Source organism: Leptidea sinapis, chromosome 32, assembly GCF_905404315.1.
Source record: "Leptidea sinapis chromosome 32, ilLepSina1.1, whole genome shotgun sequence".
NCBI classification, from domain to species: domain Eukaryota; kingdom Metazoa; phylum Arthropoda; class Insecta; order Lepidoptera; family Pieridae; genus Leptidea; species Leptidea sinapis.
In genome coordinates this window covers 5,207,180-5,279,268 of record NC_066296.1, presented here as the reverse complement: position 1 = coordinate 5,279,268, position 72,089 = coordinate 5,207,180, and the positions used below count along the sequence as shown (strand labels likewise).

Here is a 72,089-nt window from a genome sequence, read left to right as displayed (position 1 = left end):
GTAACATAATAATTAATAAATGTGGCGTGGTCACCATAGTATTCCGCCACCGCCAGAGACTGACACGATCAACTTTATGACACCGGACCGCCCGAAATTTAAATAGATCTCTTGTGACATCATTCCTATAAAATAATGTCCTTATTTTTTCAAATTTTAATAATTAATAATATTTCAGGATGGCAGTTCAGATTAACGGGCCACTTGAGACAGCTCTCATGATTATTTTATCAATAAAATGAGATATTATTATTTTCAACTGTCTTATGCAAAATTTATAGCAGGCCCCTGACTTCCAAAAGGTAATTTAATTTAGTTGATATGCATGAATAAACATTAAACGTTTAGTTCCGTGCTCATTTGTAAGACAACGCTAAACTGGCCTTGTTCGAAGTTGTATAATTAGGAGATATTTTGATATAACCTGCTTTATTGTTATTTTTTCTTTTGTGCTCGGGAGTATGTTCGTGTTGCCTTCAGTAAGGAAGTACGCGTGTAACCATTCATCGGTCCGGTCCCAGTTACCAGTAACTATTCGTCTATAACCGTTACAGGGCCGGTCCGAGTAACCATTTTAACCATTGTAACCAATTAATAGTAGAGATCCGCGTACTCACAAGTAAAACCATTAATTAAAGTTATTTAACGTGTCATAGATTAATTTAGTACCTTAAGTAAACAAATAATTTTATCATAAAAACCAATACATAATATCTACCCCTAAGTGCCCCTTTTCAGGCCTCTAAAAAGCTTGGCGTACTCAATAAGGCGAGACAGTACTTCACTATAAGCCACCGCCTATATAGTTACATAAGGCGGAAATTCGACCTCACAGGGACTACTGTTCTTACCTCTGGGCGGGTGCCCCCAGTACCAGCTTCTTCCATTTGACCGCATACAACGAAGAACGGCTCGAATCATTGACGATCAAGTCATCTCCGAAAGGCTTGATTATTTTGCGTTGCGTGGAGATGTGGGCTCTCTCTGCATCTTGTGCTCACAGGAGCTCCTGTATAGCTATTCGGGTTGATTCCAGCAGCTGAATTCCACTGCCGGACTTTATGTCAAAACGCAAAGTACCACCTGCATCACGTTGACGTCTGCTTTTCCACAACCAGAAAGAAAGAAAGAAAGAAATTTTTTTATTTTGAAACGTAAGTAGTTTTATACAAAGACATAACATAAAAAATAAATATAAACTTAAGATTGATAAACAAGCAAAAAACAAAAAGACTGAAACATTTCTATTATTTATATACGATTCAAAAAATGGTCCCAACTCAGCATGTTGCTGGTTTGAAAAAACCAACACTGGTCTTTTGTTGGGCCATTTTGTGACTTCACGAAAAATATTTTGATATATTAAAATAAAAGCAAAACTTTTTACTGGTAGGAAACTAAAAGTAACGTGGTATAAAACTTAGCTTAATCTTATAAAATTACATAAGGTTACGTAACTTAAAACCGCGCGTTTTTCAAGAAATTTCTTGTGGTATCAATTACTGGCTGCGGTTTTCCCGAACCGATACGACTTAGGGACCTTTAAGAGAAGAGCATAAACCCACCCTCCCACTTAAAAACGCATCTTTTGACACCTGTTGCGGATGTCCATGGGCGGTTGCCTCACCACATCCATCTCGTGAGCCTCTTGCACGTTTGCCTCCTCTTATTTAAGGTGTGGACTGACATGGATTGTAAACGCTACAACCAACCGTACAATATTTGAGTTGATCATGAGGCTAAGCTGCAAATGGGCATTTATTTTACTGGTTTTCTTTTGTTTATTCAAAATAAACATCTTAAATTGAATAATTGTTCGGTTTAAGTTTTAGAAAAATACTAATTCTATTAAATTCTTTAAAGAAATAATGTTGTTATCGCTGAAAATTCAGAGATTTTAAATACCAAAATTAATTTTTGGGAAGCAACTTCCAAATTTTTTATTGGACATTTCAAATTATATATAAACATTCTATTCGGTTCAAATTTTTCTTTAAGTCCTTCTTTTTGTAATATATTTTTTGCGTAGGAATATTTTCATTGCGTTATGTTGTAATCGACTCTCTAAGAAACCAATTTTGGTGGACCGCGCCTTAAAAAAAAAGTTTTTCAAAGAACATAATTAGTAAGTAAGTAAGTAAGTATATCTTTATTTGGAACAAACACTACAAATACACGAGAACATTTACAAAATTTAATAACAAATAACATGAAAAAACTTATATTAAAAATTACTATAATATACCTAATCTAAGTAAAACTAACATACATTAAAAAACTAAAGTAAGGCTTATTCTATATCAACATAATAAGGTGGTATTTGCAGTGTTATGTCCCAAAAAGGTTTGCTACTCAGCATATTAGTTGGGTATCACCCAACACTGATTTTCAGTAGCTACCTTCAATAAGCCGGCCGTCGCGATAACAGCCACAAGTGCTTCCATTATTAAATACAATAATTATGTAATAAATAAAAATAAATAAATGATAGTACTCAAAACATAAGGTAAAAAATAATATTATAGTAGACGGCTAGATCGTTACAGTTATTAATTAGATATATATTGATTATATAATATATAAAATTCTCGTGTCCCGGTGTTTCTTACCAAATTCCTCCGAAACGGCTGTACCAATTTGTATGTAATTTTGTGTGCATACCGGTTTTTTATATTTTTTATTTTATATGCCCAATATATAAATATATATACATACATATATAAACCTATATATCCATATATACATATACACATTAAATATATTCATTCAAATTTAGACAGCGTTCATATTCATTCAGCGTTTTATGTTCAGGGTCACTCCCAAAATTATTTTTTATTCAAAACTTTAAAGAATTTTTATGAAATACTTAGTATCTAATATTTAATAACGAAGTTGAAAGCTAAAGTTCTAAATGAGGAACAAAGACTTTCATAGTGGCTATATCTTCTATATAACAGCTTGCCTGCTAGTGATGTGCTCGATAGAATATCGACTGCTAAATTGAATAATAAATCATTTTTTATTTTAATTTTATTATAACATCGTTGAACCATTCTTCAGAATGACACTTCTTAATCCGAGTTTCTAAGCGGCCAGAAAATAAATTATTTTTATTATAATCTCATGATGCATTTTACGCATTATCTAAAGTTGTAGAACGTTTAGTAATTAAAAAAAATTGCTGATTCTTAATTACAATTACTAACATCAAATATAAACCAAAAGATTGATATTTAATATAATTAAAGTATTCTTCATATTATAATTTGTCACAACATTATAGATGTTGTGACATCTTGTTTTGATTATTAAAAATTGAACAATTATACTTGCAGGTCCTGATTGCAGGCAGGCGATCATAGTAACCCAAACAATACCATCGTAATCATGTCCCATGTCTCTTTGTAATAAACCTTCTTTTGTTTCTGAATTATTGCTCCTCAAACACACTTAATCATGTATTTATTATTGATAAAATCATTCATCGATATCGTATTCCACCACTACCATAATTTACCCTAAAGTTTATGAAACTCGCATCTAGGTGGATTGCTCGCAGCGCGTAGTTCTTCAAGGGGGTGCACCTTTCCCGGTGGCTTTCGGAGAGGCTTAAGTGGGGGAGGGGGGAGGAAAAGGGGGAAAGGTGTTAAGAAGCATACAAACATTCGCGATAGCAGCTAAGTTCCCGACATTGACGAATAGGATTTTTCATCTAATTACAAGAAATTATAATATTATCTTATAACTACCGCATTATAAGGAATTAATCAGTTAATTTTACTGTTGCAGTATTTATATTTTAAATAAATATATGTTTTTATTGATTTTTTTTTTTAAATTCATATGACCAGGTATAACATTGATACGGCTTAAAGGCTTCGATCCGGACATATTCCACTAAATAACTTAGCGTATCTTATGGGTAAAGTAACCTCACCTTTATGTGTAGAATGTGGTAGAATTGAGGATGCATACCATATTATGGTGGAATGTGTCTGATTCGAGGCTGAAATAATAAAATTTCGGCCTTCCCCCTTTCGAGGGAAGCTAAGAGTCTAGTTGGTTAAGTTAGGTTTAGATAGGTAATAGATAGATAATATAAAATATGTTTTTTTATTATTTGTATCATTGTGAGGGTAATCTCTAACTCTGTGACCAAACCCTCTATAAATAAATAAAGATATAAAAAAACCTTTCTTAAAATTGTATTTAGGTAGTGCTACGTTACGTAGCTTACCTACGTCGTAGGTAGACCGTAGACGTTAAGGCTAGGATTGTTTTTGTTTAATAATTTTGTTACTATTATTAGCGATACCTTCTTAGAACCTGAAAAAAAAATGAACTATTGGATTGATATAAACAAAAATGAAAGATAAAAGCTAGTACGTGAGACCTTTACCAGTGGGAGGATCCTTTGCACAAAAAAAAATTGGCAATAATAATAAATCGGTAATATAAACACATAATGTATCTGTATGTAGCATATAAATGACAAAACAGAGTCTGTCGGGTCAACTAGTTATTATAATATAATCTAGACCAGAATTTTCACTTTAAGAGAATGTGTGTATACTCATATGGGTTCTTACAATAAAAATATTACTGCATTTGCTATTCCTCGATTTTTCAAAATATATTCTAAAATGATTGTAAATATTCGATAGCCAACTGATATTTTTATTTTCTCAAAATAACTCCACTTTGTGCTAATAAAATTGTTATAAATTCAAACGATAAATAGTCGCGCCAAAGAGGGAGCCGCCATGATCGTGACGTCATACTAACAAAGAAACGTCAAATCAATCAAATCAAAAAGTTGATATCCAGTGCAATCCTGATTTTTATTAATATAAAAATGACTTTTCATAGCCCATATCGCTGGCGTATTACTAAAATCATATTGTTTATACTAGAGTGACGTCACAAAATGGTGGTCCGAGTTTACGGTCACGTGATCTACATACAGATAATAAAACTATGATTTTAATGTTGTAAAATATAAATAATCCTCAGGTTTTTATAGCAAATTAGTATTTAATTCGTATTTATTATAGTAAAAACACTATAAATAATATACTATCATAATTTCAATTTTATAGATGAAACTGACCTATTCCTAATCTTCCACACTCAATACAAAATAAATGAGCAATGCGTCACAAATTGTAGTCAGAATGATAAACACAAAGAAAATCTGAAAACTTGGACTCACCGAGAAAAATTTAAATATACTATTATATTTTTAATGCTACGTCACCACATCTGTCACAACGACACCTAGCATAACATGCTCAAAGATGAAACACAATGTCGAGAAAGCCACCCAGCCTAAAAGCTTGAAAATAATTTGCGTCTTACTTATAAAACAGCGCACAACGTCAAAATCTTTTCATTTACAATTCATTAAAATGTCACCATGTATGTTCAAGAGCGACGTTCAAGCAGACAAAGGAATATGTTAAGAGAAGATCCGGTACCAAGAGGAAATAGACGGAGTGATGTACCGTTTACATCTGACGTCACGAACTCACGACGTTATGGTTTGACAACTTCTGATTCTTAGATTAAGGATTGGTGTCCGCTGCACTCCAATTAGATACCGCAGGTGAAGTCGCAAAGTGTGGCAACTAAAACTGCGCTCAAGTGGGCGTACTCGAGCCAGTCCCGAACAATGTGAGACGTTGACGTGCCACATGTTCTGTTAAACTTTGCTAATAATTGAAACTAAAACGTATGCGTAGTAAGACTTTTTACAGAATCCCTGGGCTCACATTTCACCAGTAAGTATTTTGTATTTAATTAATTTCAATGTTCAACACGAGGCATATATTACAAAATTTTAAAGATGCCATTGAGTGTCAAGATGCATCGCACACAATCATCTAATAGTTGCCGCAATAAAAAAGCTATTGTTCTTAGGTAGTGCGGCATCTAGTTGGAGCGCGGAGACCAATCCTTAACCTAAGTCTACAATGATATCTGTCGGCACCTAATGTCCCTGAGGGGTGCTCCGAAATGTACACCAACGCAAGGGTTGACACTTTTAACGCAATCTAGCGCAAACGAATAGGGCAAAATTCAACCATTTGGTGAACAGACTGCTGCTGTCGAAGACGTTCCAACATTAGGTAGAATTTTACCAGTGGGAGGCTCCGTTTCTGAGGATGCCGGCTAGATTATACCGCAACGGCGCCTATTTCTGCCATAAAGCAGTAATGTGTAAACATTATTGTTTTGGTCTGAAGGGCGCCGTAGCTAGTGAAATTACTGGGCAAATGATACTTAACATATTATGTCTCAAGATGACAGCGTGTCAATTACCATCTGCTGAATCTTACCGTCCTGCTCGTCTCGTCCATTATTTTCATAAAAAAAGGAGTCAATTAAATTAAAGCGGTTTGGTCCGTCAGCTCCGTCTATGTTATTATTATGTCTACCTCACTAGAGTTGTTCAGATGTGGAGCAGAGAGTTCCGTGAATAATTCGGTTGTGCGCCGCTTGTAGCTCGGAGCTGGGCCAAGGACGCGGCATCGCTCGATATCGCCGACTCCGCGAGATAAGGCTTGCGTTGACCGTGTCGCACTAACGTGTGGTACTAGAGCTCACCTTTTTTTGCCGTCAAGCAGTAGTGTGCAAGGTGTTACTATTCTACTTAGTTAGTTTAGCTTGGCTGTTTATACACTAAGCCTCTTGATTGGGCCATTGCGTGTTCGTTGTCTTCATACTCCAAACAGCCCAGATCATTCCAGAAGTCTAGTAATCCTTTTCAATTTCTGCAGGCATCCGGTTGCGATGCTTATTTGTGCCCGTTGCTCGGCCACACTCCTGCACTTCATAAGCACCTGTTCTGGCGTTCCTTCTGCCTCCATGCATCCTCTGCACAAAGGGCTGTCTGTTACACCTATGATAGATGCTTGTACAACACCTACTATTCACGTATTTTGTCCCTGTGTAGTCTCGTCAGGTTGCGGGCGAACCTCTTTGTTGTCACCGGAACCGCATTCTTTGCTGTTTCTCCATTCTGTTAGGTGGGATTGTTCCTTTTTTTTATGGCAGCCACTTTTTAATTTGGGCCTGAGGTATGGGTAGCAGTGGTTCCAGTCCATACGCTACAGCTATTCTATTCGAGACTTAACATCTCGAGTCTTAATTTTTTTTTTTAGTTATAGCTTACAATATGATAACACACACTTAAACTTTAGGAAGCTTATCTGTGTGTGAAGCCGCTTAGAATTAAATTACATAATATTTAAAAAGAAAAGAACAATTACTTTCAATTAATACAGTAATTACAAGATGTTAAATTATAATTTTAAACAAAGTAGTACAGAAATCAATAAAATGCAAAACAAAAAATAATTATCAACTAAATGTTAGTAATTACAAATAAGTTGTCTACTTAGCTTACCGCAGATACAATTATATTAATGAAGGATTTTGTAAAAAGTACTTTTTTAATGATGACTTATATTTATTTTTATTTATATATAATTTTTGAATCTCTAAGGGAGTCCCGTTTAAGTATAGAGGAATGACGAAGTTGTTTGCTCTGGTGCCATATATATTTGTAGATTTAGGTAATTTAAATGACATGTTTGTTCCTGTAAATTGTCTTAGATGAGGCAGTCTTTGAATTTCTCGAAGGAACTTAGATTCATTTATATCTGATAATATACGGAATTTCACTTTATCAAAGACATTTATAACCTTGCAATGTTTAAATAGTGTAAGGACCGTATTTTCTTAGTGTTTATAAAAATAATTTGGAACGATAGTTTTAAGAATTCTTTTTTTGTAATTTGTATATATCCTCTAAATATGACTTGTACGTCCTTCCGTAACAGCTTAGTCCGTAGTTTATAACAGAATCCGCCAGAGCCATATATAATAATCTTAGGGCACTATAAGGTAACTTATATTTTAAATATGCAAGTTTACAAAGCCCCGATCTCAATTTAGCACAAACATGGTTTTTATGAGTCTATTATCAATCACAAGCCCAAGGTACGAGTATTCTTGAACATTTTCTATTTTAATACAATCACACGTCTGTATTGGATTGTGGAAACAACGGTGGTGGTGGGCGATAATAGCGGGTTCATTTTGTGTTTTATAATGAGACGAATGTACATACATAAGTTTAGTTTTGTCAATGTTTATAACCAATCCGACATCATGAGCCCACATACACATATTATTGAAATCTCATTTCATATCATGTTCTGCTAATTTAAGGTTTTTGTTTGCAACAACCAAACAAGTGTCATCTGCAAATTGATACACTGAGGCTTTTGTGATTACACCACACATATCATTTACATATAGTAAGTATTCTAAAGGATCTAAGATTGAGCCTTGAGCACAGCCGCTTAGTGTAGGCATAATAGTGCTTTTAGTGTTTAATACTTTCACTGATGTACAACGATTATTATGATAGCTTTTGATTAAGTTAAGAAATGGTCCCTGTATCCAATTGACGAGCGGTATTGCAATGCCGCTCAAATTGTGGGTTTTTCAAGAACTTTGAGCGGCACTTCAATGCAATTTGCCCTGTGCTGCCCCGGGGCGTAAAAAGAATAGGGTAGTCCCAGGTCCAAGGGTGTCGTAAGAGGCGACTACGGGCTTTTTGAAAGTGGGAGAGTCACGCTGCTGTCTTATGACGTCAGCACAATCGGGCCAGACTCGTCCGGGTTACTTACCACACTCGCACAGAATACCGGCGTGAAGTAGCGGCCTAGTGCCGCTATGTTTCGCATAGGTTAGTGTTGAGGACCGGAGGCCATTCCCCCCCGTCCTTCCCCCCCCCCCCAACAAACTATGAGAGCGGTCCTAAAAAAGAAATTACCCCAGGAGGGTACCGGCTCTTGTAGAGCCGGAGAATCCCTCCCCGAGCATAAGCGCTCGGGCTGCCCCTCGTATTCTGGGGAGGGCACAGTACCGCGTATGTCACAGGACAAACAGGGCAGCAACACCACGGCACCCCGCTCCACGCTTAATGTGGACTTTTGTAACATCCGGGGAATTCACTCCAACTTAAACGCCGTCCACCACCACCTTGAGACGGTGCAGCCGGCCTTGTGTTTCCTTACGGAGACGCAGATATCTCGACCTAGCGATACGTCATATTTAACGTACCCCGGGTACAAAATTGAGCATAATTTCATGCCTCATGCTGGGGTATGTGTGTACGTTAGGGAGGATATCTGCTGTCGCCGTCTCGGCAATTTTGAGGGTAGAGGCCTGTCTACTCTCTGGCTCCGCGTAGATTTAGAGGACCGCGTCCGCATCTATGCGTGTGTCTACAGGTCCCATAGTGGTAACGCAGAAACGGATCACCTCATGGGCTGCGTTCAAGCGGCATTTGATGACGTGCTCGCTCAGATCCCCTCCGCTGAAATCGTAGTCTTGGGTGATTTCAACGGGCACAATGCCGAATGGCTTGGATCACGTACCACAGACTACGCAGGGCGATCTGTGCATAATTTTGCATTGGCGTATGGTCTGTCCCAATTGGTTGAGTCGCCGACGCGGCTCCCGGACGTGGATAGCCACATGCCGTCCCTATTAGATCTTCTGCTGACTACACATCCCGATGGTTACCAGGTCTCTGTCGACGCCCCTCTCGGAACGTCCGACCATTGCCTGGTCAGGAGTGTAGTGCCTATCCGACGCCAACGTCGCAGACCACCAGCGACCCGCCGCGTTTGGCACTACAAGTCAGCAGATTGGGATAGGATGCGTTCCTTTTTTGCATCCTACCCATGCGGCAGGGTTTGTTTCCCTTCGGATGATCCTAGTGCCTGCGCCGTTGCAGTAGCCGATGTGATACTGCAGGGCATGGATATTTTTATACCAAGCTCTGTAGTACCGATCGGTGGCAGATCACAGCCCTGGTTCGATGCGTCAGTTAAAGCAGCATCTGACTGCAAAAAACAGGCGTATCGAAATTGGGTTGCGGCGCTGGGCTTAAAGGATCCGAACTGCAAAGTTCTGAAGAGGAAATATAACCGTGCCTCCAGATTTTTTAAGCGGCAAATCGCCATCGTCCATCCGATCCCAAAAAAAGGAGACAGTTCGGATCCGGCAAACTACAGGCCTATTGCTATTACCTCCCTACTCTCCAAAATCATGGAGAGCATAATTAACCGCCAGCTCTTGGTATACCTTGAGGGTCACCAGTTGATCAACGACCGGCAGTACGGCTTTCGCCATGGTCGGTCGACTGGCGATCTTCTGGTATACCTAACACATAGATGGGCGGCGGCTATTGAAAGCAAGGGGGAAGGCCTGGCAGTTGGTCTGGATATAGCGAAGGCCTTTGATCGTGTATGGCACAAGGCGCTCCTCGCAAAACTTCCATCATTTGGGCTTCCCGAGAGCTTATGCAAGTGGACCTCCAGCTTCCTCACTGGGCGCAGCATACAGGTCGTTATCGACGGTTATTGCTCGAATCCCAAGCCCGTGAACGCTGGAGTGCCCCAAGGCTGTGTGCTATCTCCCACGCTGTTTCTTCTGCATATCAATGATATGTTGGACACCGCCAACATGCATTGCTATGCAGACGACAGCACTGGTGATGACGTACACACGGCCATGCAGGTCTCTCTCGGGAAAACGTCGACCAGTGCCGGGAGAAACTTGTGTCTTCTATCGAGTCCTCTCTCGAGAAGGTCGCGGAATGGGGTAAGTTGAACCTTGTCCAATTTAACCCCCAGAAGACTCAAGTTTGCGCGTTTACCACTAAAAAAACCCCATTTGCCGTATCATCGCTCTTCGAGAACACTTCCCTTAAAGCCTCGCCTAGTATCGGAATACTGGGTCTCGAAATCTCGAGCAATTGCCAATTCCGTGGCCATCTGGAGGGCAAAGCCAAACTGGCTTCAAAGAAACTGGGCGTCATAAATAGAGCACGGCAATACTTCAAGCCGGCCCACATTCTAGCGCTCTACAAAGCGCAGGTCCGGCCTCACATGGAGTATTGCTGTCATCTCTGGTCTGGCGCACGCCAGTATCAGCTCGATCCATTTGACCGCGTGCAACGCAGAGCAGCTCGAATTGTCGGGGACCCAGTACTCTGTGAACGGCTGGATCACTTGGCGTTGCGTAGAGACGTCGGTTCATTGTGTGTCTTCTACCGCATTTATCACGGGGAGTGTTCCAAAGAGCTGTTCAACCTGATTCCTGCCGCCGAATTTCACCTTCGCACGACACGCCACAAGTTACGATATCATCCCCACCATCTGGATGTGTGGCGGTCCTCCACAGTGCGGTTTTCAAGGGCTTTCTTCCTCGTACCACGAAGCTGTGGAATGAGCTTCCTTGTGCGGTGTTTCCGGGACGATACGACATGGGTACCTTCAAGAAAAGCGCGTACACCTTCCTTAAAGGCCGGCAACGCTCTTGTGATTCCTCTGGTGTTGCAGGAGAGTGTGGGCGGCGGTGATCACTTAACACCAGGTGACCCGTACGCTCGTTTGTCCTCCTATTCCATAAAAAAAAATGCAATGGGCAGCTAGTGTGACTTACCATTAAGTGAACGACTTGGTTGACTGGCCAGTTTTTCTAAGTCTGTGGGATGAAACTCATTCAGATTCTTTTCGATCAAGATCCGCTACTTCGCAAAATATTTTAAATAATACTTACACAATAATGCAATAAAAATATATTAAAAAAATTAATAAATCATACAAAACTGAGAAGAGTGATGACAGCACAGACATAACAAATTAATGTGTAAGGTGCTGCCAAGGTGCTGCATTAAATATGTGAGTCGTGTTAAAATAATATAAATTATTTCATAAAAAGTTATAAATAATCGATATATACAAAAATGAATTGCTGTTCGTTAGTCTCGCTAAAACTCGAGAACGGCTGGACCGATTTGGCTAATATTGGTCTTGAATTATTTGTGGAAGTCCAGGGAAGGTTTAAAAGGAAAAGAATAAATATGAAAGTGTTCGGAATTAAATAAAAACAACAATTTTGTTTTTCCTTTGATGTGTCCCCCGTCGTTCGATATTTGTTTTGCATGGACATATTTTCTATGAGAGAATTTATTGACGCACGTTTTGACAGTTCTGCTGTGAAACAGTTTCATTACGACAGCAGGGTGCATATTTTACGAAATAATGCTTGATGTTATGAAATATTATTGACAAATTCATAAAAAATAGTATTTTATTTATTATGTACAGAACAACGTCTGTCGGATCAACTAGTAACTGTATAAATATAAATTATCGTATATTGGATGTTTAGAGCTTGAATTCATTGTTTGTGTAAGGATACTTCGTGAACATGATGGTCCTGATTACTGTAACAATTAGTAATTGCATCCAACAAATACAATGATTTATTAACTAAAACAGGTCCAACTGGTACCTCAAACAGCACTCGTTCACGAGTTGACGCATGGGCCAGCAATCGTTTCTATCGCACACATGCTAAAAAACATTGGTTTTAAAAGTACCGTCGCGTTTCGACAACAATGTTGGATTAGAATTGTATTTGCTTCCAATTGGAATTTGTTTCAAGGGTAGCCCTGCTGGTAGCTGTGTGTGTGTGTGCAAACAAAAATGTTTACAAAGTAAAATTGTACAATTAAATTTAATAGACTTAGGGCGGTCGCGCCATTCCCAATCTTTCTTTCCACACAAACGTTTTTTAACAATTCTTTTGAATAACGTAATACTATTGTTTTGAACATTTTCTGGGATTTAAAAGTAAGTTAGTTTAAGCCTAATTGAATGAATTTTATTTGATCTTGACTAAGTAGTGTTCTTAATTTCATTTAAAAAGAACATAAAACAAGTATCAGGTATAATCTCGTAGTTAAACAAGTTTATATTGCCAATGACTACTTACCTGGTTTCCAAACACTGTGCAATGGCGTCATACCTCACTGTACGAATGACGTCACACGAATGAAGAAACATATCAATATAGAAATAAATCTTACTTAAAGTAATATGATACTTCAAAAAAATTCTCATTAAACCCACTCTATTTATTTTAAAAAGGACATGGGAATGGATTCCCTTTGAAAACGCGATATTTCAAAGTCATTAAAATCATGATTTAATTAATATAAACAAATTTACTTTTTTGAATCAATACTAAGATTTATGGACAGGGCGGGACTCGCCTCTCGGTTTCTAACGGGCGGTTGGCTCAGTAGTAAGAGCGCACGGACGGAACCCGAGAGGCGCGGGTTCGAGTTCCACATCATCCATAAATTTTGATACAAAATTAAAATTGTATATTTATTCCCAGAAAAAATGGATATTACTTAAAAATAAATAACAAACTGTTTTTAATTAATGTATTTGAATTAGATACAAAAAATTGAAAAACTAGTGTAGTACATGAACTTAGTACTATTAGGAATTAATTCCTGACACAGAATGGGAATGAACTATTCCATCAGCTTATAGGACTTTGTTCATCTAGTAAATTGTAGTACACTACAGACACTTGACTCCGCTCACACCAACCGAAAGAGAGAAATATTTTTATAATAAACTTTATTACTTGAGAATTATGCCTAAATTACTTTTGATCATAACTTTTACAATGAAATATTAAAAACTTTAAACTTTCAAAAATATTTGAACGGAGAAAACATTGCCTCTCTATAATATATATATATATGGGTTTGATGTCATGGTACAAAAAAAAGTAGCGAGTTACTTTTTTGGGTTTAATAGTTTTATTTTTATACACCAATACAAGCTTACAAATTAAAGAAAACCTAAATGTATGTTCTTCCCTATAACTGAATCTTAATTTATTGAAATTTTACATATTTTTTTTACTCTTTTCACATAACAACAGACACAAACGAAATAATTAAATGTCTGACCACAGGAACAAAAAGAATGCTGGGAAAGTTTCTTGTACCTCTTCTTCTCTCTCAGAGCACCATTTGTTTCCAAAGTAAGAAAGTAATTTTGAGAAAATAAATGTGTTTTATGCCAAGTGGAAACAGCATGAAAGAAAATGGAAGTTCATTCCACATTTCGGTTGGATCTTTGAGAAAGCTCCTTAAAAACCGCACTTTGCAGGAAGCAATGTTTTGAATTGGTATAATGCATGGAAGAGGAGAGAAGTTATATGGAGCTAAGATAATTAATAATATCACATTAAGAAAGAAAACCAAAGCAATAAATGTAGCCTTATCTGTTCTACGTTTAAAATGGAAATGGGCTGGACATAATTTTTACAAAGAACAAAAGACCAAAGATGGTCCAAAGTGGTAATGAATTGGTACCCTATGAATATTTTTATTTTAATTTATTTATTAGGTTTATTTACAATCACTTACAATAATACACACAAATATAAAAAGTAGAACAAAAAACTAGGAACTAAATGTAGTGATTACTTACAAATAAACACAGCATGCACAGAAGTAATTAATTTTAGGTATTATATACAATAAGTTACAAATTAAACATTTCTTTTTAAATTAATAATTGAATTATACACAGTTACATCAATTTTCCAATTATAACATTATTAAAGATGACCAATGATGCTGCAAATGGTCTTGCGGAATTTGGCTAAGGAATCAGCAAATATGTCAATTACAGCTACGCTATAAGAATTTAAAATTTTACATAATCGAGGGACTGGGGAATTGGTACCTAGGATCGTTTGACGAAGTGGAGGACAAAGTGGAGTAAATTCAAATTCAAATTCAAATATTTTTATTCAAAATAGGATTTATAATCACTTATTGAACGTCAAAATCTACCACCCATTCAAAAGAGACTGCCTCAGACCTGAGAAGAATGGGCGCAAGAAACTCAGCGGGCTTTTTTTTTATATAAAATATGGATTACAATGTAATATCGTACAATAAACATTAATAATTAAAGAGCCTGAGGGTGTTCGCTTTAATCCCAGTCCGTGGTGTCATTAAGAAAATCGTTTATGCTATAATAACCTTTCCCACACAAACGTTTTTTAACAATTCTTTTAAATTTCGTAACACATTTGTTTTGTACATTTTCTGGGATCATATTGTAGAAGTAATAGGCTTACGTGGAATTCTTACTGGTACTCTTAGACCAAATTTATTTAGCAATTCGGGACAGTCGATAAAGCCGTTCAATAGTTTATGAGTAAACAGAAGATCCATAAGTTCTCTACGTTCATCCAAAGTGGTCATTTTAAAGATGGCCAGCCTTTCTTTGTAAGAAGAAATTTTCTTGGCTAAATGCCACATGCCACAGAAATCGCTTCTGAATACGTTCCAGTCTTAGGATATGCGTACCATAGTGAGGACGCCAGACAACTGAACCATACTCCAAGATACTCCTAACCAGACTGAAATAAAGGAGCTTTTTTATTTTTAAGCTTTTTTTAGGAAACGAATTCAAGTAAGGTATAATAAGAGATGGAGCTATGACATAGTAGAAATAACAGGAAAGTTGTGGACAAGAATTGAAAGAGATAGCAACGAGTGTAAATTAATGGAGGAGGCTAAAGGCACCGCTAAAGGCGGTCCTTATATCAAAAATAATAAATAAAAATAGTAACAAATAATTTTATTTAAAATAATGAAATATTGACACATACTAATAAAAACAATTTATTCGCAAATACCTAAATGTATAGATACATATAAGGAAATAAAGCTCTAAATAAAATTTAAAAAAAATGCATGGGTTTTTGGGATTTTTGAAATTATATAAATCTGTCCGTATATTATTAATTACTGCTATTAGAGCAGCCATCATTACGTACAATACAAATTATTACGAGCTTGTAACTTACAATATCATTTTGATAATACGAGTAAGAAAACCAATTACTATCCAAATCTTAAAAACGGTTCACTCGTTTCCATAACCCGTTACACTTATATTGTCACCGAACAAGGAATTGTTATCGTCATTTTATCACGCAGCCAAATCGTTTCTAGATAGAAGCTATTCAAATTTAATGCTAGTTCTCTTTTATCGTTTGCTGAGCAATTCATGAATTGACATTTTTCTTTCACGACAATTCTCCCTTAATCATATTTTATACGTCTAGATAGACGTCAAAAAAGTTTAGAATCGCTCACCTCTATTTTGAACAATTCACGCATACTAACATAAAGTGTCATATAAATCACAAGTGTAACTTTGTAAGACGTAGCTTGTCACGCACTCTCAACTAATACTCCTGGCCTGTTTTTATCGGTTGTCTAACAGCAAGAGACTCTATCAAGACGAATAAATTATGAAAGTATTCCGCGTTTGTTGGAATTTGTTGGTTGGTTGTTTAATTAATATTAATGAAATTTTAAAGAACGACCTTAAGTTTAGTTCGAATACGAATTTCCCGCCTGCTACCTTTGTGATGGTTCTTTTCTGTTTCTTTGATAAAAGTTCCTAGTTGTTACACATTACTTCCTTAAAGGCCGGCAACACTCCTATGATTCCTCTGGTGTTGCAAGAGAATGTGAGCGGCGGTGATCACTTGGCGTTGCGTAGAGACGTCGCTTCATTGTGTGTCTTCTACCGCATTTATCACGGGGATTGTTCCGAAGAGCTGTTTAACCTGATTCCTGCCGCGGAATTCCACCTTCACACGACACGCCACAAGTTAGGGTATCATCCCCACCATCTGGATGTGTGGCGGTCTTCCACAGTGCGGTTTTCGAGGAGCTTTCGTCCTCGTACTACAAAGCTGTGGAATGAGCTTCCTTGTGCGGTGTTTCCGGGACGATACGACATGGGTAAAATAAAAAATAAAAAAAATATTACTTATTCGTCCCCCATACTGCTTCTCATTGAAACTTCAACATTTTATTTATGTTATTTTTTAATAAATATTATAAGCAGCCATTTTGAACAGGTATGACAGGCATAAGCTGAATGTATTTGTAAGTGCATCGGTGCGCTCGGAAATTTAATCAATAATGATAGTCGCTACGATAACGTGGCTCCCAGTGAGCTGAATGTATAACCGGTGAGAGGCGGCTAGGGGTGGCCGGAGGAGGCAGGGGACACTGCGGCGAGCGACATTGACCCGGGTGTCGGCGCGTCATTCAGACCTAGTTCACCTGGCTAGAAAGTTAGGTACACGACATGCTCGCGAGCGAACACGTTGCATATGATCAATTTGCTTTGCAATACAATTGCGATGATATTGTGATTTTTTTTATGAAAATAAGTAACGAGACGAGCAGGACGTTCAGCTGATGGTAATTGATGCACCCTGCCCATTACAATACACAGAATTCTTGAAAAACCCAAATATGCTGAGCGCCACTACAATTGCGCTCGTCACCTTGAGACATAAGATGTTAAGTCTCATTTGTCCAGTACTTTCACTAGCTACTTACTGCTTCATGGCAGAAATAGGCGCCGTTGTGATACCCAGAATCTAGCCGGCATCCTGTGCAAAGGAGCCTCCCACTGGTAAAATATATAATGTTTACTAGCTGTGCACACTACTTCAACAACGTGAACTTAAATATATCTTGAAATATGAATAAAAGTATAAACGTAACACGGCTTTGTATGTTTCGACCATTTAAACCAAACTTCTAATAGCGCGTTTATAAATAAAATATGCGAGTAAAATTCCAAAGCGACATGGTTTTTCCGTGAAGTGGTATCTTAATTCCGGAGCTATACTCAAGAATTAAGATATTTAGCGAGACATATTGTCAATATATTATGTATATTCTCATTAATATATTATTATATTGGTAAGCGTTACATATCAAAACTACTAATTAATAATTTGTCATCGTATGACGGAGATTTGCGATGTCAAGACACTTCTACACATGCAATTCGTCATATAATTTATAGATAAAACTTTTAGAGTTATTTTTGTTTTCCTTTGCCCAATACGCATGTATAACTTCTTAAGTGCGTGTTTAAGTATACATTTTTTGAAATATACTTCATCCGAGCTGAAGACTGGCCGTCGTCTAGCCCTAATCTTAATCCGCTGGATTATGATTTATGTTCACTTTTAGAGAGTACGGCTTTCTCTAAACGCCATGATAATTTGGAGTCCCTAAAACAATTCGTACGATTGGCAGTGAAAAATATTCCCATGGATGGCTTATTGCAGCCAATGGAGACCACTTCGAATTAGCTCTTTATATTTTAAATTGTTTTATATTTATGTATCAAACTAACACACTGTAATAGAATTTTTTTCTTTGTTTCAATATTTATGGCAAGCCTAGGTATAATGACATATGTTCAATGATTTATATTTTTTTTTATTTTTTTTTTATTTATTTATTTGGATCATCAACATTACATATATTACACACTTATATAAACTTATGCTAGGTACAATTATTCTGATATATGTAACAATTAAAGATGAACACATCATTCAATGGTAAAAGTGAACAGTGTGATTTATACTGTCAAAAATGTCTAGTACTTAGATATAAAAATATATATAAAGTAAGGATATAATTTTTATAATGAAGAGGATATAGGTACATACTACTTGGAAAAAAAAATCACAGGTTAGCTTGACTTGCGAGAATTTTTACAAACTTTTTGAATTATCGTTGAAAATATCGATTTCTGAATTTTTTGAGTTAACTTCGTTGTATAATCTACAAAGCCTGACGATGGGGGCGTTGAGTCCAATGTTTGTTCTGCAGTAAGGAATGTGAAAGATCTTGGATATCGTCTGTCTTGGGTATTTAAAGGGTACTGAGAGGGATATGCATTCTTGAAGGTCAGAATTATTTATTTTATTATTAACTATTTTGTGCAGAAATAATAAATCTAGGTAGCTGCGACGAGATTTTAGTGAATGAAGTGTAAAGAAGTCGAGGCGTTGGGTATAAGGGCATCTATAAGATATTCCAGGTGTTGAAAAAGCTAGATGTCTCGAAAAAGACCGCTGTATTGATTCAATGCGTTGCGACTGCAAACTGTAGAAAGGATTCCAAACAACACTTGCGTATTCAATATGGGTTCGTACCAGAGCATTAAACAGTAGTATTTTGGTTTTTACACGACGGAATTTATTGGTGTTGCGTCTCATAAAGCCAAGCATCTGCGTAGATTTTTTAACGACTGAGTCTATGTGCGAATTGAATGTGAGTTTATTATCGATAAGAACACCTAAATCACGGATTTCACTTACTTCTTGTATCTCTGTATTATTTAACGTGTAAACAAAATTCGATGGTTTCTTTTTGCGGGTAAATTTTATAAGGAAGCACTTGCTGATATTTAAATACATATTTTAGTTAGTAGTGAGTAGTAGTTAGTGTTACACCATGTCCATATTCTATTTAAATCGGCTTGTAGTTGTGCACAGGAGACAGGGGATGCGGTAACATAAAGCTTCAAATCGTCCGCAAATATAGAGAACTTGGAGTGGATTATTACTGAACTAATATCTTTGATAAATAACAAGAATAAGATTGGTGCAAGGTGGGATCCTTGTGGCACACCAGAGGTTGCATAGTAAGTATGTGACTTATAACCGTTGGTCATCACTATTTGGGATCTCATTCCCAAATAAGATATAAGCCAGTTAAGAAGTGAACCACATACACCGGCGGTTTTTAATTTCAGTGTAAGCAAATTGTGGTCAACTTTGTCAAATGCGCTTTTAAAATCTGTATAGATACTGTGTACTTCATGGCCCTTATCTATGTCACTGCAAATATTGGAAACGTAGAAAACTATGTTTGTTTGGACAGATCTTCCGTTGAAAAACCCGTGTTGGTTATTTGAAATAGTGGCACTGATATGCCTAGTTAGGGTAGGAGTAACAAGAGATTCAAAGAGCTTGGCAAGGCAAGATAGTATTGCAATTGGCCGGTAATTTTCTACTTTCGATAAGTCGCCCTTTTTAAATATAGGCACTATTTTGCTTTCTTTCCATACTTCCGGGAATATGCCATCTTGTAATGATTTGTTAGAAACAGAGGAAAAGAGAGAACAGTACTACATTTATTAATGAAAAATGGGTGGATATCGTCAGGGCCGCTAGCTTTAAAAATATTTATTTTTTCGATTTTTTTAATAATATCTGTTTCTGTTATATAAATACAATTGATGAGTGTGTCTGATAGTATTTGTGATGGGTGATTGTGTGTGGAAGTCTTTATATTAGAGTACACTGAATAAAAGTGGGAGGCAAAAAGGTTAGCTATTTCAGGGCCGGTATTTGCCACGGAGTCGTCTTTAGTCATTCTGTCAGGTAGTTTACATTTATTTTTCTTTTCATCCTTAATGTATCGCCAAAACGCCTTTGGATCTTTTGTTATATTGTCCTCAATATTGTTCCTATAAACAGACAAACAATGATCATGTAAGGAGTGACACCGATCCCGGAGGATTTCAAATTCCAGTCGATCCCGCGGTTTTCTATATTTTTTATATTTTGCACGGACTTTATTTTTTTCCGAAAGAATTTTTATTAGTTGTCCAGTATACCAGTGAGGATATCTGGAAGTTTTCACCTTGCGCTTTGGTACATATGTACCAAAGCGCCACCCATCAAAATATTTTGATATAGTTTTCCACAACTTGTTATATAGGACAGAAACCATTTCATTTACATGTTTTTCTTTTAGCTGGTCCTGCCATGGATAGCTCTTTAATTCTTTTTTAATAGCATCATAGTCAGCTTTGAAATAATTATAATCGCTACGGGGCTTAGGTTCAAGGAAGGTAAGGTTGGGAAAACTTAGATTTAAAACGAGATTAGGATGATACGGATCTAATTTAGACAATAATTGTAATGGTTTACTTATATTTACAGAGTTGAAACTGCAAAGTACTAAGTCTAATATATTGCCGTTTGCGTTTTGAATATTATTGATTTGGTATAAAATATTAGTAGAGATAAAATCAATCAAATTATAACTTAAGGGATTGTGGAGGTATGATGGTAGAGTGTATGTACTGTTGTTTACGGGTGACCAGATAATTGAGCTCTGATTAAAATCTCCAATTATAATTAATTCTTCTGTATGATGTTGATGACAGAGTTAGCGTTATTAATAAAAGCAGCTTGAGTGTGAAGTTTGACAGGTGGAGGTAAATAGACAGCACAAATTGTTATTTTTTTTAGGATGTTATTCAGATTCAACTCTATAGTTATCCATAGATCTTCACATTCGCTTTCATAATGACTGATACGTGCTGAAGTTATGTCTTTCATTACTACTATCATAACTCCTCCGCCATCCAACTTGCTATTACTGGAAGTATGGCGATCACGGCGGTAGACCAGATAACGACCATCAATGAATTCATTATCAAATATTTGATTGTTTAACCATGTTTCGGTAAAAATTATAATTTTATATTCATTTTGAAGAATATTTTTATATATTTCATTGGTTTTTGTACGTATACCTCTTACGTTCTGATAATATATGTCAACAGAATCGAATTTGGAAATGGAAAACTGAGTCGCATTTAAATCTAAAACTTAAAATACATATAGTTCCTAAGTAATTGACTTGAGAGTGTCATGACTGCGGATTAGAATGCAGGAGCACGTTTCGTCTTTTCTCATATAGATTCGCCCGTTACGAACCCAACATACTTATAGCCCGAGACTTTAGCCGTTGTTCGAGCAGCTGCATGTAAAGACTTATTTGCTGGGGTAAGATGTTCGCTAATGTAGATTGGGGCAAAAGGAGCACTTCCAGAAACACGGAAATGGCCAGAGTTTAGCTTTTCATGAGCCTTTTTATTTTTATTGAACTTTGTGACTGCGGCTAAGAGCGTATCACGTTGACGAGCACTTCGTAGTTTTGCTATTACAGCTCGGGGCCTTGTACTTTCTTTGTCCAATTTAGCCACGCGAATAACATGTTGAATATCAGCATCTCCAATAGAGCATGCAACAGCTTCAGCAAGGCTTATAAGAGTTGTGGACAGATTTTCGGATCGATGTTCAGGGGGCCCATTTATTTCAACGTTAGATTCGCGCATGAGTTGTTCGACGTTGCTCAACCTAGTTGTCAAATCTTTAACGGAACTTTGTAGTTTTTGATTGTCCGTTTGAAGATATTTTATGACTTCATTTTTTTCGTCCAACGATTTTTTGAGATCTTCGTATTCTTTATTGAAAAACTCAAAGGAATCTTGGTAACTTCTCACCTGTGTTTTGATGTCCTTCAGTTGTTCGGCAACTTGCTGTTTAATTATTTGTGACACTTCCTGTCTGAGAATGTCACGAAGACGGTTTTCTGTTACGAAATGATCTTGGTTGTTAGGAGACTGCAATACTGGGTTAGCTTTATTGACATTTGTGTCAATGTTTAAAGATGTTGAGTTCAGAGCAGGCGTATCTGTCAACGAATGACGTTTGCATTTGCCACATTTAACAGTCCGGTTCAGTTCTTGACGATGATCTTTGAATTTTGCTGAATCAATATTCATACAGGAAAAGTGGTGTGGACCCTTGCACGAGGAACAATTTAAAAGGCATCCACGGTCTATCTTTTTATTACACTCTTGGCAATTCATAGTGCGAATGCTTCAAATCGACACAAGCGCCTATTTCCGCTGATAATAAACTTCAATGAATGTTCAAGTAGGAATTTAATCCTTCACCCAATAATCTTGTTATTCAATTATAAATAAAAAACAAAATATTTTTGGAGCTGAGATTTGAACTCGGTTCGACGCGGCACAATCTGACGCCTTAGTTAGCCACAGAGCCACGAGGATTCTGACGCAATAACTGCAAACTGCGTTCACGTTAAATACTTGGGCAAAACGATCAACACGAGACTGCTACGTCAACCCGACGGCAAAGTTTTTTTTTCACTGTACCCACAATAGTTTTTAATTTTTTTCACTGCATACCAGACTACTAATTTTGTTTCTATAATAAAAACCGGTAAATTAACTTTCTGTAACAACACTTTTTGACCACAGTTCACTTTAGTTCATACTTTTCAGTTTAATCAGTTTCTAAATTCTAATATTCGGGTTTCACTGCTTTAAAATTTAAAACAATACGGAGCTTGACTAAGCGAGGTGTCACCGTTAACGTCAGATTTTACTATCTATTAGATTTAGATTTTAATATTTATTATAACGCACTATCCAGTTTTTTCTAGTATCACATTCCCGGTCGATTGAGGCGAGGCGGTTGCGGCTGGTTCGACTTGCTGAATGGGGTGAGAGGAGCCTGTATTGCAGTAATTGAGTTTACCTTCGCTTTTCTGTTGTTGTATATAAATTCATTACGAGTCAATTTCCATACAATATGAGAACGAATTTGCTTTACTTTACTAACATGATGCCTACAATTACATGTCATCCTTGGAGTTTTAAAGGGTGTCCACTAGTAAGGCAATTGGTTTAGCAACACGGGTTCGACTCCTACAAGGGTCTGCTGATACGTGGTTTTTATCAGCCTAGCGAAACTCTTTAAGAAAAAAGCGATTCACTCGATTGTATGAAACGTGCAGTCATCGATAGATTGACAGATGATGGCTAAAATCTTGTAAAAAATGGAGATCCACTACGTTTCAAGCAACTGTTCGCTTTCAAACTTAGCTTACTTAATTACCACTATTTCAAACTTATGTCAAATGACTGCACGTTTCATACTAAACTAAATTTCAATTTTCGCGCCTCTAATTACGTAGTATTTACATCATCTTTGGTTTTTATCAACGTTTTCCTGTGATGGTAATGAATATCGTTACGATTTTGTCTCAGACTTTGGGTTGCACATGAGATGGTGTTTGAACAACAAATTTGTGTATTTTCTTTTATGAAACTAAGGGACGAGACGAGCAGGACGTTCAGCTGATGGTAATTGATACACCCTACCCATTATAATGCAACCGCTCAAGAATATTGAAAAACCCAAAAAATCGGAGTGGCACTACAACAACGCTCGGCACCTTGAGACATAAGATGTCAAGTTTCATTTGCCCAGTAATTATAGGAAAACCATTTTTCTGTTTCTATACAGCACTGCTTTGTCTCTATGTGAGCTCGCTAAACGTACGTGAACATATAAAACGCATATATATAGAATCACGCTACTACCTCCGTCATCTCAAAAATAGACAAATTGGTCTCGACATCGTATTTATAATTTTGCCGAAAATTGATTTAGAAACACCAATAGGTCTCCGGAACACTGTTGCATATTGTCCGTGATATAAAAACGCTTTATTAAATCTTCATTATCTGTATGTTCTAGAGGTGGAATTCTAAGACCTGCCAACTTACGCCAGGTCATTGAAGTGAATTATTTAAATATTTCGTTATCAGACAAACACTCCAACATATCTAAATAAGGCACTATATTATTAGAATTAGTAATGGTCAGATGACATGATTTGCATGGAACTTGTAACTTATAGTCTTAATTTGTTATCGGCTAACGCACCTTTTGATTAGTATTTAAAGATTGTGACAATAGAATAGCTTTTAAACAGTTGGTTATCCTTACTGAAAAGTATAAAAAATTGACAAAAAACCACTCAGATTGGTATACAAAGAACGAAAAAGGGCTAAGAGGGGACAAGTAAAAATATTAAAAAGTTGGAAAAGACCGGTACTCGGTATCTTCTGTTACTTATCTAAGGCATTTGATTGTGTTCAACATTCAACGCTGGTTAGGAATTTATGTCACTTTGACATTAAAGAAACTGCGCTCGGTCTTCTGATTTTATATTATCTAAGCAATAGAATTCAGTAGTCGACGTGAATGGCAGGAGATCTCCTAGGACTCCTCTGAGTATTGGAGTACCTCAACGGTCTATTCTTGGACCGTTCCACTTCCTCATCTATATAATCGATCTTCCTAATCTTATAGAAAATAAAAACATAAAGTAGTATTATTTTCAGATGACACATCACTGATATTCAGAGTGAAAAAAAATGTTCTGTTTGACGAAGTAAACGATATTATATCTGACATCATGTACTAGTTTAGCGATAATAACCTAGCGAAATAAATAATATAACTGACCGTATCAAATGCAAAAACAAATTGACAAAAAAACGACCATAAAACACTATTTCAAAACATTATTTATTGATATAGTATGCACTAAAAAGTATAAAAATAATTGCGTATTTTTATAGAATATTTTCTTATTCTAGTTACGATTATTGTTATTTTTAGAATCGCTTATAAGCACTTTACTGTAAACGCTTTATACCTAAGTATAATATATACAGCTATTGGTATTTTCAGCAGCAATTCACAAATAAAGTAGGCGTTGACTGAAGCTCTGAACGAACATTTATTGCTACATCGAGCAATCGTCGAGTTATTAGGAAATTGGAGACAAATTGGAAAGATAACGAATTTATACGTTGCTGTGGGTGCAGGGGGAAGGGGATCGCGGGGCGGGACTCTCACTCCGAAGTCGGAACTCGGAACTGAAGGTCGTCGTTTATTAATTAATGTCTAGGAAACCTTTTAATAACTATGTACCTATCTATAGCAACGTTTTTGATGTTTTATTAATTTACTGGCATTTACATTGACGTCAAAGCCATAACGATAACATAGCAAAAAACTGTTTCTGTTTTAATTTTTTTTTCTTTGCCACTGTATAGTATGCGCATTCAGCCAGTTTTAATATTAACAATCGCAATAATTGACAACTGTTGTGACACTTGATTAGTCACAGAGTATGTATAGTGTATTTTTTTCCGTACGTGTCTTAAGCGGTAAACAAACACTAACTTGAACGAAAAATATTTATTTTCAGATTAAATTACAACATTTACAATTTAATTTCATAAACATACATAACAATAACACCTATTTAAGCTATTAATTAATGATATAAATGCATTATTTTTGCTAAAACTGAATTATCGCTACTTTGACTTTGAATCATAGAGACGGGACGAATATTTTAGAATGAATGAGCTTTTTTCAATTTTATTTTTCTGAAAGGATCGCTAGATGGCGATGCTCTAACTACCCATATGAATTTCTGATTCACAGGCTCATCAAACTTAGCACCCCAAAAAAGAAATTTTTTCTATTTTTGAATTTTTAATATCGCATATCTTTCTTTCTTATCGCATATTTTTGATACGCCCTGCCCGTTACAATGCAGTGCCGCTCAGGATTCTTGAAAAACCCAAAAATTCTGAATGGCACTACAACTGCGCTCGTCATCTTGAGACATAAGGTGTTAAGTCTCATTTGCCCAGTAATTTCACTAGCTACGGCGCCTTTCATACCGAAACACAATAATGCTTATACAATACTGCTTCACGGCAGAAATAGGCGCCATTGTGGTACCCATAACCTAGCCGGCAACCTGTGCAAAGGAGCCTCCCACTGGTATGGATGAACGGTGGCTCTCACTTTGGATCTTGTGAGCCACTGACCCGTTTTGCCCATCTATTATAACCAGAAATACGATACAAATGTGACGGTTAACATCTTTGAATATAATTCAAGACGATAAAATAATTATTGTCAAACGTCAAGAGCTGCTATGAAACAAAGAACAGCTATAAATAGAAGGCAATATTCCACTGATTCTGATGTGGCGGTGCCTGGTGGAGACGTCGCGGCCGGTCACGCCTCACACCCAACCGCAACCATTCCGGTGCCTGTCGACCTTACTTAGCTTTGCAAACACCATTTTTGCATTATCTCAATCAATTCTCGTTTTTCTATGTATAGAGAATTCTTATAAATCATTATTTTTATGAAAATAAGGGACGCGACGAGCAGGACGTTCAGTTTATGGTGATTGATACGCCCTGCCCATTACAATGCAGTGCCTCTTAGGATTCTTCAAAAACCCAAAAATTCTGAGCGGCACTACAAATGCGCTCGTCTGATAACTACCCGGTTATATAATCTCTGGACCTGATGTCGATAACGTCACGTCGTCGCTTTGCTACGGTGTGCAAAATAAGCATTAGGTACTATCATAATATTATTATTAACAAATAAACAAGGATGTATATTTTCACCTCTCCAGCACGAAAAGGGCTATTACTACGTGAAAACTCGCAGCAAAAGGCATTTTTGAGTGTGAGGCAAAGTGATTTAAATTTCAAACCCAACGTGACCATACATCCGAGAATTACTCCGCGTTAAAAAAATAAACAATGCGATCCGGTGCGTTCCAAAATTCATTTTAGTCTAGCGTATTATCTCATTGTCACAAAAATTTATAATATGTTACTTATCGAAATTTAGATTTATAAATATTACAACATTTGTTTTTTTTTAATGAGGGTTTGATATTTATAATAAACATTGTTAAATATTATCTTAATTGTTTCTCTTACTATAACCTATAACACTTTTCTCGCTAGTCAAAGTGAAAAGTTGTATGTTTCACACGAGAGCAAATTTTTTTTGTCTCGTGCCTTTATATCACTCACAACCTCAGTAGTCTATATAAGAATTACTCGCTACGCTAGTGATTCAATTCTAGACTACTTCGCCAATTAGTCAGCACTCGCAGCAAAAAATAACTTTGCTCACTTGTTGAACAAATAACTATTTCAGTATTATTTATTGATGCTATGGTGTTGTGTTGTGATGCTGATTATTATAATTATTATTATAATGATGAAAAATCAATGAATATTCTGGGTAATTTAAAAAGATTTCTTTTTTTGGTAGTCGTATTATAGCGACACAGAATAACCGATATTACGGAATAATTAAAAACCCAAGAATGAAAACTTCAAAAACTAAGCAGTGATACCACGACATTTAGTGAAACTGCAAACCGTACTGACACAACAGAGCGCGAGGGGTGAAAGGGGAACGGGAGAGGGCTTCACTTTCCAGCGATAATGTTGCCTTGTGGTAAGTTGAAAGGCATGTAAACTAGAGATAGTCTTCCAAAAAGAATGTGAATTCCTGATCAGGACACCTAATCCGAACCAGTATCCGAACGTTTGCGCCCAGCCTAAGTGACGGACAAGCGACAGTCATAAGGTAAATTAAAATTATCTACTTAATCTCAGCATGATAAAATTTTTACTTATAGGTATAGGATTAGGGTGTGGACATAAAGTTAGCAGTTAGCACTATCCATTCCTATAAAGTTTATATATTACCATTACTCTGTTCTGTTTAACGCAATATACTTATACCAGATTGTTTGACTAGGCTGAATGTGTACCAATGTTAAATGAAACAACAGGCTTTAGCTAACAAAATATATTACGATGAATAGATCTTAAAATCTTGTAACGCCATCTAGCGATCACATGCATAACTAAATTGAATCCTAAAGTCTACACGTTAAACCACAAAGTAGAGATAGAGGTAGACTTACGTATTAATTAAACGATAATTGTTTCCTCTAAGGTATTATCTTATATTCTTCAAAATTATAATGGTGATAGACTCGAGAGGATAAAATGAATTCTATCAGTGTTATGTAACAATAATAATTATTTATCTAGAACGTTAGAGGAATAAATATATTATCTTTGATCTTGAATAACTTTGACGACGAGTTTTGCATTATTTAGCATTTTGTCTTCAGAGTCTGTCGTTCTGACATTTTACGGTATCAACTGCTGTCAAAAGTCAAAGTCCAAGATCCAAATTGGCAAATACACTAGGCAGTTGGCCTTCGTTGTATGATTGTATCATACTCATTGAGAATTGAGAAATGAGATTATAATTAGTATTGAGTAGTTACTGACGAATATCGCAAATTTTAAAGAAGTTTTCTCATGTTAGATTGAGGTGATAATTTCTGTATCGATGGTGTGACATCAGATTAAAAAGCTCATACTAAAATGACATCGAGAAGTAAGAATGCTGTGCGGAGTTATGAGACCGAGATTGAAAAGAGTAGAGAAGAATCTAACTGGAAGAAGGCTGTTGAGTTGGCTTTGCAGCTCAAGGCGAGGTCGCCTCAACATGGTAAGGTATCTCTTCTAAACATATTTAATTGCCTGTAATTCAATAAAACCGTGCTAATTATTCTTGGTACATGGATTATTATCATGACATGATAAAGTAAATAATAATTTTATTTATCCGGATAGAAACAACATGCCCTTGTTTTATAAATAAAATAAGATTACCATGTAATATATAATATAAATGTATAAATAAGTGGTGTTATATGTTTTAATATATAGTTATGTAATATAACAATAAAAGTTATTTCATAATTTCATAATTTGTGAGTTGAAACTGATGATACTAAATTGAATATTTATTTTTCAGAAAGTTTAGCACATTTTCTTATTGGAGAAGGCAAGCTCGAAGCCTTTCTTGATGAATGTCCACCAATCAAGGATAACATTGAGAGGGCACAGAGAGAACTCTCGGAAGCTAAAGGATTCCTAAACCTTGCTACTGATGAAGCTGGGAAGAGAGCCGGTGTTGCATTAGATGCTCACCTCTTGTTGGGAAAGTTGCATTTTGCTTGTGGTTCCTATGATGATTCATTAAAACATTATAAACATGCTGAATTGAATACACTCACAGAGAAAGAGTTGCCGCTGTAAGTATATTGTTTGAGTTGTATTAAACGAGAGGTCAGACTTCTTTTCTAATGAACCACTTTCCAAATGTAGTTGGTTCAGGTGGACACATTCTTTTAATGTTGCTAAGGGTAGCAACATTAAAAAAATGTGAAGAATAGATATAACTATTGAAACATTGTGTTGTGGCTCAGTCCAACCAATAATAAATTTTTATTATTTTTATTTATTGGTATATAATTTATTGATTGTGCTGAATAAATGGAATCATTGTTCTGATAAGCCAACTTTACTTTATTGACAACTACTCACAGCACAAAGATCTAATAAATTTTCACTTATTTGTGAACCCCCATTTCTTTGTGGCACCACTTTGGGACCTAATGTACTAAACCATAAACAGGGTTAGCCATTTACAAGATTATCACAAGACAAAAGTATTATGGACGGTGATTAAGGATGTTGGGAGGTTTGTTTGGAGGTTTATAGGCCATGCTATGATAATAACACCCCCTAACCCCCTAACTGGGCATTAGAGACCTAGATGGGGGTGTTAAAGGGCCCAGAATAAGATTGGGGGCATTGGTTTGGTTTAGGCGAGCAATGGTTGATTTGTTTTGTCAATTATATACTTTTTAAAATTTCGAATAACGGTGTTGGTGTCATGAAAAAAATATGACCTGAATTTACGTTTTTGTATGACAGCCTCTTTAAAAAAATCAAAAGTCAATTTAAAACATATGAGTGCACAGTTGCGCTTATTAGTTTATATTTCTGACCTGTATGATGGTATAAAACTAGGAATACTTGTACTAGGAGTGTATTTAAAAATTAGGGTGCTGAAAAATAATTCATTTACAAAGGTGTTGGAAAAAGAAATAAAGAGTGATAATCTCTGCCATAATGTAATATGTATGAAAGAGATTGCAGTAATTTTCACTTCAAAATTGCCATATTTAGTTTATTAGATCCTGTAAAAGTTTGCACCAATTATAAAAAAAATTGACCCAATACAGGTTCGGATGACACAAAAAACACAAGCAGTTTTTTTATTACACTTGAGTTTATTGCTGAATTTTAAATGTCAGAAAGTCAGACATTTAATTATTTCGTTTGTGTCTGTTGTTATGTGAAAAGAGTAAAAAAAATATGTAAAATTTCAATAAATTAAGATTCAGTTATAGGGAAGAACATACATTTAGGTTTTCTTTAATTTGTAAGCTTGTATTGGTGTATAAAAATAAAACTATTAAACCCAAAAAAGTAACTCGCTACTTTTTTTTGTACCATGACATCAAACCCATATATATATATATATATTATAGAGAGGCAATGTTTTCTCCGTTCAAATATTTTTGAAAGTTTAAAGTTTTTAATATTTCATTGTAAAAGTTATGATCAAAAGTAATTTAGGCATAATTCTCAAGTAATAAAGTTTATTATAAAAATATTTCTCTCTTTCGGTTGGTGTGAGCGGAGTCAAGTGTCTGTAGTGTACTACAATTTACTAGATGAACAAAGTCCTATAAGCTGATGGAATAGTTCATTCCCATTCTGTGTCAGGAATTAATTCCTAATAGTACTAAGTTCATGTACTACATTAGTTTTTCAATTTTTTGTATCTAATTCAAATACATAAATTAAAAACAGTTTGTTTTTAAGTAATATCCATTTTTTCTGGGAATAAATATACAATTTTAATTTTGTACCAAAATTTATGGATGATGTGGAACTCGAACCCGCGCCTCTCGGGTTCCGTCCGTGCGCTCTGAGCCAACCGCCCGTTAGAAACCGAGAGGCGAGTCCCGCCCTGTCCATAAATCTTAGTATTGATTCAAAAAAGTAAATTTGTTTATATTAATTAAATCATGATTTTAATGACTTTGAAATCGCGTTTTCTAAGGGAATCCATTCCCATGTCCTTTTTAAAATAAATAGAGTGGGTTTAATGAGAATTTTTTTGAAGTATCATATTACTTTAAGTAAGATTTATTTCTATATTGATATGTTTCTTCATTCGTGTGACGTCATTCGTACAGTGAGGTATGACGCCATTGCACAGTGTTTGGAAACCAGGTAATTAGTCATTGGCAATATAAACTTGTTTAACTACGAGATTATACCTGATACTTGTTTTATGTTCTTTTTAAATGAAATTAAGAACACTACTTAGTCAAGATCAAATAAAATTCATTTAATTAGGCTTAAACTAACTTACTTTTAAATCCCAGAAAATGTTCAAAACAATAGTATTACGTTATTCAAAAGAATTGTTAAAAAACGTTTGTGTGGAAAGAAAGATTGGGAATGGCGCGACCGCCCTAAGTCTATTAAATTTAATTGTACAATTTTACTTTGTAAACATTTTTGTTTGAAGAAAAAAAAGCCCGCTGAGTTTGTTACGTCCATTCTTCTCAGGTCTGAGGCATTCGTTTTGGAATGGGTGGTAGTGTTTGACTTTCAATAAGTGCTGTCACATCCTTTTTTGAATAAAAATATCTGTACAAATTATTTAAGTTTTCTTTAGTGATAATTCCATTTGCCAATATTGTTGGCAAAATCTTGAGTCTCGTGCCAGATTTTGACGAGACAACACGTCCTGAGGATGTCTCGTGTAGAGGCGAAACACGTGTCGAATTGTTTTAAAGACATATATTGGCGGAATTAACACTAAAGAAAACTTAAATAATTTGTATAATTATGGATTTCCGCAAAGTAACGCGTAATTCAATAAATTTTCTAAAAATATCTGAATTTGAATTTGAAAGTTCGTAAAAAGTAGAGCTCGTGGAAGAACATGTACAAGAAACTCAACAGCCACGCTTTTCAATCAAATAGAGTATTTTACAATGGCTGTAATATACATAATAAATTAGTTTGTAAGGTGCTACATCCAATATATGAGTCGTGTTTAAATAATATAAAATATCGTATATTGGATGCATCAACCTTTAGAGCTTGAATTCATTGGATGTGTAAGGATGCTTCGTGAAGATGATGGTCGTGATTACTGTCACAATTAGTAATTGAATCCAACAAATACAATGATTTATTAACTATAGTTAAGCTGTGTTATGTCTGCATATTGAAACTCGTATTGTGTTTTCATTAATACCTATAATGAAATGGTAGCACACCATTATTACATTATTGATATATACATGTTTATTTATTTATAATCGCTTATAAAATGCTCACAGAATACCTTTATTGATTTATGGTGTTTGTGAATTATGCAGCACTCAATACCTTTTGTATTCATTTACATTTATTTTTTTGACTTACTCGTGTAAGACATTGACTATTTGACGTTTGAGTGTGTTTGTTGCATCATTTTACATATTATATTGTAATTGAAATGATCTGGAAATCTTGATATAAAAGAGTGGCAATGAGTTTCTTGCTACTTCTTCTCATTAGCTCAACCCTTTACGAAGTAGCGGTAGATTCAATAAGAATTTTTTTTTTGACATTCATAAGTGTCATTTTCGTGATCGAAACTGATTTTGATTTGATTTGATTGATTTAGGCTTATATTCATTCAAATATATTAATAGAAAACTCTTAGGCCGTGTCCACATACGAATGGCGAATGAAATTCAGCGAAATATTTTTCTCCTATTTCACTCCCCTCGTCATACGCTCTCATTCCCTCTTGTTCGTATTTCTTTCCAAGTCGTTTATTATCTGTTACCGGCCTTAATACCTACTTAATTGTAGACATTCTGGCAGTTAAATGTTGAGTAAATAATTATAAATTTTTCGTACTTATACTTATTTCATCTATACGTAACATGCTCTGTGTTTAAAGCACATTTCCAATACAGTTTTTTACCTATAACAGATTGTGTTGATGGGATAATATGTCAGTACAGCTCTGGGACATCCTAGTCATATTGTGATAGCTACATTAAGTTATTTATTTATTTATTCAGGAACAAAACAGTCTTTTACAATAGTGAGTTACAAATATACATAAACTAGAACACAAAACAGTTCCATAAATTAAATACTAATTATGTTTACAATGGACAATAAAGTAAAACAAAAAACAACATATATAGATATTTTAAACCAAAAGTAAAAACTACAAAATTACAATATACAAAACGAAAATTTAAACAGTTATAAGAGTATAGTTAAGAATAGGACACAACAACAATGATTTTATGAAGTAGAGTTAGAGTTATTAATTGGTTATATTATGTTCTTCTAAAAAACAATTGTTTGTTACAGTAATCACAAAAAAAAAATTCAACGCAATCGCTATGGATAAGAGGACAAAATAGGCCGTTAACAGTTTTTGATTATAGTTTTTAAAGTTAAAATAACATTAACCTGAGAGAGGAGATATGACACTGTATAAACTGTAGGATCGAAAAGAAAAAGAAACACACAAATTAATTATATATAAAACAGAATTTTTGAACGATGCGGGACTCGAACCCGCGACCTCTCGCGTTCAAGTAACGTGTCGTTCACACTTTTTTCGGTTTTCTTTCGTCAACAATAACTCACGAACGATTCTCACCGGCTTCGTGGCGATCGACGTGGTTTTCTGAGCTGATTAGTTTTTGGAATCGATCGGTAAAGCAGTTTAAAAGTTTCTTAGTTTTTTTTGAGATCTCTTAAAATCTACCTACCTACATATATTCAAAATCTAAGTTTGATCAAGCACTTTCGAATGACACCAACTCGGTCGAGCCGCACCGATAATATAAATTGGTGTAAAAATCCAATATTTATAACACAGTGTACCTAACTATAAATAGCTTAGATAATTTATACATCTAGATAGAGTCTCTTTCTGTTAGCCGATCGATAAAAACAGGTTTATTGATTCAGTTTGCGTGACAAACTACGTCGCGATTTGTATGTCACTTTGTGTAAATATGCGTGCATTGCTCAAAATAGAAGTTAACCTCAATTTTTTTCGACGTTTTCACAGCTGTCAAAGTCTATCTAGACGTATAAATGATCTAAAATAGAAAATATGCCCATTATAGCAAATACAGTCCACAGTCCATATAAATGAGTGTTGCGTCACCGTATTTCAGACGGAGTCTGCGGATCGTGGCCGAGTCGTACGCGATCAAGGGCCTGTGTCTGGAGCAGACGGCCGTGCCTTCCTCAACCAGCCGCTTCAAGATGGTGGAACGGGAGGCCGAAATGGTAACACATTGTTATCATACAACAGAGTATTTTAAATTTAATTTCAGAATTAGTCTGCGTAAAAGGTAGAGGTAGTTAGTGTATATTGCTTAATATCACTGACCTGTATAAATACCACTGCACAGGCTGTTCCATATGTTTCACAGCAATTTTTTGTGCCTATTTGAAGCGCCACTCGCGAGCGTTCAGAGAACTAATTTTGACGTATAATACAAATGGCTGCGAGTGAAGCGTACAATAACTGTGAAATATTTTTGAATTAATTTTGGTCGTTTTCCGTGTTATTTACCTATACTTGAGGAATCAACGTAATAAAGTACACATTTCATGTCACATCAGGGTTTTTGGCGTTGAGTATTTGACGTTTGAGTATTATTGTGGCATCACGTATACTGTAACTTAAATGATTTGTTAAAAGTTGAAGCTGTTAATGTTGATTTGAAGTGACAATGAATTTCTTGCCACTTCTTCCCGTTAAAGCTCAACCCTTTCCAAAGTGGCGGCAGAAATAAAAAGAAAAGATAACTTTCTACATTCATAAGTGTCATTTCCTTGACCTACATGAATAAAGTGATTTTGATTTCATTTGAGGTACCAAGCGACTATTGCCTTTTTGATAGGTGTTACGTGTTACCTTTTTTCGAAGGTGTTCATGCGTTTCGACCTGACGACTACGCAAAGAAGCTTTTACGAAGTTCGATTGTACGTAAAAGAAAGTTCCTTGTAAACAGCACTTCAAACAGGTTGCGGAAACCAAATTGTGGAGTGTAGTGTGATGGTACAATTCCGTGACAGGGATCACCTTAAATCAGGTCTTCGGAATAATCACTGTCTGTTAGAAATGCGGTATTGTAGACGCAGCGCTAAACGATAGAGTCATTCACCGAGCACTGGATGCCCGATAATTTGAAGAGCTCGTCGTTGCATATGCTAATGGATTTAGTTGATACTGGGGTGTACCGGATCAAAGATGGGAACTCCAAATGTAGCTCAATAGCCAACTCTCCACCTCCAGTACTGTTTTCAGCATAAGAATGCATGTTAAAAGCATACTTCATCATCAACTTCCAGAACTTCTTCATCATCTGTGGGAACCAGACTTTAACCAGCTATTAACCTACCCAAAAAAGGCAAGAAAGGCGTATACTAGACCCCTGATGGTAAATATATTTATGGGCAGTAGTCAGTTCTCATTTGCCATCAGGTTTTGCGAGAAATATCTTGCCTCGCACAGCCACTTTGTGAAAGGATCACGTAAAATTTTCCACAAAATAACCACTAGGAAAATCACAAATAATCACTTAAAACATTAAAGTCTAATAACATTTATGGTTCGCGCACAACACAATATTTGCTTCCTCGGCTATTAAATGATATTGACCTATCTTTGAAAAATAGCATCACGAGTAAAAATTTTAGAGATAAGTTAAAATTGCACTGTTTGAACAACCTGTAGCTTACATTGTAAGCGGGTCCAATACCTATCGGGACGGAATAGCGCGATCGAAAGATAGCGGTGTCCCGTTTTCGCATAGAGATATGATCTAAGTATGCTTTGTTTGTACACTTTTTGTATGTATTTAATTAAGATTTTCTGTTCTTAATTTTATGTATCATTTAGAACTCAACTTATGTTAGCAATCCGGACAAATCTTAGTGATTTTTGGTTTGCTGTTATATAAATGTAAAATAACGTTTTAAATAAATATATTAAAAATAAAGTGGCTGTAGTTTTCCCGAATTGAGACGACATAGGGACCTTAGAAGCATAGGTAATACTCCCAACTTAAAGGTTAAAATCGCGAGTGGCACAGCATTGTAATGGGTAGGGCATATCAGTTACCATCAGCTGAACGTCCTGCTCTTCTCGTCCCTTATTGTCATAAAAAAATAGGTGAAATTGTATTATCATTTTCAGATCCACAGTTTCGAGTTGGCATCAGATTTAACATTGCTGTACCTACAACGCGCGACTTCAAACGTTCGTGCGGGTGCCACACTCGAGACAGCGCTACAGCGGGCACCCTTGCTTCACATTCGCGCCGGTCGCCTGGCCTCTGCTATCGACAGGTACACACTTACTTTTACGTTGAGAAGTGGTAAGAATATCATTGCCATTATTTTATATCAATATTATTATTAGCTTCAACGTTTTACAAATTATTTTATATATATATATATATAATGGAAATGGTCTTTGTTTGAGGCTCAATCACGCCTAAACCACTGATCGTATCGACATGAAACTACCACCATTCAATGCGTTTTTTTTTTTTTTTCTATTTGTAATAGGAAGAATAAAATTTAATTTATTTCCTTTTAAAATTCGCCCAGCGAACGGGGCGGGAACGGCTAGTCTTATATATATATAAAATTCTCGTGTCCCGGTGTTTGTTACCAAACTCCTCCGAAACGGCTAAACCAAATTGTTTGAAAATTTGTGTATATCGGGTAGGTCTGAGAATCAGCCAACGTCTATTTTTCATATCCTTAAATGATAAGGTATCACCCACCCCTAAATAATTTTTTTTGACAATTTTTTTATTTTTATTTTATTATGATTCAGCATTAAAAATACACCTACAACTTAAATTTTCACCCGGCTTCGATCAACACCTATTTTTATATCGCGATTTTAATATTATTCTATTCCATCCACAGATACGCAATAGAGTTGCAAGATGGCAATTGAATATAATGATTATTGTAGTACGATAAATTTTATGTACAATTGGTCGGTCTGAGAATCGGTCGTCATCTATTTTTTATACCCCAAAAATTTTAATTATTGATTTTTCTATTACTTTATATGGCAATACAACGTTTGCTGCGTCAGCGGGTTTTATTATATATTTGTTAATTGATGATAAATCACACGTGGAGCGAATGAGTGAAGAAAGAATTACTTATCAAATATATAAGGCAAGTGTATGTGGGCAAGTCGGCCGCGGGAGACCTCGTAGAATATTCGTCGACCAAATCGGGGACGTTTTGAGAAAAGGAAAGGTCCGAAGCACCCGCAACCGGCAATTATGTATGAAAAGAGTAATGAATGTAGAGGAAGCGCGTGAGGATTGTAAGGATAGAAGCAAGTGGCATTCTATTGTCTCTGCCTACCCCGACGGAAACAAGGCGTGAGTGTGCTAATCAAAAATATGCAAACGTCAAATACTCAATGCCTTGCCAAATACAAATGACTGGTTAGTCGTGTTCTCGTAACTCGTCGTAACTCGTGTTCGAGTTAGACAAAAATAAAAATGCAAGAGTTATTGAGCTATTATAAAAATATATTAAATGACTTTAATTTTAAAAACATGAAGCAGAGTTTCCTATAACAGTATCAGCCGTTCACGAACACGACGCAAGGTCCATCGCCTCCCTCGACTATATTTTAGGGAAGGGAACGACCCACTCCGCGGCGTCGCCACAAGCAATGGCATTCAAGCGAGCATGACAATGCCTTTTTTTATGAAAATAAGGGACGAGACGAGCAGGACGTTCAGCTGATGGTAAATGATACGCCTTGCCCATTACAATGCAGTGCCGCTCAAGATTATTGAAAAACCCAAAAATTCTGAGTGGCACTGTCTCATTTGCTCAGTAATTTCACTAGCTACGGCACCCTTCAGACCGAAACATGTCTACACATTACTGTTCCCGGGCGATATAGGCGCCATTATGGTACCCATAATCTAGCCAGTATCCGGTGAAAAGGCGCCTGTCACAATAACTCAACCAAATAACAAACGATAATGTTTATCTACATAATATTATCTACAGGAAGTCAGTCGGGAAGACCATCATCCGACCGCGGAATTTTACCTATTTATTATATTTTACGTTAGCTAACATACGCTTTCAACAATTTCTTTTAAAGTTTGAGATATGACAGCCTAGCACATTTATTATTTAGTAATAAACCTATGGGTGTCCGGTAGGTACCGGGAGATGCTGACCGCAGTAGAGTCCACGTCCACACAGGCCTTGCGGCTCACGCTCGCCAGACAACTGGCTGAGGTGCTGATGAGAGGAGTCACTGGCCAAGTGAGTATCTGATCTAAACAATTGGTTATTTCTAAAGCGATAACCCTCTTTTTTATGGAATAGCAGGACAAACGAGCGTACGGATCACCAGGTGTTAAGTGATCACCGCCGCCCACATTCTCTTGCAACACCAGAGGAATCAGAAGAGCGTTGCCGGCCTTTAAAGAAGGTGTACGCGCTTTTTTTGAAGGTACCCATGTTGTATCGTCCCGGAAACACCGCACAAGGAAGCTCATTCCACAGCTTTGTAGCACGAGGAAGAAAGCTCCTTGAAAACCGCACTGTGGAGGACCGCCACACATCCAGATGGTGAGGATGATATCCTAACTTGTGGCGTGTCGTGCGAAGGTGGAATTCCGCGGCAGGAATGAGGTAATCTCTCTTCTGGGATTAATTATACAAATTAAAATTGTAACCAAATTTTATGAACGATACGGGACTCGAACCCGCCGCCTCTTACCAAGCGCTCTTACCACTGAGCCAACCGTTCGAGTGACACATGGTTCGTAAATCTTGGTATTTCTTGTTCAGCTCTCAGGTTGTGGCTGATTTATAAAATGTACAAGTGAGGGATATCACTTTAATGCTGAAGGCACACTTCTCCGCGTCGAATCGTCCGAATCTGCAAGGACCCCAGAAACCCTAGAAGTTGGATAACGTCATTAGATTCGGCGCGGTTTATGAGGGCGCAGTTTCACTAGCAGTGCGAGCGAGAGTTCCGATATGCAAATAAGTGTGAGCTAGAGATCTGATAAAAATTATTTATGACTCAGTTCGGACGTTTGTAATGGACCAACTATAGTCTTAATACAAAGCCTTAACTTTACCGTAATAACCCTAGATTGACAATTTCAAACCAAGGTAACAACTTCGGACCTGTTTTTTTCTCCGAAGTTGAACTTTCCGAAGCAACCGAATCCGGCGAGCATGCATGAAGAGTGTAATGCATGTTGAGTACGCCGACGGGAACAAGGCGTGAGTGTGTGTGTTTGTGTGTGAGTAACAACTTCACACTATTCGCATTGGTTTATGTATGTAGCTGTTATAACGATATAGATATAACAGCTACATACATAAACCATAAATATAGATGTTTAATCTATTAATGCAAATTAAACCACACCACCTTAACGCAAGCAACTTCAACTGGTAATAAAAAAAAAAAAAAAAAAATCATACATATCGTATTACTCTTAAGTTCTGGTCTAAGAATTGATTTAAGTTATTGTTACTATATCATATTATTGATGTCCTATGGTCCTTACTATGGGGCAACGCTGCCGATATTAATACAATATTTGTGCTGCAGAAGAGGGCTATTCGCGCTATTTATAACCTAGGTCCTAAAGAATCATTGAGAGCAAAATTCAAAGAAATTAACATCTTGACTGTTGCTTCTCAATATGTTCTTGATAATGTAATGTATGTTCATAGGCACATACGTGAATTTGCTAGAAACTGTCATAACCATAATGTCAACACGAGGAACAGACATAAACTGATGATGCCTTCTACTCGGCTAAGTCGAGTTAGTAAGTCTTTTGTGCGGCGTTGTATATGCTTTTACAACAAGATCCTAGAAAATGTTCAAAACAAAAGTATTACGTTATTCAAAAGAATTGTTAAAAAACGTTTGTGTGGTAAAGGTTACTTAATAACATAAATGACTTTTTTAATGATACCACAGATTGGGAATGGAGTGACCGCCCTCAGGATATTAAACAATATGTTTAATTGTACAATTTTTTAAACATATTTAACAAACTTTGTAAACATATTTATTCGATGAAAAAAAAGCCCGCAGAGTTTGTTGCGCCCATTCTTCTCAGGTCTGAGGCATTCATTTTGGAATGGGTGGTAGTTTTTTGACTTTCAATAAGTGATGTCACAACCTATTTTGAATAAAAATATTTCAATTTGAATTTGATGGCAGGTGTACAAGGCGCCAACGAAAGTGTCTCCACCAGTCCAGAGCGGTGGCACGCTGTCCCGACGCCGTGAGGAAAACGTGTCTGAAGGTCCCTGGAAACCCAGAAAGTACACGGCTCTTAACCAGGTATTCTTTGTTTAATTTAAAATCCAAATACGTCCTTCATAAAGTTGACAAGTAACTCTGCTTTATCTTGAGATTTTTCGCAACCATTTGTTGTTAGTTTAGCAAGTTGGAGAAATGATGGTGCTGCTTGTGGTGCCAGGTCGACCTGTTATTGTCAATAAATCATTATTTATTTTTATAATGATGATTTCCATGCCATCATAAGGAAAAGGACGTCATCCATCCTGGCAAGACTGCGTTCGAGCTCAAACAGTGTCCTGAATATGATAGCGGGAAAACTGGAATCGTTGCAGTATTGGACTGCAACGATTCGTTTAAGTTCTAACACACTGTCTCAAATAGTGATCAAAGTTATCCTATGTTTTAATTATGTATTAAGAATAAATTATATGGAATTATGTATTAAGTATAAATCTTAATATATATAAATCTCGTGTCACAATGTTTGTCCTCAATGGACTCCTAAACTAATGAACGGATTTTAATGGTGATTACTTCATGGAGTGCAGTTTGGTCCAACTTGAGAGATAGGATAGTTTTTATTTCGATTTGGGACCCATAAATATTTTTATTTTCAATATTTGTTTTGTATGGACATATTTTCTATGAGAGAATTTAGTGACGCACGGTTTGTCAGTTCCGCTGTGAAACAATTTCATTCTAACAATAGGGAGCATATTTACGAAATAATTTTTGATGTTTTGAAATATAAAACAGTTGTTTTTTTACTATCTACAGAACAACGTCTGTCGGGGCAGCTAGTTATATTATATTGAGCAAATTGTAGAAATTTTGATATACTAACATAGTTTTTTAAGCCTCTTACTAACAAAATATGGGCCTCTGTTGCCCCAATAAAGAAATTTATTATTATTATAAATAATCAGTATTTGTTAGATGCAATTACTATTTGTGACAGCAATAACGACTATCTTGTTCATGAAGCATCATTTGAATATGTGCGAAATTCAGTAATTTAATAGAAATATTTATATTTATTATTCAAAAGCGCTGACCGTAAGCCTAATTTACCAGTGGGAAGCTCCTTTGAACAAGATGCTGGCTAGATTATGGGTGCCACAACAGCGCCTATTTCTGCCGTGAAGCTGTGTATGCATTATTGTGTAGTGGTCTGAAGGGCGCCGTAGCTAGTGAAATTACTGGGGAAGTGAGACTTAACATCTTATGTCTCAAGGTGACGAGCGCAATTGTAGAGCCGCTCAGAATTTTTGTGTTTTTCAAGAATCCTTTCACTGCATTATAATGGGCAGGGCCTATCTATTACCATCAACTGAACGTCCCGTTCGACTCGTCCCTTATTTTCATACCAAAAAAAAAATAAAGTTTATTTTACTTTTGATAACATCCTGTATATTATACAGTTCGTGCCCCGCAACGAGTACGAGGAGGTGTTGTTGGTCCTGCTGGTGGGAGAGGCGATGGCCGTTCGTGACGCAGTCCTGTCACAGAGCGCGGAGTTCGAGACGGCTCGCGCCCACTCGTTACGGAACGCCGTCTCCATCGTGGACCTGCTGGCACTGGCTGCCGTACGCTGGGGTCAGCTGCCGCTGGTGCTGGAGGTACTTCTGTTCTCCTACTGTAAAAGGATGTGAGATCCATGTAATACCAATTGCACGTAATTCCAGAAAAACGTTCCAAACCACAATCATGTCGAAATTGAGTTAAGAATACAAAACTGGTCACGTGATTCATATTAACGGACTGACAAAAGGTGGCAGCCCTACTGTCACTGTTTATATGACATCATGGCTTAATAGCCCAACCCACATGTATGGAATACACTAATACATTAAACTTTATGCACGAATTCTTTAAAATGTGATGTTTGTGGCTTGGAACGTTTTTCAGGAACTACATCCAAACTTATCTACTTATATATATGTATAAATGTAACCTAAAACTGTAAAGTACTCTCTGTTTATTTGAGTGTCGTGGTCACAGTTTATAGGGAAGACACTGTATTTACTGTCTATTGTATTATCTTTATGTATGTATTGTGTTTGTCCCAATTGGTGAACCAAAAAAAAAAAATTAAATCACACCTAAAATTTAAATATCTGTATTTTACAGTTTTCACTATTAATTTATAATAATTCATTACTAAATAGTATTGAATTATTATATAAATATAGAATTCATAACAAGTAATATTCACTTGAACTGAGCGCTCTGGCTTATATAGGGCACGACCGTCTACCGTAATGATGCTACCAACTGTTAGTTGGCACTACTGTAGTGCCAACTAACTTACACGAATCAAATTAGCTAAAGATCTGAATGTAATATGCTATTATAGTTATTTCTAATTATATTGATAATTATACTAAATAGTATTTAATTATTAACTGTAGTTAAATGAATGTTGTTATTAATTGGGATATCTTATGACAGTTCATGACGTTGGTAGCCCTTGTTAACACATCAAGTTGATATATATACTATTTAATTTGTGTAATGCGATGTTTCTATTGTTGTAGTCTCTCGAACGCGCAATGAAGTTCTCGTTCGGGTGCGGTCACGTGTGGCGCGCGCGTGCGCTGGCGACGGCTGCGGCGGCTCGACCCACACACGCGCATCCGCAACACGCACACCACGCTGCGCATGCGCACAGGACCGCACGCGGTGAGCCAGTCACTGGTGATTGTGAGGCCGGGTATCAACCAAAGTGGAGAGGAGAGGACACGAGAGGGTAGACTAGCTTATGGATACCACAACGGTGCCTATGCCAGCCGTGAAGCAGTAATGTGTAAACATTACTGTGTTTCGGTGTGAAGGGCGCCGTAGCTTGTAATTACTGGGCTAATGAGACTTAACATCTTATGTCTCAAGGTGCGCAATTGTAGTGCCGCTCAGAATTTTTGTGCTCTTCTATAATCAGGCGTTGTACTGCATTGTAGTAAATTACAGTATTTACATAAATAAAAAGATACGCTGCGAAGCTGTCAGGTTATCCACCAAACCGGAGAGATGTGAGCCGTGCTTATAATAACCCTTTCGGGTGTGCGAAGTGCGGGAAGAAGTCAGCGGGGAAGCGCTACATGCATCTCCGCACCGCTTGATCGCTCGACGCGACACACAATTCTATAGACAAAGGAGACATCTCCTCTCCTCTCTTGTTGATTCATTTCCACCGAAGCGTAGCGGAGAGATGTGGAAATAACGAAATCTGTTTGGTTATCAAAATATATCTCCTCTCCGCTTTGGTGGATACCGGGCCTAATAGAAGTAGATTCAATAAGAAAAAAAAAATCTTTTTCTGACATTCATAAGTGTAATTTCTGTGACCTACATGAATAAGTGGAATGGGAGGCTTCTTTGACACAGGAAGCCGGCTAGATTATGGGTACCACAACGGTGTCTTTTTCTGCCGTGGAGCTTCACGGCAGAAAAGTAATGTGTAAACATTACTGTGTTTCGGTCCGAAGGGCGCCGTAGCAAGTGAATAGACTTAACATCTTATGTCTCAAGGTGCGCAATTATAGTGCCACTCAGAAGTTTTGGGCTTTCCAAGAATCCCGAGCGGCAAGAAACGACATTAAAGTTTATTCTTTAAATAAGCCAATCCTTATTAATTAATTTCGATTGTTTCAACTTTCAATTCCAATCTTTTCACATCATCACACAATTCGCTGACCTTGACAACACATTCATAAATGCTTTGACAGTCCTTGCGAGAGCGCGGTAAAATTTACATTCAAGGTAACTAGGAAGATATACGTAATAGTATTCGGAGCGGTTATAGCGGTGGTTGTTGCAGGCAGTAGTGCGTGCGGCGCGGGCGTGCGTGCGGTGTGTGTCGCGCGCCGGGCCGCTGCTCTGGAGCCGCGCGACGTGGCCCTGCGGCTGGTAGCGGCCGCCACGTGCCAGCGCTCCGCCTGGGTGAGATACACGACACACACATATACAGGTGTCCCAAAGTTATGGGACATGAAGGGAAAGTACCTTTAATATCAAAGATAGGCTATTTTACTGAAAGAAGACTGTATGTTATTTTTTAAAGTTAGTAATTCTGCATTCAAAGATTTTCAAAAAATTACTTGCCTCGTCTGGGAATCGAACCGACTGAAATGTAAAAAAAAACACCCCTACTCTTATGATGCCAATCGAAAGAATGGCCAAAAACTAATAACTCTTCTTAAGTAACATAGTATTTTAAAAGAAAGTAGTCAATTAAGTGGGTATTTTTTTGTAAATTAATTAATTAAATGCTCAAAATGTGGTCCCTCTTGTCTTACCAATCCAATCTTTCAATGAGTCCGCTGCCTGTTGATTTTCTTATCATTTTATGGTGAATACTCGATATGATTTGGCACAATTCTGTTTGCAACTCGCCCACGTTCTCGTTTCGCTTTTTGTATAGCATATCTTTCAGAAGAAATCTAAAGGTGTAAGGTCCGGGGATCTGGCCGGCCATCAAATCGGTCCATTCGTACCAATCCAAGTAGGAAAACATTAATTTTACGTTGTTCCTTTCTTTTAAAATACTATGTTACTTAAGAAGAGTTATTAGTTTTTGGCCATTCTTTCGATTGACATCATAAAAGTAGGGGTGTTTTTTTTACATTTCAGTCGGTTCGATTCCCAGACGAGGCAAGTAATTTTTAAAAAACCTTTGAATGCAGAAGTACTAACTTTTAAATATAACATAAAGTCTTTCAGTAAAATAGCCTATCTTTGATATTAAAGGTACTTTTTTTTCTTTGGAACATCGCACTTCAGCGGTTGCGCTGCCGCGTGCCTTGTTTACACATTTTCTTCTAGTTCGCATTCGAGAATCAATCGGTTCATCGGCGTGTGCTCATAACCATTTACCATTTTAACCATTTAGATTCAGCTCCATAAACCAATTGTACTCAAGTCTCGTTTAATTTATGAACCAAACATAAATTAATCTGTACGGCAACCATATCGCCATACATCGTGGTCCTTCGAGCCGGATATGAACCAGCGACCTATGGACCTTTTAGCTGTTATTTATACAGCCACGATCACTAATATAAGTACATACGTTATTAAGTCTCTGAAAAAGTGTAAACTCTATGGCCTAAAAAGCATTGTTTACCGTAATATAATGCCACTAGAAAGCAGTTTTTTGGTGCCACAGTCAACTCAATATATTAAGGTCAACTTAAGAAAAAAAATTGCCAAGGTATAAGGCTATTTGCTGGTATATTGGCTAGTATGTTGTGCAATTTCCACATATCCAGCGTTGGCTGTATCGGTAAACCTTTGCCATTCCTTGAAGTGAAAATTTGACCACTCACCAGAGATGGATATATTTTACTTCTGGTTTTTGTTCGTTTAATTTTTGTTTAGAAAAAATATTGTATGCAACGTTGTATAACTAGGTCTCGTGGCGTCATTTATTGTTCGCCTGCGGCTCAGATCGCAACCCACGCCAGTCATGTTTTTGACACTTCTCATACAACTGTGGCATAAAATACTATTTACAACACACTTGTTAAAAAAATCCATTAGAGGAATCCTGTTATGTTGTGTTATGATTAAGAAAGTCATTTATGTCACAGTAACTTGTACCACACAAACGTTTTTTAACAATTCATTTGTGTTTCTTAATATATATTTTGATTTGAACATTTTATGGGATCTTGTTGTAAAAGCATATACATCGCCCCACAAAAACTTACTAACTCGACTGGGCCGAGTAGTAGGCATTATAAGTTTATGATTTGATGCTAAAAAGAAACAGTGTTGCAGTGATATCCATGTGTTTCGTAGATAGAGGAGAGTATAGAGTTCGCGGAAGAAGCGCTAGAGATCGAAAAAGAGAACGAGGGGTTTCTTTTGGCGAGGTGTTACCTACACTGCGGCATCGGATATCAGATGAAAGCACAGGTAAGCTATTCGCTATAATTAAGTTTGTCATTGAATTATCTTTAATAATTTGTATTTTTTATTTTCATTTGATTGATAATGTAAATTGTGATCTAATTCAAATGTAAATCTGAATAGGAAATATTTTTTTATCGCTAAGCTCTGTTACGATTAAGAATTAAAGGTCATATATTTCCACAATGATTACAATTTAATGCCAAATTTAGTAATTTATATTCAGAAAATTTATTCCGTTAAAATTCTTTTTCAATGGAATTAAATTACCGCCACTGTTGCGTGAAGGAATGGCGATATAAGAGTAAAAAAGGACGCAAGAAAATCTACTAGTATTATTTATTGCGTTCTTTAAAAAAAAAAACAATTTAATATTTTTAACGTCGTAAGCTTAAAACCGTTATTACCCCAACTAATGATAATCCAAATAACAAGGACAAAACGAAAAGAAGAACTATCTACATCTCCACAAACTGTGTTTGTAATGTTACCCACATTCAAAGAAACAACAGATTCCATCCTCATCAACGAACAACAGAACGAAATGCGTTTGATTCGCAAAAAGTTCGGTCTAGTTCTATAACAAACTTCTTGTCAAACAAGAAACAAGAGCAACAAACAATCGGCGAACGAAGCCAAAAACAAAATAAACTTGAGTGCACTGAATATATAATATTATAACTTAAAAACTAAATGTATTTGAAATACATAAATACCTGAAATACCTCAACGAACCTACTCAGGTTAGGTCTATGTTTGAACCAATATCAACGCGACTCAAGTGAATTGAAGGAATCTATGTAATCCGAGTTGTGAGGGAAATGACTTAATAATAACAAATTGCATTGTGATTATTTATTTTTATTTGTTTTTTCTCTTTGTTATTAGTCGTATATGTTTTCAGAAAACAAATTGTCGAAAAGAGAAGGAGTCCGCGAATGCGACTGCGTTATCTCACTTGTTGGAGGCGGTGAGACTAGATGACAACGATCATCTCGCTTTTTACCATCTCGCGTTGCAGCACATGTACATGGGGATGTTGAACGAGGCCATGGTAGGTATTTATTGGTATGGTACATGGTATATTACCTACATTTTGTGTTAAGGTTTGGTGTCAATTTATAATATCATTCATTTGTGCAGTTTTAATTGGATTGATGCCTTAGTGTAGTAGCAACATGTGCATCAGGAAAGTCATGCCCCTCACCAATATGTGTGACCAGAGCGAGTGCAGTGCGCTCAACGCTTAAATAATGTCTCCTATGGCGCAGCTGGGAGGACATGAACATGACAAAGTTTAGAAGAGCCACTCATTGTCATATTCATAGAAGCGGTCGGCCTGATGGAGAGCGTAGTCCCTGACTCATGGAAGTCAGCTCTTGTCCACCATATCCAAAAAAAAGGAGATAGTTCGGATCCGGCAAACTACAGGCCTATTGCTATTACCTCCCTGCTCTCCAAAATCATGGAGAGCATAATTACTCTTGCTCTTGGTATACCTAGAAGGTCACCAGTTGATCAACGACCGACAGTACCTGCGGCTTTCGCCATGGTCGGTCGGCAGTCTAACACATAGGTGGGCGGCAACTATTGACAGCAAGGGGGAAGTCCTGGCAGTTCGTCTGGATATAGCGAAGGCCTTTGATTGTGTATGGCACAAGGCGCTCCTCTCAAAACTTCCATCATTTGGGCTTCCCAAAAGCTTATGCAAGTGGAGCTCCAGATTCCTTACTGGGCGCAGCATACAAGTCGTCGATGGTTATTGCTCGAACCCGAAGCCCGTGAACGCTGGAGTGCCCCAAGGCTGTGTGCTATCTCCCACGCTGTGTCTTCTGTATATCAATGATATGTTGGACACCTCCAACTTACATTGCTATGCAGGCGACAGCACTGGTGATGCCATATACACGAGCCATGCAGGTCTCTCTCAGGAAATCGTCGACCAGTGCCGGGAGAAACTTGTGTTTTCTATCGAGTCCTCTCTTGAGAAGGTCGCGGAATGGGGAGAATTGAACCTTGTCAAATTTAACCCCCAGTAGACTCAAGTTTGCGCGTTTAACACTATAAAAAACCCATTTGTCGTATAAAATTTGTTGTAAAACCTCGCCTAGTTTCTGAATACTGGATATCGAAATCTCGTGCGATCGCCACTTTCGTGGCCATCTGGAGGGCAAAGTCAAATTGGCTTCGAAGAAGCTGGGCGTCATTAATAGAGTCCGGCAATACTTCAAGCCGGCCCACATTCTAGCACTCTACAAAGCGCAGGTACGGCGACACATGGACTATTGCTGTTATCTCTGGTCTGGCGCACCCCAGTATCAGCGCGATCCATTTGATCGCGTGCAACGCAGACCAGCTCGAATTGTCGGGGACCCGGTGCTCTGTGAACGGCTGGATTACTTGGCGTTGCATAGAGACGTCGCTTCATTGTGTATCTTCTACCGCATTTATCACGGGGAGTGTTCCGAAGAGCTGTGTAAAATGATTCCTGCCGTCGAATTTAACCTTCGCGCGACACGCCACAAGTTAGGATATCATCCCCACCATCTGGATGAGTGGCGGTCCTCCACAGTGCGGTTTTCAAGGAGCTTTCCTCCACGTACTACGAAGCTGTGGAATCAGATTCCTTGTGCGGTGTTTCCGGGACGATACGACATGGGTACCTTCAAAAAAGGGCGCGTACACCTTCCTTTAAGGCCGGCAACGCTGACCAAGAGGTGACCCGTACACTCGTTTGTCTTCCTATTCCATAAAAAAAAATTCTACAGATACATAGCCCTCACCATCCCAAATAAAAAACTGATACCGTCTTGTAAATATATTTTGATCTACTCATTATATTTCTAATAATGGTGTGACTGATGCCCTGCAGGACGCGACGCGGGCGTGTCTTCGGGTGCGTGCGGAATGCGGTGGCGGGCTGCGGCTGGCGTGCGCGCTGTGGTCGTGCGCGGCGGCGGGGGCGCGGGGCGCGCGGGGGCTGGACGCGGCGCGGCTGGCGCGGCACCACTACCCCGGAGCGGAGTGGCCGCTGTGGACCCTGGCCGCGCTGCAGAGTGTGTGGGAGAGCGAGGTGGGTCGACACTGTCCCCCGGGCGACGCATACTCGAGTTATGTAACTAACATGTGTGATGTCAGGCGGCGCTGGCGACGGGCAAGGAGCTGCTGAAGTTGCTGAACAGCGGCGAGGAAGACGGCGAGCAGCAGTACTGTGAGCTGGATGCACTGTCAGACTCCGTGCACGACACGCACAGCAACCGGGATGCCGGTGAGTTGCCGCCCAAGGTGGTCTACTATAGCAACTAGTGCTTAGACAATATTTAAATTCTATTGAATTATATCACTAATGAAGTTATTTGTAATCATGTGTTCTGCAGCATCGATCCGCGCGGAGTGGGCGGGCGCGTACAAAGCAGAGCGCGCGCTGTCGGCGGGCGCGTCCTCCCTATCGCTCTCCATGCAGCGTGCCACGCCGCTCGCCGAGCACCGCGCGCACGCCTGGCTACTTTTGGCCGACCTTTGTCTCAGGTTTGTCTCCTCTCTCCACTCTACTCGAGCGCGCGCTGTCGGCGGGCGCGTCCTCCCTATCGCTCTCCATGCAGCGTGCCACGCCGCTCGCCGAGCACCGCGCGCACGCCTGGCTACTTTTGGCCGACCTTTGTCTCAGGTTTGTCTCCTCTCTCCACTCTACTCGAGCGCGCGCTGTCGGCGGGCGCGTCCTCCCTATCGCTCTCCATGCAGCGTGCCACGCCGCTCGCCGAGCACCGCGCGCACGCCTGGCTACTTTTGGCCGACCTTTGTCTCAGGTTTGTCTCCTCTCTCCACTCTACTCGAGCGCGCGCTGTCGGCGGGCGCGTCCTCCCTATCGCTCTCCATGCAGCGTGCCACGCCGCTCGCCGAGCACCGCGCGCACGCCTGGCTACTTTTGGCCGACCTTTGTCTCAGGTTTGTCTCCTCTCTCCACTCTACTCGAGCGCGCGCTGTCGGCGGGCGCGTCCTCCCTATCGCTCTCCATGCAGCGTGCCACGCCGCTCGCCGAGCACCGCGCGCACGCCTGGCTACTTTTGGCCGACCTTTGTCTCAGGTTTGTCTCCTCTCTCCACTCTACTCGAGCGCGCGCTGTCGGCGGGCGCGTCCTCCCTATCGCTCTCCATGCAGCGTGCCACGCCGCTCGCCGAGCACCGCGCGCACGCCTGGCTACTTTTGGCCGACCTTTGTCTCAGGTTTGTCTCCTCTCTCCACTCTACTCGAGCGCGCGCTGTCGGCGGGCGCGTCCTCCCTATCGCTCTCCATGCAGCGTGCCACGCCGCTCGCCGAGCACCGCGCGCACGCCTGGCTACTTTTGGCCGACCTTTGTCTCAGGTTTGTCTCCTCTCTCCACTCTACTCGAGCGCGCGCTGTCGGCGGGCGCGTCCTCCCTATCGCTCTCCATGCAGCGTGCCACGCCGCTCGCCGAGCACCGCGCGCACGCCTGGCTACTTTTGGCCGACCTTTGTCTCAGGTTTGTCTCCTCTCTCCACTCTACTCGAGCGCGCGCTGTCGGCGGGCGCGTCCTCCCTATCGCTCTCCATGCAGCGTGCCACGCCGCTCGCCGAGCACCGCGCGCACGCCTGGCTACTTTTGGCCGACCTTTGTCTCAGGTTTGTCTCCTCTCTCCACTCTACTCGAGCGCGCGCTGTCGGCGGGCGCGTCCTCCCTATCGCTCTCCATGCAGCGTGCCACGCCGCTCGCCGAGCACCGCGCGCACGCCTGGCTACTTTTGGCCGACCTTTGTCTCAGGTTTGTCTCCTCTCTCCACTCTACTCGAGCGCGCGCTGTCGGCGGGCGCGTCCTCCCTATCGCTTTCCATGCCGTATACACGGGCCATGCAGGTCTCTCTCGGGAACTCGTCGACCAGTGCCGGGAGAAAATTGTGCATTCTATCGAGTCCTCTCTTGAGAAGGTCGCGGAATGGGGTAAATTGAAATTTGTCCAATTTAACCCCCAGAAAACTCAAGTTTTTACCACTGTAAACGCGCAAACTTGAGTGTTTGGGGTGTTTTTAGTGAAAAACACCCCATTATTCGTATCACCGCGCTTCGACAACACTTCCCTTAAAGCCCCGCCTAGTATCGGAATACTGGGTCTAGTAATCTCTTTTCTCGCGATTGCCGATTCCGTGGCGATCTGGAGGGCAAAGCCAAATTGGCTTCGAAGAAGCTGGGCGTCATTAATAGAGCACGGTAATACTTCAAGCCGGCCCACATTAGCGCTTACTGGGTCTCGTAATCTTTTTTCTCGCGATTGCCAATTCCGTGGCAATCTGGAGGGCAAAGCCAAATTGGCTTCGAAGAAGCTGGGCGTTAATGATAAAGCACGGTAATACTTCAAGCCAAGCCAATGTGGGCACATTAGCGCTCTATAAAGCGCAGGTCTGGCCACACATGAAGTATTGCTGTCATCTCTGGTCTGGTGCACCTTAGTATCAGCTCGATCCATTTGATCGCGTGCAACGTAGAGCAGCTCGAATTGTCAGGGACCCAGTACTCTGTGATTCCTCTGGTGTTGCAAGAGATTGTGGGCGGAGGTGATCACTTAACACCAGGTGACCCGTACGCTCGTCTTTACTCCTATACTATAAAAAATAAAAAGAAATAAAAAACAATGGTTTGTCTCCTCTGTCCACTCTACTCAAACGCCGCGTATAAGGCGTAGTGCGCGCTTTTGGCGGAAGCTTTCCTCGCTGTCTCTGTTAACAGGCACAATAAACTTATTGTAAGACAAAGATTTCCGGTCTCAAACACCCCGCCATATTATTTTCCTGTGAGAGGATCCGAACGATAGCCCCCGGTCTCGGTTTCCAACTGGGATTAACTTTCTGATGACATAACCATTCTGGTAACTGCATATAGTGGCCTGATAATCGATCTGACAGTGCGGGAATGGCTGGTTTCGCGAAACGTCTTTAACTATAAATTAAACAAACAGACTCAAAATAAATGTTCCGATTCAATTCCAAATTAGTTCAGTTCTATCTAAAAACTTATGATCTCATTCAGTGTTGATCGCAGGCTAACAAAATAAATTTACATGTGAATGTATGTAATATCTATATTTGTGATGAGTGCGTGTATATCATATGTCCTTGTGTTACAGGCTGGGTCGCACCAGCGCGGCTGCCGGCTGCGTGTCGGAGGCGGCCGCGCTCACTCCCTTCAGCCACCTGGTCCTCTACACGGTAACTCTCATTTTATACCTCTGCCACTATGCACACGTCACACTTTTGGGCTTATGAGTACACGTTACTCTGTATGTAAGGGTATTCGGACTATTACGTATTACATACACCAATCAGATAGGAGGAATCAGATACTTTTTAAATTTGTAAAAAAACTATAGATTGATTGCGTAGAAATATATGTTGAAAGAAATATGTTTATGTTGTATTGTCATGTATTGTGTTGATGTCGATATTCACAATAAAATAAATCCATGTCCCATGATCAGAGAAATCTTAGAAAGTTGACATTCATTCATTCAGTGTCATTGTCGTCATTCCGGAAGGAATTATGTAGATTAAAGCTTGCCATAACATCATTTTGTCTTCTGCTTCGATGGAATGCCATTTGTTTAAATAAAACACTCACTTTCTACATTTTGAGTTTGCCTATCATTACACTCACGGGTTTACACTCTAGTCAAGTACTGAATATCATTTCTAATAGTTTAATACTAATATTCTTTAATAAAGAGGACAAGATGATCAGGTAAACCCACCCTGACCGCATTCTAGCATGTACTCGCTAGATGTCGCGTCGACCCATCTTACACTTAGTATGGTTTCTGTACCAATACTTCAACAGATTCACCGTTTTTTAGGCACATTAAAGGCGTGCAGTCTCTCCCAAAGCAAATTATAATTTACAAGGTCAAAAGCGCGACGTAACTCCAGAAAACATGCGTAGACCTGATGTACCCCTGCTGACGTAGTGGTTTACGGTTGCCTTCAAACTGAAAATCGCTGAATCTGTCGAAAGTCCTGGACGGAAAGCGAAATGTGCGTCATTCAATTTAATATTTTCACTTAAACGTTTAAGATCTGTTTCCAGACCTATTTACTATTAAAAATTAAATTACTTTCATAAATTTTATTGAAATCTTACGTGTATTTTCGCGTAGATTTACAGTAGGACTTAGTCTCCTTCCTTTTCGACTTCTAGCCCTATTTCATTGATACATATTGATCGTATGGCTAAATATATGAGTTATGTTGTTTTACAGCGAGGCCTCGTACACAGCGCCAGTAGCGAGTGGGAGGAGGCGAGACAATGCTACCGGAACGCATTGGCGATACACCCCACGCACGTGGACAGTCTGCTGCAGCTCGGTGAGTGACACGGGCACAAGCGAGTCAGCTACAAGAGTCGACAGTGACGATACCGTCGATATTAGATATACCGTAGATATATTCTTGATAATGTTATGTATGTACATAGGCATATCTATATAGTCCGGTCTATCTCTTACGGAGACTATATCCAATTTAATACTTTAAAAAATTGGCAATTATTATTTGGTAAGTAATATAAAAGCTGTTTACACAAATACGATATTAAGCCTTATCATTTTATTACTATTTACCACATATCATGAAATCATTCAGAATTACGTTTTTCTCTCGTATTCATACAGCGTCTGTCGGGTCAGCTAGTATTTTATTTTATTTATTTATTGGAAAACAAACAGCTTAAGTTATTTACACATTTTAACACATAATTTATATTACACAAGCCAATAAAGTTTCCACGTAAATATAAATAAAGTAGGAGTGAATATAATACAAAACATAACGATTTGATATACAATTAAACATTGGCGAAAAAAGTACACAAAAATACAAATGAAACAAAATTTATCGGTATTTATAGATGGACATATTTTAAGCATGTTTTATGGTATTCTCTAATTTTATTAGCAAATGTTCGATAGCTGCTATGAAAAATGTCTAAATGACTATAATTATTATTATAATGTGTTGCATGCTCATATAATAAAACAATTCCTAGTATAATTAGTTCTACGAATAGGGATAAAGAATGTATCTATAGAACGTGTATAATGTTTTAGACAGTTAAGTTTAATATTACTTAAAATACGATTGGAAGCAATTAAGTCATGTAATATTTTGAAAAGGAAAACTTGATCTCTGTATTCTCTATGCTATTGTAAAGATAGGTAATTTAAATGAGGAGTATTACAATTTTGAAACTTATAATTTAATCTTTTAATAAATTTATTTTCAACTCCTATAGCATCTATATATTTTGTATAACGTGGGTTCCAAGCAGTCGAACCATATTCTAAAGATGGTCTTATATTATATAAAAGATTAAAAGTATGAATATTTTTGAAGTAATTTCCCTGTCTGAATATAAAACCAAGCAAACCATTTATTAAGCTCTTGCTGTCATATTTTCTATATGTTTTTCAAATAAGAGAGCCGAATCTAGCGTTACCCCAAGGTCTTTTATTTCTGACACCCTTTTAAGGGGTTTATTGTTTATTTTATATTTGAATAAAATTGGCATGTTTTTCCTCGAAAATTGTATCATACAACATTTGTCAACACTGAGGTATAAGCGGAACAATAGTTTCCTTACTCAATTAAATCGCTTTGTAGTTCAACACAGTCCTGTTTTTATTTTATTATTTTAAATATTTTGGTGTCATCCGCAAAAAGTGAAATATTAGAATTTTGAGAAGATTGCAAAACATCATTAATAAATATGTTAAATAACAATGGTCCAAAGTGAGAGCCCTGAGGAACGCCAGATGTAACAGGGTCAAAACTAGATATATATCCTTTAACAGCTACCGCTTGTGTTTTGTTACGGAGATACTCCAACGACCTTAGAAGGTCTCCTTGAATACCGACACGCTCACGTTGAAATAATAGTCGGGCATGCGAAATTCTATCAAACGCCTTTGAATAGTCGGTATAAATTGTGTCTACCTGGAATCCATTGTTTAAAGCATCCAATACTTCATATAGAAATTCGCAGAGGTTAGTTTCCGTCGAGCGTTTATTTACAAATCCATGTATATGTAAAATTTTTGAATTCGTTGGATGTGGTGCGTGCAGGCGGCGCGTACTACGAGCTGGGGTGGCTGCGGCTGGCGGAGCGCGCGCTGCGGGAGGCGGGCGCGCTGGAGCCGGGCCGCGCCGACGTGTGGCGGCGCCTGGCGCTCGTGCTGGCCGCACTCGACGAGCCCGCCGCCGCCGCCGACGCCGCCGCCGCCGCGCTACAGCTGCACCCGCGGGACATCCGCGACCCCACGGCGCTCTACTCCTAGCGGTACGTACACCTTACGTCACGCTGGAGCCGGGCCGCGCCGACGTGTGGCGGCGCCTGGCGCTCGTGCTGGCCGCACTCGACGAGCCCGCCGCCGCCGCCGACGCCGCCGCCGCCGCGCTACAGCTGCACCCGCGGGACATCCGCGACCCCACGGCGCTCTACTCCTAGCGGTACGTACACCTTACGTCACGCTGGAGCCGGGCCGCGCCGACGTGTGGCGGCGCCTGGCGCTCGTGCTGGCCGCACTCGACGAGCCCGCCGCCGCCGCCGACGCCGCCGCCGCCGCGCTACAGCTGCACCCGCGGGACATCCGCGACCCCACGGCGCTCTACTCCTAGCGGTACGTACACCTTACGTCACGCTGGAGCCGGGCCGCGCCGACGTGTGGCGGCGCCTGGCGCTCGTGCTGGCCGCACTCGACGAGCCCGCCGCCGCCGCCGACGCCGCCGCCGCCGCGCTACAGCTGCACCCGCGGGACATCCGCGACCCCACGGCGCTCTACTCCTAGCGGTACGTACACCTTACGTCACGCTGGAGCCGGGCCGCGCCGACGTGTGGCGGCGCCTGGCGCTCGTGCTGGCCGCACTCGACGAGCCCGCCGCCGCCGCCGACGCCGCCGCCGCCGCGCTACAGCTGCACCCGCGGGACATCCGCGACCCCACGGCGCTCTACTCCTAGCGGTACGTACACCTTACGTCACGCTGGAGCCGGGCCGCGCCGACGTGTGGCGGCGCCTGGCGCTCGTGCTGGCCGCACTCGACGAGCCCGCCGCCGCCGCCGACGCCGCCGCCGCCGCGCTACAGCTGCACCCGCGGGACATCCGCGACCCCACGGCGCTCTACTCCTAGCGGTACGTACACCTTACGTCACGCTGGAGCCGGGCCGCGCCGACGTGTGGCGGCGCCTGGCGCTCGTGCTGGCCGCACTCGACGAGCCCGCCGCCGCCGCCGACGCCGCCGCCGCCGCGCTACAGCTGCACCCGCGGGACATCCGCGACCCCACGGCGCTCTACTCCTAGCGGTACGTACACCTTACGTCACGCTGGAGCCGGGCCGCGCCGACGTGTGGCGGCGCCTGGCGCTCGTGCTGGCCGCACTCGACGAGCCCGCCGCCGCCGCCGACGCCGCCGCCGCCGCGCTACAGCTGCACCCGCGGGACATCCGCGACCCCACGGCGCTCTACTCCTAGCGGTACGTACACCTTACGTCACGCTGGAGCCGGGCCGCGCCGACGTGTGGCGGCGCCTGGCGCTCGTGCTGGCCGCACTCGACGAGCCCGCCGCCGCCGCCGACGCCGCCGCCGCCGCGCTACAGCTGCACCCGCGGGACATCCGCGACCCCACGGCGCTCTACTCCTAGCGGTACGTACACCTTACGTCACGCTGGAGCCGGGCCGCGCCGACGTGTGGCGGCGCCTGGCGCTCGTGCTGGCCGCACTCGACGAGCCCGCCGCCGCCGCCGACGCCGCCGCCGCCGCGCTACAGCTGCACCCGCGGGACATCCGCGACCCCACGGCGCTCTACTCCTAGCGGTACGTACACCTTACGTCACGCTGGAGCCAAAAAAGATTAAAAAAGCTACTCCTAGTAACCATTACATCATCCAAACGAGTGTTGTAATGTTCTACTGAATTACATTACAACACTCGATTGGATGGTCACGAGAACATTTGGCGTTTTAATGTTGACAATATTATTTATCTATTTAAATTTATGAATAAAATATATTTATCTCCACCCATACTTTAAATCCTCTATTAAAGATTCTGAATCAGTTAGCTTATTGCCAAGATTAAAACACCCAATGACCTAATAACCATTACATCATCCAAACGAGTGTTGTAATGAAATGAAACTGCTCAAAGGATCCGAACTGCAAAGTTCTGAAGAGGAAATATAACCGTGCCTCCAGATTTTTAAGCGGCAAATCGCCCGCATCGAAGCACGTCGTCAAAATTGGCGAGCAGCTTTCCAGTTACCCGACCGGAACACGCAAGTTCTGGTCGTTGTCGAAAGCTGCTCTTGGTAACTTCAACCAGCCGTCCATGCCGCCGTTGCACATGAGGAATGACACCCTGGCCCATACGGCAAAAGAGAAAGCCGATCTCCTGTGCACTCTTTTTGCCTCCAACTCGACTCTTGACGACAACGGAAAAACAGCGCCGACCATCCCGCGGTGTCAGAGCTCCATGCCTGAAGTACAGTTCCGACAGAAAACTGTTAGGCGAGCTCTGTTTTCGTTGGACGTCAGGAAGTCGAGCGGGCCGGATGGCATTTCTCCAATCGTGCTTAGAATGTGTGCCCCTGAGTTGACGCCGGTGCTAACGCGTTTATTCCGGCACTCTTATTCAAAAGGCGTAGTCCCTTATTCATGGAAGTCAGCCCTTGTCCATCCGATCCCAAAAAAAGGAGACAGTTCGGATCCGGCAAACTACAGGCCTATTGCTATTACCTCCCTACTCTCCAAAATCATGGAGAGCATAATTAACCGCCAGCTCTTGGTATACCTTGAGGGTCACCAGTTGATCAACGACCGGCAGTACGGCTTTCGCCATGGTCGGTCGACTGGCGATCTTCTGGTATACCTAACACATAGATGGGCGGCGGCTATTGAAAGCAAGGGGGAAGGCCTGGCAGTTGGTCTGGATATAGCGAAGGCCTTTGATCGTGTATGGCACAAGGCGCTCCTTGCTTCCATCATTTGGGCTTCCCGAGAGCTTATGCAAGTGGACTTCCAGCTTCCTCACTGGGCGCAGCATACAGGTTGTTATCGACGGTTATTGCTCGAATCCCAAGCCCGTGAACGCTGGAGTGCCCCAAGGCTGTGTGCTATCTCCCACGCTGTTTCTTCTGCATATCAATGATATGTTGGACACCGCCAACATGCATTGCTATGCAGACGACAGCACTGGTGATGCCGTATACACGGGCCATGCAAGTCTCTCTCGGGAAAACGTCGACCAGTGCCGGGAGAAACTTGTGTCTTCTATCGAGTCCTCTCTCGAGAAGGTCGCGGAATGGGGTAAGTTGAACCTTGTCCAATTTAACCCCCAGAAGACTCAAGTTTGCGCGTTTACCACTAAAAAACCCCATTTGCCGTATCACCGCTCTTCGAGAACACTTCCCTTAAAGCCTCGCCTAGTATCGGAATACTGGGTCTCGAAATCTCGAGCAATTGCCAATTCCGTGGCCATCTGGAGGGCAAAGCCAAACTGGCTTCAAAGAAACTGGGCGTCATAAATAGAGCACGGCAATACTTCAAGCCGGCCCACATTCTAGCGCTCTACAAAGCGCAGGTCCGGCCTCACATGGATTATTGCTGTCATCTCTGGTCTGGCGCACCCCAGTATCAGCTCGATCCATTTGACCGCGTGCAACGCAGAGCAGCTCGAATTGTCGGGGACGGAGTACTCTGTGAACGGCTGGATCACTTGGCGTTACGTAGAGACATCGCTTCATTGTGTGTCTTCTACCGCATTTATCACGGGGAGTGTTCCGAAGAGCTGTTCAACCTGATTCCTGCCGCCGAATTTCACCTTCGCACGACACGCCACAATTTAGGATATTATCCCCACCATCTGGATGTGTGGCGGTCCTCCACAGTGCGGTTTTCAAGGAGCTTTCTTCCTCGTACCACGAAGCTGTGGAATGAGCTTCCTTGTGCGGTGTTTCCGGGACGATACGACATGGGTACCTTCAAGAAAAGCGCGTACACCTTCCTTAAAGGCCGGCAACGCTCTTGTGATTCCTCTGGTGTTGCAGGAGAGTGTGGGCGGCGGTGATCACTTAACACCAGGTGACCCGTACGCTCGTTTGTCCTCCTATTCCATACAAAAAAAAAAAAAAAACTATTATGCAACTGTTGTGTATTAAGGGGTATTAAAACACGAATGTGGATTTATCTCACGAGGTGAAGCCGAGTGTGATAATAGTAGTATAGTATCACATGAGTGTTTTAATACCTAATTATCAACAGTTGCATAGAAGACTTTATCTACACCTAAAATATGAATCCTCTAAAAGATTCTAAAACAGCTTACTGCTAACATTAAAACAGCTATTTTTAGTGGTAACCTAATATCATCCATTACTGATTATATACAAATAAACTAAGTATTAATTAAAGAATTATTTATTTTAGTAGTAATTTACGTTTTATATAGTGCAATATTTAAAATTCACTTGAATATTATGTTCTTTTGGAAATTGATCGCTCATTTTTTGTAAACAAAACAATAAAAATATCGAAGAAAAATGGCGGGGATCGAGTAACTTACTTTTTTTTTACGGCGCGCGTCGTTCTGGTATTGTGGAACGCGTGTAAACGAAAATGTTCTTTTTTTGAAATTCATACAGATACCACGCATCGAGCAATAAGAATGTGGCTGTCTGTTAAAACTCTTTGAGCATGAAGGGAATGAAAAAAAAAATGTGTTATGAAATTCAGTACAACATTACAACACTCTTTTGGATGATGTATTGGTTATTAGAACATTGGGTGTTTTAATGTTGGCAATAAGCTAACTGTTTCAGAATCTTTAATAGAGGATTTAAAAGCATGGGTGTAGATAAATAACTATTACATATTTTCTATTTACCAGCGGGAGGCTCCTTTAAAAAAGTATACTACTACCTATAACTTCAATCATTAGAAATCTGGCGGACAGACTGCCGCTGACGAAGACGTTCCAACGTTGGGTAGAAATTGCAGTATTTTAGCAGTGGGAGGCTCCTTTTCACAGGATGCCGGCTTTATTATGGGTACTACCTAGGTGCCTTTTCTGCCGTGAAGCAGTGATGTGTAAGCTTAATTTGTTTCGGTGTGAAGTGCGCCGTGTAAGTGAAATTACTGGGCAAACGAGACAACATCTTATGTCTGAAGGTGACGAGCGCAATTGTAGTGCCGGTCAGTGAAGAATTGTTACCGGCACTGCATTGTTATGGGCAGGGCGTAACAATTAGCATCAGCTGAACATCCTGCTCGTCTCGCCCCTTACATGTCATAAAAATAAAAATTAATATTATTTTTATTTCTAAAATGATATCATTTTTCTTTAAATTTCAGATTGAAAACGAAGTTTAATCAAGAATAAACTGCCAATATTGTCCCGTGAAGTCACAATATACTTAATTATTATAGAAATTGCGTGCGGCACGAGTACACGCACGTGCGATGTGTACTGTATTGGGTGATGGCAAAGAGGATGTAAATACTACGTAATAAGAGGCGGAACTGCCTAAGTAAAAATTGAAATTTAGTTTTATATGAAACGTGCAGTGATTTGACATAAGTTTGAAATGGTAGTAATTACAGTATCGCGATCGGCGACAAAGTATAATCCGGCTAAGTTTGAAAGCGAACAGTTGCTTAAAACGTAGTGGATTTCGGCTATCACCGTTTTTTACCAGCATATAGCCGTCATCTGTCAATCTGTCAATGACGGCACGTTTCATACAATCGAGTGAACCGCTTTTTTCTTAGAGAGTTTCGCTAGGCTGGGTTATAGTAATGTTATTTAAACATATCTCGAGCTATGTTACAGATTTAGGATTCAGTGTTTGTATATCCTGTGAAATAGCAGCAGTGAAATTCCGATTAATTGTCAAGAGTGCTAAGAAAAGTGTAATGCGAATTGAAATTATACGATTTAATAAATGAAACTTTAAAATAATATTGTTAAATATTGCGATCATATCACCGAATAACCGTTACCAGAAAATTGTGTGAAATATTTGTATACGTTCAATTCCGCACATATTATATATATTACCTTTTTGTTGGATTATTTTTGCCGCTTGTTCAATCTATCAAATTTTATGAACGATGCGGGACCCGAACCCGCGACCTCTCGCGTTCCGTGCGAGTGCTCTTTCACTGAGCCAACCTGAGACATAAAGTTTTATGTAATAAATCCCTGGAGTGAGGGTTATCACTTTCAAAAAAATTACAAATTGTTTAGATTGGAAAGAGCGACATCTAAAATCAATTTCCTAATATGCAAATATTTGATAATTGAGCAGATTATCAACTGTAAAGTAGATCCTGTAGATGAAGCCACAACCTGAGAGTTGAACAAAGCATACAAGATTTATGTCGAGTCGAGTCTTTGTTTCTGGGATTTTGTTTCTAAAATTAATTTGTGTAATCACGTTCGATGCCAACATGATCCCGTGGCTGTTGAAATTTTGGTCTTCTGATAAAATAAAATTGCGATATGTATTTTCGTAATCCAATAATGATGTTAATCTGACACTGTTTAAGAAGCTCTCTTCTTAAGAGAGAAGAAATCGAAACAAATATTATATCTGGAGGTCTCTAATTCATAAATGAAGAATCTTAGATCATTTATGCGTCTAAATAGGCTGTGACAGCTGTGAAAACGTCGAAAAATTGAAGTTCACAGTTAACCTCTGTTTTGAGTACAAAGTGACAAATCGCGAGTGTAGTCACGCACACTAAAGTAATAAACTTGGCCTGTTTTCATTGGTTGTCTAGCAGCAACAAGCTCTTTCTTTTTGTTATTGTTCAAAATATACAAGAAACAAACTTACTAAACAATTTAAGCCATCCTTATAAAACTTAAGTGTTTATGTGAGGAATAGCGAGTTCACTTATACTAAACTTAAAATATTTTAATATTAATAATCTAAAAATATCCAATTGAAGTAGAAAATTTTCTACATATAATAACATGACTGAATTAAATAGCAAAGGAGACAAAGTAAAATAAAAACAAAGAAAAATAATGAAAAAATGAGACATAGAGACATTTCCTACAGTATATAACACTGATCAGCCGCACTCATTCCCAAGAAATGTCTTTTACATCGCCAATTATCTAGATATATAAATTATGTAAGTGAAATAATATTTTTAATTTGTGCAGAGCAAAATATTCGTTTTTTTTTGTGGACTGTATATTAAATTTAATAACACACAAAATTTTCACTGCGGCGAATATAATTTCTCCGTCGCTTGGTTCCGAAACACAGATAAGTATGTGTGGTTCTCTTTTCGCAGAATGCATCAGGAAAAATTATCAAATAAGATTCATGCTTAATGGACTTAGTCAAGCAGAAATGACTCAAACCACACTTAGGCACTTTTGAGTAATAGGTATTTGAAGTTTCAGCTCTAAATAATTAATCGTCCATATAAATATCCTATATAAATATAAAAAAAAAATAGTTTCCGTGTACGTTTAAAGAATAGGAGTTTCACTACATGTCAGATTCGACCTTCAGGAGTACTATGGCATACTTAATTCTAGTTCTTATTCATAATGGTCCGCTAACTTTAAACAGCCGCTTAGGAGTGTTTTTTCTCATTCTAACTTAAATCAGTAGAAGAAGACAGAGTGAGAATTAGCAATGCTTTAAGTTAGCAGACTGTTATGATTAAGGGGGTAATAATATACGTGCGAGCCGGCGTGTCTGTCTGTTTGTCGCGCGCTGTGTACTTGGCTTAAGGATAAGTGTTCGCAAGTATGATATATATTGTAAAAACTGTTAACTCGATAAGTCGTTTTTGTCCATATATAAATTTAATATTCTTTACTTGGTGTGTCGCTTTTTATTACGTGTTATATTAATCCATATTTTAATATATATAAGTGTATTTGATTTTTAAATTATCTAGAATCTAGATGGTGCGGTACGGGTTATAAGTAGGTGATTTACTTATTTTTTGCACGTCGATTAAGGGTATGTTCCGATATGCACTGCGACCACTGTACAGTGTGACGTCAATTTAGTATACTGTGAAGCCGTTCCTTTATACCCAGTTATATTGGTTACTATTTAAAACGGAACGCAATCCCGTATACTGTCAGCCGCATTTTTTGACGCAGCATTCAAATGAGTGTATTAAAGTTTTCAAGTTCATTAAAAATATTTGGGACTAAACTGTAGGTATTGTTTATAAAACGTTAGGCACTCGAGTGGTTTTGACTGATCACGTGATCAAAGTACTGCGAGTACCTACCTTATTTCGAAAACGCCAGTGCTCACAGTAGAATATGGCGGCGATTTATGACGTCATATATTTCCCTAGGGTACTGCAGCAGTATACTGGCAGTCCATAACGGAACGAATTTTTCTACAGTGATAGCACTGTGCAGTGCTCGCAGTGCATATCGGAACATACCCTTAATAATTTGATATATTATCTCTTTCTGTAGCGTTGTCTATTATATGTTCAAGCCTTATGTGTCTGATACAGTTATAGACAATGTAATGATAATTTAAAGAGCTTTTGCTTATTTATTATCAACTGTTTTTAAAGTGATATTTAAGTACTACCTTCGAATATATCGCACTAAAAAACAGCCATACTGAAAAAATATTTAGATAACCAAAAATTGATGTTGTATCCTTATATCGTCTATGCGATGCTATGTGATCCTACTAGATTAACAATAAATTAAACTAATTTTAAAAATTTTGTAAAATTTTTGGAAGCGAAATCCTGTTTAGCATGTTGATGAAACGAAAAAGCGCGACAATAAAAAGACACACAGTCATAAGATTTATCGTGGGAGAAAATGAGATTGGAAGCATTATACATTGTTCTGGTACCAGGCGTTCATAGTTGAAGAAGAGATTGTCTTCTGTATGACGCGAGTATACCTTAATATATTCTGACGTCATGCGCACGACATAGTACTACATAGACACCAGGAGAACATAAATATGATAGCAGTGATAGTAATATCTTTCATAGCGGTTTATATCATGTGTCATCATCCTAGCAACATGTACCAGGACTTCATATACAGTTTAGAGACAATGCAGGTTTCACCTCTGACATGTGTACTTTGTAACCACGCAATATATTTTTCAATAGCGGAAATTAGATGCTGAGAAATTAAGTACATATTACCTATGATTAATAATATAATGTTTCACCAAAATGTATGATCACAGCCTGTCCGCAATTTCATATTTTCGGTTATAATTGGGTTGCAGTTTGAAGCCTAATTATATCTAGGATATTCTAAGTCCACGGTGCGATGGATGCGACCATATTAAGAACAAATGTGGCCACATTTTTATTTAAATCCATTTTTCTCTTTCTAACTCTGTTAAACTTGTTACCTTTTACCTAGTACATTTTTGGTCGACATATATTTATTGATTACTGCATTCCGGTATGTTATATTTTTTTAATATTATGTCGAGTTATTATGTGATATATTTCCTTTTTTCATTAAATTCCTTAGATTAAGGAATCGTCTCCGCCTCGATCCAACTAAATTCCGCAGGCGTAGTCGCAAATTGCGGCAACTAATACTACGACCAGCCGGTCTCGAACAATGTGTGACGTAGAGGTGCCGCATGTTCTGTTAAACTTTACTATTGATTGAAACTAAATTGTCGAGTTGCGTAGTAAATCTTTGTCAAAGTAATACTACAAGAAATAAGAAAGACCCTGGGATCACATATCATCAGTAAGTATTTTGTATTTTATTAATTTCAATGTAAAATAACACGAAGCGTATGTTACAAAATTTGAAAGATACCATTGCTAAGATGCCACGCACACAAGCATCTAATAGTTGCCGTGATAAAAAAGCTATTGTTCTTAGGTAGTGCGGTATCTAGTTGGAGCGCGGCGTAGACCAATCCTTAATTTAAGAATGCATGCTTCTTAAGTTAGTTTATTTTAAATCAACATTCAAACTTTATGTTTGTAACAGCGTCAAAATTTTCGCAAAACGCTTGTCAAACAACCGTAAGTAACTATTAATACCCTTTAGTGTCTTCTTACTGTAACTGTATTCTGTGATTTTTGTATATTGTATAAGTACTTAATTCGTGTCTTTTGTAAATAATATATACCAACGTGTTTATATACCAACGTTTACACTTACATATTCGAACGCTGATATGTGGATGCGATTTTAGAATTTCGTATAAATATGCGCTCGAATTAAAAAAACTACTAACAATCAAAATAATTGTCAAATAGTCACAATTAATAAGTTCTATCATTAATCGCCTCCCTGGCAATGAATTATTATAACTTATGCCATTTGAGTACAGTAAAAGCTTCCTTCATTCGCGTTTTCACTATTTGTGAAGAAAAATGCGACCCAATTCCTAAAATTCCTTTATTCACAGATCTAATCGGCACATATGTACATACATATTAATAAAAAGGATTCGAATAGGTATCCAACTCAATATCCCTTTTTAACGCGTCATCAAAATCAACCTTACCTATTTAAGGAGCTTTAAAAACTGCAAAGCTAGAAAAAATTACAGAATCCTTTAACCATTGCCTTTGCCTGAATATAATTTATCAATATGATCAAAAACTTCAATAAAATTGTTTTTTTTTTTTTTTTTTTTTTTTAATATTTGTCCTTATTTCTATTTCTCCTAGGATCGTATCCTCTATAATTCCATATAAATTATCATTCCATATTCACGGTTTCTGCATTCGCGGCATTTTATGGAACTTATACACCCCGCGAATAAAGAACTTTTACTGTATTCTTTACTGTAGGCGGCACCACAATACAGTAATAAAACAATATTTTAACTTCATACTAAAGAACACGAATCGACGCACAAACACACGATTTACGCGGCCGCTTAGCAATCTTGGGGAGGCAAAACTATTGAGTGCCACGCTGTACGCCGCTTCCGGAGTTTGGCCCGGTTTCTACCAAAGCGGAGAGGAGAGGAGATGCGTTTTGATTACCAATCGGATTTCGTTATTTCCACATCTCATCTCCGCTTAGCTTCGGTGGAAATGGATCATGCGGAGAGCAGATATGTTCAATTTTTGTTTGATTTTGTGCTGCGAGCGAGTAAGCAGCGCGGCAGAACGGAGATGTGAGATGTCTGTAGCCGGGCGGCGCGGAGCCCGCACTTTCATGCCCTTTTCCCCGCACCTACTCCTCGCGTCTCGCACACCCGAAACCGTCATTTATTTGACTGACTGATCTTGAATGTAAAAAGCGTTCCTTGCGTATTTTTAATCGGCTACTAGTTTAGCGACGTATTTTAACTTAAAAAAAGGAGGACGTCTTCCTTTCGTAGATATCAGATTTAGATCTCTCACAGCTCACATATCTCCGCCTTGGTGGGAATAACCTGACCGCTTCGCGGCTAATCTTCTCTCGTCTCTTCTGCTCTCCGCTTTGGTGGAAACCGGGCCTTAAATTAGCTGCGCCCCGCCGTCCGCGTCGCCAATCTTTTTTTATGTACCAACCCTAGCGTTCCGCCAAGACGTAGGTGTAAATTTCAATGATACCGCTGAGTTACGCTACTGTTATATTACTTGTACTATGGCGGCACCATCCGCCGATAGCTATTGCATATAAAGAAAGACCATATCCGGAAGTACGCTTGATTATTATACAGGTTGGGTTAGGGCGGGTTTTAAGTACTTATGTTTGGATCGTTTCTTAAGGGTTTGTATTATGAAGTAAAGTTAAAGATGCGTGAAAAGCAATAATATATGTCAGTAGATATTCGTGGGAAGGTTTTTTATTAATAAATATAAACTTATGATAGGTAACTGTCCTGTCCAGAAATATGGAAATAAATGATTTTATAATCGACTCAGTATAATCGATTCAGTCTCCAGCCTATGTTTTAGAGTGTGTTCTATGCAGTAGCTTGATAAGAGATAAAAAAGATACATAAGAGATTCAGAAAGAACTAATAGAAGTGCAGAGTACGAATACGTAATAGTATTACGCTTAGATCATTTAAACGGCTAGATAGGCTGTGATGGCTGTGAATACGTCGTATAAAAAATCGGGGTTGACTGTCAATCTCTATTTTTTAAGCAATGCACGCACACTAACACAGTGTCATACAAATCGCGAGTGTAAGACGTAGCTTGTCACGCACACTAAAGTAATAAACCTGGCCTTTTTCCATCGGTTGTCTAGCAGCAAGAGGCTCTATCTAGACGTATAAATTATCTAAGCGATTACGCTTACTTGGACACTGTCAAATACAACGTCCGTCATTGAGTATTGCCATTGACCTCTGCTATATACCAATGGAAAAGTGCTCTTGTGCCTGTTTGATATTCGCCATTTTGGCGCTGTTGGCCATGTAGCAAGAGTCTGCGGTACTAAAACTAGTGATGACAACCTCAGCAAACATCTAAAGATGGTAGGAAACAAACAATAGACGTAAAAAACGTTGATTCTTGAAGAATAAATAACACGGAAAACAAACGAAATTGATTCACAATGTAAAAATACTTCAGAGTATTGTACGTTCCTTCGCAGCCAGTGGTTTTACATACATTTCCTTGAGTATTGCAGATAATGTGTTAGATTGAATGCCATGCCAGTTGCTTTAATATACTTGTACATGGATTAGGTATAAATATTATTCTACATTTTGGATTTGGATTGGCCGTAGACTACTGCCCCGTTACTTTCCACTGGGCGACCTGTGGAGGGTGCGATACCGTTGTTGTTCAGTTACCTACTATACCTTGTACTATATTATATACTGTTAAATACGTTGTATTATATTCTTGTTGTATGTCTGTCTATACGCTGTAAAGTAGATGTTGGTTCAATGTTGTTGTAAATAATTAATAATTTGAAATAAATATGATACCTATGTTGCACGGTTGTTTTACTTACTTCCCGTTGACATCTTAACCTCTGATATGCCAATACAAAATAAAAATATTACAATTGAATTCTTTGTATTATTTTAATGTTGTGGACACCTTATAATATGATTTTATGATTTCTTTCAAAAATATTTTTAAAGTGTAACTATTGTTATTATTATCGTGTTAGATGTCGCGTGAAGGTCGGGCGGCGCCTATAGTTCGCAGCAGCTGCCGACCGTGTAGTGTATAGACTATTACTCATTTGTGCCAGTTTCCCATTATTAATTTTCCAAGTATAAAATTAAGATTGCTATAGCGATTTTTATACCCGTAATGGAATATTAATCCAAAAATTTTTAGTTAAATGTGTATAATATGAAAAAACGTTTCACTTTTACCGTGGCTTAAAACCACACAATGCTTTTTTCTTTCTAAAACTTTTTCTAAACAAAATAATGTTCACGTTGTATGAAAACAAAAATGGCTACCGTCAGCTAAGACCAAATACATACTATTATATTTTGTCTTCAAAAGCGTTGCTCTTTGTAAAAAAACTTTCTTGTGTTTTTGTCTAGGGATACGTAGATATTGGTTGTTTTTGTGTCCACGTGGACACGGTAGCATGGAACCACACAAACGCTTGCCGTGCACGCTTGTACAACGGAACATATGTTATAGTTTGATATACGTTCCAATACTTTAAAGGTAATTATATAAAAATTGGGAGGCTAATAATAAACCGTTAGAACATGTAATTCAAATATTTTTTCACATCTCGTTCACTTCTTCGTTTCCGTTATTCACGTTTCATAATATAATCGAGTGGATCGCTTTTTTCTTAGAGTTTCGCTAGGCTATTGTTAGGTATCAACTTTGAGAAGAAAAATGCTATTATAAACTTTATTCAACAACGAAAGAGATATTTAGTGTTTTCTTTAGTTTCAAATGTTTTTAGTGTTTTTTTTAAATATTGTTCAAGTATCTACCAGTGGGAGGCTCTTTTGCACAGGAAGCCGGCTAGATTATGGGTACCACAACGGTGCCTATTTCTGCTGTGAAGCAGTAATGTGTAAACATTACTGTGTTTAGGTCTGAAGGGTGCCGTAGCTAGCGAAATTACTGGACAAATGAGACTTCACATCTTATGTCTCAAGGTGACGAGCGCAATTGTAGTGCCGCTCAGAATTATTGGGTTTTTGTAATGGGTACGGCGTATCAATTACCATCAGCTGAACGTCCTGCTCGTCTCGTCCTTTATTTTCATAAAAAATTCTAGCTGTTGATAGCGAAAAGGAAGTAATATAGATATGTGATCAGTTCCAGAAATAAAGAGTGCACCCATGAAGAATAAAAGTGACTCCTAAGTGAAGGATGGTATGTACATAATTCTGAGTGTACGGAAAAATGTACGGAAAATATGTTGAGAAACAATAGTTTAATTAATTTTTGACCATATATTATTTTTAAGGCATCCGAATCACAGGAAAATAAACAATAAATATAATATTAGAGAGAAAACTAAACTCACGGATGCCAACAAAGGAGCAGACGGCTAAAATTTGTCTGGGCAGGTTAGATGATTCAAAATGGACGAAAAGAGTTACGGAATGGAAAAGAAAAGTTGGAGTGATATTTTTACTGAAAGAGTTGGACCAGACTGGATAAGATGAGCCAGAGATAGAGCGTATTGGAAATGCTTAGGGGAGGCCTTAGCCGTAGAGGCAACTATGGAAATGCTTAGGGGAGGCCTTAGCCGTAGAGGCAACTACTACCTAAATTATTTAGTATAGTTAATTTAGTTCTAATTAATATTTACTTCAATATATAAGTTAATTTGATGAAGTATAAATAATGGCTTTTATATTTAAGGTCAACTGAGGGAAATGCGTCAATAGGGTAAAAGCTGCTTTTTTTCCATTTCTCAAAAACTAATTGAAATGCAACAACTTCATCTATTTAGAGGTAGCCGTTTAAACTATATTCCTCACTTAAAATAGAAACAGATCGCGTTGTACGTCGGAAATTTGACAAACCTACGTTTTTAAAAATTACTAATTTTTGCGCAAGAAGAGCAGCGAGAGGAGAGTGCTTTCAATCAATAAAAATCAATGGTTTCTGATTGATTTTTTATAAGATTATGTATTCCAAATACGCAGTACATGTTTGCTCGTCTGTAAACGTAGTTATTTTGATTCTAAACATTGTAATAGTTCAGGTATGATAATTGTAAATTTTAGGTTATGACAAGAAATTTTAGGCTGAATGCGTCTGTTTTTTTGGGTAAATGCATCTGTGTAAAGCATTGACCCCGATCTCATAGGTGCTCATCCTTTTTTAAAAGTCAATACTTGTATAGTTTTTATTTGTTTTATACGTTCCTGTAAGAAACGTTTTGCAGTGCAGATGTAAAAGTCATTGTTTTTTCAAATACTTCACAACATTTTAATTTCGATTTCAGATACATTTTATACGAGTAGATAAGTTTAAAATAAACGATTGCAATGGTAATATTAACCTGTATGGATATAGATAAATTTTTTGACAACCTATGATTTAAGTATCTTAAGATTACTTACATAAATCAGCGACTTTTCCATGGCATAAAACCCACTTCCTTCAATCCAGAAAATATTTTGGTTATGGTGAAACCCAAAACGAGGATACATTTAGTCCTCATTTTATTTTAACTGTGAATATGGGTTGCGAAGGTTGTATTAAGAAGCTAAATTTTACGGTGTCAATATGGTACTTTTTATTGAAAGACTTGTGTTCATTTAGGTCATTCTGTAAAAATACTTTACAGGGTTAGCTTGTATGGTTAATTTGTATGGTTGTTAATTAAATATTAAAATTAGATTGTATAAAAATGCTATATTTTTGAAAAAAAAATTCTTATTCACTGGTATACTGCTTGCCTTAGCTCAAGTTTTCATATGAGTATATAATATTCTTTAATATTGAGCGCACCTGGATTGATCGTTGAGTAAATGCGTCATAGAGAAATGTAACGCATTTTCCCTATGTGAATTGAAATGCCTCTAGTGGACTAATTTTTTGCTCCTTTTTAACATAGGAACGTATATGTGAATTCTGAATTTCAAAAATGAGCTACTAAAGATCGTTTTAACGTCAAAAACTATCTCGTTTGAAAGTTATTCATAGGAGACGCATTAACCCAAAATAGATTAAATGCGTCAAAAATCTACATTAAGAAAACCCCTAATAACTACAAAGATTTACAACAAAGTTAAGTTTTTACAACAAAGATTTTTTTTATTTTTTTTTTAACAAACGAAAAATGTGACGCATGTCCCTCAGATGACCTCATTTTTATTTCTTATCATTTTCATTTCGGCTACAGTGAGGGCGATGTGGCCGGATCCGGATATATCGAACAGATCGGATACCAGTTTGTGTGGCGAGGCGAGTGAGAGAGGAGAAGATCTTTTGCTGGATTTCCAGGACAAGGCCTAAGAAGATCTATGTTGGTGGTAGAACCAGCATTTTGTTGACGTTCTTATGAATAGTGAATACTCTTACCAATTAGAATACGGTTTTTGTAAAGAGATGTTATTTAATAATCGGAACT

The 72,089-nt window shown here is 38.7% G+C and overlaps 1 protein-coding gene across 1 annotated transcript; it reads left to right on the top strand.

The window, feature by feature from the left end:
- The first annotated feature begins 28,569 nt into the window (after nt 1-28,569).
- LOC126974506 (tetratricopeptide repeat protein 7B) lies at nt 28,570-68,507 on the top strand. Its single transcript, XM_050822022.1, has 18 exons — nt 28,570-28,857; nt 29,167-29,446; nt 34,484-34,598; nt 36,517-36,668; nt 38,537-38,642; nt 40,576-40,698; nt 42,081-42,278; nt 43,197-43,341; nt 44,477-44,598; nt 46,459-46,575; nt 47,474-47,623; nt 49,442-49,642; nt 49,708-49,837; nt 49,947-50,097; nt 52,705-52,786; nt 53,830-53,935; nt 55,691-55,904; nt 60,968-68,507. The coding sequence occupies exons 1-17, from the start codon at nt 28,731-28,733 to the stop codon at nt 55,900-55,902; spliced, it is 2,517 nt and encodes an 838-aa protein (XP_050677979.1). The 5' UTR covers nt 28,570-28,730; the 3' UTR covers nt 55,903-55,904; nt 60,968-68,507.
- Nucleotides 68,508-72,089: the final 3,582 nt, after the last annotated feature.

Bases quoted from the DNA above. Each gene is read 5' to 3' on its own strand.
- LOC126974506 (XM_050822022.1), top strand. From the start codon at position 28,731: ATGACATCGAGAAGTAAGAATGCTGTGCGGAGTTATGAGACCGAGATT. The intron at 46,576-47,473 runs GTAAGCTATTCG...ATATGTTTTCAG, and splicing joins GATATCAGATGAAAGCACAG to AAAACAAATTGTCGAAAAGA. The intron at 52,787-53,829 runs GTAACTCTCATT...GTTGTTTTACAG, and splicing joins GCCACCTGGTCCTCTACACG to CGAGGCCTCGTACACAGCGC.